General features: G+C 41.2%; 2 protein-coding genes across 2 annotated transcripts; one reads left to right on the top strand and one right to left on the bottom strand.

The window, feature by feature from the left end:
• Positions 1-6,164: 6,164 nt before the first annotated feature.
• Positions 6,165-27,904, bottom strand: ZBTB25 (zinc finger and BTB domain containing 25; the record flags this gene model as incomplete). The annotated part of the gene is made up of 3 exons (XM_080706768.1): positions 27,843-27,904; positions 10,519-10,698; positions 6,165-7,299 (listed from the first exon to the last, which is right to left on the bottom strand). Exons 2-3 carry the CDS (start codon positions 10,689-10,691, stop codon positions 6,165-6,167), a joined length of 1,308 nt encoding a protein of 435 aa, XP_080562894.1. The 5' UTR covers positions 10,692-10,698; positions 27,843-27,904.
• A 23,078-nt stretch (positions 27,905-50,982) lies between these two features.
• ZBTB1 (zinc finger and BTB domain containing 1) lies at positions 50,983-63,999 on the top strand (the record flags this gene model as incomplete). The annotated part of the gene is made up of 2 exons (XM_080708302.1): positions 50,983-52,880; positions 63,963-63,999. The coding sequence occupies 2 exons, from the start codon at positions 50,983-50,985 to the stop codon at positions 63,997-63,999; spliced, it is 1,935 nt and encodes a 644-aa protein (XP_080564428.1).
• Between the last annotated feature and the right edge of the window lie 8,090 nt (positions 64,000-72,089).

Below are 72,089 nucleotides of genomic sequence, written 5' to 3' on the forward strand. Positions count from 1 at the left end.
GGTTCTATTTATGATTATCACATTGTCTTGATAAAATACATGAAATCTATTGTTTGCATTTCAACTGAAGGATATAAAACTTTCTAAAAATATGTTTCTGTAGCAAATTCATACCATATTAAGTGGAAGAGTTTAACGATACCATGTATTATTGATTTGTCTCCTGTATTTGCTGTGTATGACTTGTAATCTGAAGATTTCTTCAGTAGGCCTTTTTTATCATACAAGTTTTAATAATTCATTTCTTTTAAAATATTTTAAGCTTTTGTTTTGATTCTGATTAAATTAGTTTACTTGGCATGAACAGAGGAACTGTTCACAATGAACTGTCAGTTGCACCAGAGCAGTTATCTACTAAGTAATCTAGTGTGGCAAGGGACAAGCTGATTGAAGGCTTCTTCCAGGTTTTGAAGGTCAAACCCACAGTCTGCAGTTTCTTGCGTGAAAGACATCCAAGTATGAGGCCATGAAACCTGACCAAGAGTTTTAAAAAAGTGACACAAGAAGTAGAACAGTGAATAATCATTTACAAATTTCACTAAGAATTTAAAAATTAATTATAATGACACAGGCCTATATTTAGTTTAAAATATACAAAGACACAAGTAACACTATGAAACTCTTTACATGGCTTACTTTTACTTCAATTAGTACAAACAAAACTGATTCTTATCAAGGATCTGAATGACAACATCAAGAATTTGCCTGTACAAATAAATCTTAATGAAAATTTTATTATCTTCCCCATGATTAATATGTATCTCCATTTTTCTGAGAACTATTCCAATATTATTTTTAAAGAACATGAATTACTACATATTATTTTTGCTCTATAACTAACCCTATCTACTATTACATCACCTGCATCAAATAAATGAAAATGGTATTTCTTGATTATCTTTGTTCCTTTTCTTATATGAAAATAATACATTTGGGAAAACTGGCAAAATTTTATTACCAAAAACCTAATATCTTCCTTGCTGAAGGCTAAAGAGAAAGAGTGCTAATTAAAGTACAGTAGAATAAGAGTTTGAACAATACTGTTATTTCTGAAGTATTTATTTTTAAAAAATTAAGATTTTTGTCAATTAATTACTGAATATTAAATACTATACAACTGTCCTAACATGTTCTAGAATGCACAGGATGAAATAGCAAGTTTAGATACAAAATCAATGTAGTTTTCTTTACATGGTGGTTTTTTTTAATCAATAATACTGACAGAATGTAACAATTTTAATACAAATCCTCACAACACCCCTGTGAGGTAGGTATTGCTTAATACTCATTTTACAGGTGAAAAATCAGAAAGTCAGAGCAAGAAGTAACAATTTTAAAAGTTAAATATCAAGAAATTTTGGTTTTCTTATAAGGCAGACTATACTTACTAGATACTAAATTCTGATAATCTGCTAATAAAGACAAATACTGAAAAGATTTTTTTGAGAAAATACTATATGTAAAAGCTGGAAAGAAAATTTAAAAGTGATCCCAAAAGGAAAGTATCTATTTAGTTTTTGCCTGATACACTGCTGAAAGTGCATATGGCATTTCCAATTTTAAGCTTTATGATCATTATGCAAAACACACTATTTTATTAAAATAATGGCTAAGAGTATGGCTCCATTTTGCAGATGATATAGTAAAAACTAAAGGTTTTACTTGAAAGAATTTTTTAAAAACAAAATAAAAGCCGGGCGTGGTGGTGCATGTTCCTAATCCCTGTGCTTGGGAGGCTGAGACAGGAGGATCGCGCAGGTTCGAAGCCAGCCTCAGTTACTTAGTGAGGCTCTTAGCAACTTAGTGAGACCGTGTCCAAATAAAATATAAAATAGGTCTGGGAGTATAGCCCGAGGTAGAAAAGCCCTTGGGTTCCACCCCTAGAATCATTATGCAAAACACACTATTTTATTAAAATAATGGCTTATTATTTTAATATTATTTTAATAACACACACACACACACAGAGACAACTTTTTTTTGAGGGGGGGTGAGGAAACATGTCTTTAAAAAGTAAATAACAAGTCAGGCGTGGTGGTCCACACTTGTAATTACAGTATTTGGGAGGCCAAGACAGGAGGATCACAAGTTCAGGTTCATGGCCAGCCTCTGCTACTTAGGCCCCCTGCAACTTGGTGAGACCCTGTTTCAAAATAAAGAATAAAAGACAGGGCTGGGGTGTAGTTCAGGGGTAGAATGACCCTGGGTTCAATTCCCAGTACCACACACACACACACACAGAAAAAGTAAGTAACAACCAGGTACTGTGTCACAATGTTAGACTCCAAGGTTACTTTTCTTTTTCCTGCAGTGCTGGGGTTTGAACTCAGGGCCTTGTTCATGCTAGGAAAGTGATCTACCACAGAATTACATTCCCAGCCCATGACAATTACTCTTCTGTTTTTCTTTTGATCTTAGAGACTGAGTCCTCCTACCCCCACCAATCTACCTCCAAAGTACCCCACCCTATTTTTTAATTTAAAAACAGGGTCTCATTAAGTTGCTAAGGTTCTCACTAAGTTGTTGAGGCTGGCCTGGATTCTTGGATCCTTCAGGGTCATGTGTGCCACCACACCCGGCTTTGAGTTCTTAATAGTAAATGAAACTCTATGAATAAGAACAGAAGTTCAGTTTACCACTATCTTCTTAGCATTTGTGTATATTTCAATTTTAACCAAGTGCTGTCTAGTGTGGCCAGTCAGCTATAAGCAAACTCTTACCATACTTCCAGACTCTGACCTGAACTTCTTACCCCATTATCCACACACACCTCCACTCTTGCTCTTAATTACATAAAGAACTCCCTGTGCCAAAGACTAATGATTGGGGAAGTATGAAAGAATACATAGGATAAGAATTGAAAAAATCATTCTAAGCCAGGCGTGGTGGCGTATGCTTATAATCCCAGCACTTGGGAGGCTGACAGGTTCGAAGCCAGCTTATAGAGTCTTACTAAATTCCAGAAGGAAATTGTGATCCTTCTGTGTTAGCCTCCCAAGTACAGGGATTGTAGGTATGTGCCACTATGCCTGATTCTTTTTTTTTTTTTTTTTTTTTTTTTTACAGTATTGGGGATTGAACCCAGGGGCATTCTACCTCTGAGCTACACCTTGGCATTATTTTTACTTTAAAACCGGTCTTACTAAATTGTGAAGGGCCTAAGTTACTGACACTAACCTTGAACGTGTGAGCAATACAATTGTTTTAACCACTCCCAATATTATGGATTCTCTCAGTATCTAGATTTTGCTTTCAGCACACATCAGTCTTAACCCGAGGATGCTTTTCTCCTTATCTGAGACAGAAACTCAAGAGCTGTTTTTATTTATTTATTTATTTATTTATTTATTTATTTATTTATTTAATTTTGTGGTACTGGGGTTCCTGGAAGCCCTTCTACCTCCGGGCTACACTCCCAGACCTATTTTTACATTTTTATTTGGAAACAGGGTCTCCTAAGCCAGCATGCGCTGCTGGTTTTGAACCTGCACGATCCTCCTGTCTCTGCCTCCCAAGTGCGGGGATTATAACCGTGCGTCACCACGCCCGGCCTCAAGAGCCTGTTTTAAACATAGCGTTAAAGAAAACCAAATTTTTTAGCTGGCCCTTAAGAACTTAACCTAGCCCTCTGTTTTTGTGTTTTAGACTTAGTTGGACTAATGAGCCGGGAGTGGTGGCACAGTTTGTAATCCCAGTAGTTGGGAGGCGGAGACTGGAGGAGCACAGGTTCATGGCCAGCTTCAGTTACTTAGTGAGCCCCTGATTCAAAATAAAGAATAAAAGCCAACCCAGGGGCACTCTACCTCCAAGCTATACACACAGCCCAATTATTTTTATTCTTTATTTTGAAACAAGGCCTCACTAAGTTGCAGAGGGCCTAAGTAGCTGAGGCTAGCAGAGAGCCTGCAATCCTCTTCTTTGTTCCTCCCAAGTATGGAATTACAAGCGTGCACACCATGTCCAACTTTAGTCCAGATAATTTTTTTTTCCAGTACTAGAGATTGAACCAGGGGCATTCTACCTCCAAGCTATACCCTCGGCCCTATTTTTTATTCTTTTTTTTTTTTTTTTTTGGTGGTACTAGGGTTCCTGGAAGCCCTTCTACCTCTGGGCTACACTCCCAGACCTATTTCATATTTTTTTTTAATTTGGAAACAGGGTCTCTTAAGCCAGCGAGGCTAGCTTCGAACCAGTGTGATCCTCCTGTCTCTGCCTCTCAAGCGCAGGAATTACAAGCGTGCGCCACCACTCCCAGCATACCTCTTCTAAGTGAAGTATTTTTTTCTTAAAAATTGGATGTACAAGGGCTGGGCGTAGTGGCTCACACTTGTAATCCCAGTACTTGGGAGGCTGAGACAGGAGGATCCGGGTTTGTGGCCAACCTCAGCTAATAGTGAGGCCCTCTACAACTTAGTGAGACCCTATTTCAAAATATAGAATAAAAAATAGGGCTGGGGATGTAGTGGCGCACGCCATAATCCCAGTACTTGGGACCCTGAGACAGGAGGATTGCAGGTTCTTGGACAGCCCCAGCAACTTGTGAGACCCTGTTTCAAAATAAAGAATAAAAAGTGGGCTGGAAGTGTAGCTTGGAGGTAGAATGCCCCTGGAATCCATCCCCAGGATCACACACACAAAGAAAACTTGAATACACAATGTTAAGTAAATAAAAGTCAAGTAAGATGCTGCAGAGCTACGTAAAAAGTCCACCAAGTGTGGTGGCACATGTCTGACATCTTGCTTCTCAGGAGGCTGAAACGGGAGGATACAAGTTTGAGGCCAGCCTTGGCAACAAGGGCGAAGGTAACTCAGAAGCAGAGTGCTCCTGGGCAACCAAAATAACACAAATGAAACAAAAGTTAAAATTACTCATGATTTGGTATAGTCATGCCTTAAAACTAGCTTTTTATATATTATAAAATATAATTATGGAAGCCAGGTGTGGTGGCACATGCTTGTAATCCCAGCATTTGGGAGGCCGAGACAGGAGAATCCAGGTTTGCCGCCAGCCTCAGCTACTTAGTGAGGTCCTTTGCAACTCAGTGAGACCCTGCTTCAAAATAAAGAAAAAAAAAATAGGGCTAGGGGTGTAGCTCAGAGGTAGAATGCCCTTATGTTCCATACCCAGTATTGCAAAATATATATATATATATATATATATATATATATATATATATATATATATATATAGTTATACATTAAAATAACTACTAATTTCCTATTGGCAAAAAATATTTTAAATAATTCTTACAAGGACTTAATTCATATGAAACATAAGCCAAGAATGATAGTTCAGATTTTTTTTTTCTTTTTGGTGCTAGGGATTGAACCTAGGAACTCACTCATGCTAGGCAAGCATTCTACCACTGAGCTAATATCCCTAGCCCCTAGAATACTATTTAAAACAGGTTTCATTTACTTCATATTCAATTCTATTTTACTGATTCTAAAACCTGGAAAAACTTATTCTATGAATAACCATTCACTCTAAAGTTTCCATATTTTTACTTTTATACTGATTTCTGATTTCTAAACTGACGATTTATGAAAAAGTCATAGTACTAGTTGAAGGTTACATTTTAACAGGCATGTACTAACATATCTTATAATAAGACCTAAGCTGGGTATGGTGCCGCATGCCAATAAACCCGGGACTTGGGAAGTTGAGACAGGAATATGGCAAGTTGGAGGCCAGCTTCAGCAACTTAGTAAGACTGTTTCAAAATAAAAATTAAAAGGGCAGCTGGGTGTGGTGGCGCACACTTGTAATCCCAGCATTTGGGAGGCGGAGACCAGAGGATCACCATTCCGGACAGCCTCCACTACTTAGTGAGGCCCTCTGCAACTCAATGAGAGAAAAAAAAGACTAAAAAATAGGGCTGGGTTGTAGCTTGAGGATGCCCCTGGGTTCCATCCCTGGTACCGAAAAAAAATAAAAAATAAAAAATAAAATAAAAGGGCTAGAGGTGTAGCTCAGAGGTAGAATGCCTCTGGGTTCAAACCCTAGTACCCCCTCCATAATAATGATAAGACCTAATATACACAACCTTAAAAGTGAATAAATTGCTTTAAAATTTTAATAGAACTTGAGGAAAATAATTTATAAATGTAAAAAGTCACATGATTTATTTTTCAGGACTGGTATAAAAATACTGAAGAAGCTGCTATTCAACTAAGATAGTGTCCACGCTTTCTTGTGTGAGCTCTGACTCTAAGGCACAAGGCAAGTCTAAGTGTTCTTGCGACAAGCGAGAACTCTTCAGGGGGACGTCAGACCAGTTTTCACAATATGGCTGAAATCTCTGGGCCAATGCATTACCAAACCTTTGGCATCGGTTGTATCTATAAGATTTGCCTTTGTGTGTATACATGTGTTCTAATAATTGGCTCTTTCGAAGAAATTTATGACCACATACGGTACAACTGATTTTTCTTTTCCTTGAGAAAGAAAAATTACAGTTTACTTCTACTGGCTCTGTATCTTTGGAGATCAAAGATACCTGACTGATCTGTAAAGGCTCGGTGACAGCCCTGTTTGGGTGCTCAGGCTGTGGTTCCTTCTCCTTGATGATGAAGGAACTGAGCCTGCGGCATTCAAGTGCTTCGCTGTTTTCATTAAGCGGATGTACTTCACCAAGATCATTACTTTCCAGAATGGAAGCAGGAACCCCAAATGGGAGGGATCCAGACACGTGGGTATGGAGATGTTGTCTTAGGTTACTACGGGAATCAAAACGTTCCCCACAATAATGGCATAAATGTATTTTGATACTGTTTTCTGTAGAAGAGCGGCCTGTCACCTGTGGCGAGGGTGAGGCGTGGCTCTGGGAGATCACCGATTCTGGATCACATTGTTCCTGTTTGATGGACACTGGGGGCTTCTGGTGCTCCTCCAAGGCCTGGGCAGCAGGGTGGGCCCTCTGCTTGTCTGCAGTGCCATCATCCAGCCCAATAGCAAGAGAGAGCTGCAACTGGGGGTGGTCCCCCTGGACAGCAGATCTGTTTCCACTGTTATTGGAAGGAGTTTCTTTGACCTCCAGCCCTTGTTTGATAGCTGTTTTTTGGGTTGTTGAGATCTGAATGCCATACAAATTTGAGGACTGCACAGTCTCTGGTGAGAACACTTGATTCATTTCAGTTGCAATGTGAGAAAGGTAGTCGGCATGAAGAAATCGAATCCCCTCCTCCAAACGACTATGGTCCACAATCTGTTTTGGCCCTTTCCCCGTGTACATAATATGCAACAAATAGCTGAATATGTCAGGTTGGATGTCAGTTGGTTGTATTTTTATGCATTCACTGTTAAAAACAAAAACAGACCCACACAAAATCAAACACAACCTAGTTGGCCTTTGAGTTAACAGCAGAATCATAGGCTAAAGCAATTTCTTCCTAAGAAGCTTAAATTTAGCAATCTGCCTTGCTGAAACACAGCAACAAATGCTTACTTTCATTTATACCAGTTTTATGGCCTAGCAACCAGCCTTCATATAGTCAATCTACTACCTAAAATTAGAAAACACACTGATTAATTTGGCATTAATCTGGTGACTCCTAAGTGATATGTACTAGGTTCCAGGAAGTAGAAAAACTCCTGATCCTTCAAGATCCAGGGCCTCTATAAAGTCTGTTCCAACCTTCTCGAAAAAGAGCTGCTGAAACCATATATTACTTTGTACATACTTCTATACTTATTGTATTATTAATAACAGCAAAGCTCTGTTCTAAGCATTTTAATATAGTCAATTCACTTAATCTTCTTCATACCCAAGAGGTGAGTATAGTACCTTAGTATTTTACCAATAAAGACACTGAGGCATAGAGAGATAGATTACATTGTGATTATTTGCTTTATATGTATTGTCAGATTGAATTTCTTAAGGGCAGGGTGTATATCTTACCTATTACTGGTGTCTAACTTAGTGCTTGACACATATGTACTTAATAAATATTTGAGTGAATGCGGTGTCGTGGCACATGTCTGTACTCCCAGTACTTGGGAGGCTGAGACAAGATCACGGAATCAAAGCCAGCCTCAGCAACTTAGCGAGATTTTGATTTCAAATAAAAAAATAAAAAAGGCTGGGGGGTATAGCTTATAGTTCTTATGCCATTGGGCTCAATCTCCAGTATATAAAAAAAGGGATATGGAATAGATATCAACAACTTAGTGATTAGCCCATTTCATTCCATCACCCCAGATATGGAACAATTATAAAAAAATTAAATATATCTGGGCATGGTGGAGCACACCTGTAATTCCAGTACCTCAGAGGCTGAAACAGAAAGGATTACAGGTTCAAGGCTAGACTCAGGAAATTAGCAAGGCCCTATTTCAAAATAATAAAAGAAGGCTGGGGGAGCTGGGCATGGTGGCGCATGCTTGTAATCCCAGTATTCTGGAGGCTGAGACAGGAGGATTGTGATTCGCGGACAGCCTCAGCTACTATTTAGTGAAGCCCTGTGCAATTCAGTGAAACCCTGTTTCAAAATAAAAAATTAAGCCAGGCGTGGTGGTTCACACTTATAATCCCAGCGCTTAGGAGACTGAGACAGGAGGATTGCACAGGTTCAAAGTTAGCTTCAGCTACTGAGTGAGGCTCTCAGTAACTCAGTGAGACTCTGTTTCCAAAAAAAAGTATAAAATAGGTCTGGGAATATAGCCTGGAGGTAGAAAAGCCCCTGGGTTCCACCCTCAGTACCACACACACACACACACAAAAATAGGGCTGGGGCTGTAGCAGAGGTAGAAAGCCCCTGAGTTCCATTCATGGTACTGCAAATAAATAAATAAGTAAGTAAGTAAGGCTGGGGGTATAGCAAAGAAGAAGCATGCCATGAGTTAAATCCCCAGTACCAAAAATAAAAAATAACAAAACCTGCCAGGCGTGGTGGCGCAAGCTTGTAATCCCAGCATTGGGGATGCTGAGACCAGAGGATTGCAGTTCACGGATAGCCTCAGCTAATTAGTGAGGCCCTCTGCAACTTAGTGAGACCTTGTTTCAAAAATAAAGAATAAAAAAATAGGGCAGGGGGGGTAGCTTGGAGGTCGAATGCCCCTGGGTTACATCCCCAAACCCACACACACACAAAAACCTCTTACATATAGTATGTAATACATAACTTTAACATAATAAAATATTTAGTAATCATTGTTAATAGTAACATCAATTAGTATTAATTAATACAATTATACACAAGCTCTAAATTTCTAACTTATTTTAATGTACCTGTGTCAGTTTTGTTGAAATATTTGTGGAACTGAAAACTTGGAAATTAGGGGTTAAGAGCACAAACCTTTAGCTTCAGAAGATCTGTATTTGAGTCTAACTTATTAACTATACAATCCTGAATAGATAACTCAATCTTAACAACTCAATTTCAATGTCCTTTTCTCTAATATAGACAAAATAGTAGAATTTGCATTTTAGGATTTAGTGCTTAGTTATAAGACCTCAATATATTTTTGTTTGTTTTTGTGGTACTGGGGATTGAACCCAGGGGCAATCTACCTCTGAGTTACATACCCAGCCCTTTTTAGTTTTTATTTTAAAACAGTTAGATTGCTGAAAGTCTCACCTATTGCTGAGTCTGGTCTCAAACCTGGGGTCCTCCTGTCTTAACCTCCCAAGCACTGGGATTTCAGGTATGTACACCACATCTGACTTAAGACTTCAATACATTTAGCTGTAACTTTTTTTCATTCTGATCTTCCACCACAGATCTTACATATTGAGTTTAATTACTGATTTACAAAAAATTATAATTTTTATTTCTTAGTGTTACTCTATAATAAAACTCCCCAAAATGACAGTATAAGACAGATATTTTTCTTTTTATCAAGATTTTATTATACTTTTTTGTAACACAGGCTTTGAATTATGTGATTTTACTCAAATGTAAGCAAATATAAGTGTTCTGAGAATGTTTAAGATAGGCTATCCAGCTGGGCATGGTGGTACACGCTTGTAATCCCACCATTTGGGAGGTGAAGACCTGAGGATCACGGTTCACTGACAGCCGCAGCTACTTAGCGAGGCCCTTCACAACTCAGTGAGACCCTGTTTCAAAAAATATAAAAGCTAAAAATAGGACCGGGGGTGCAGCTCAGAGGTAGAATGCCCCTGGATTTCATCCGTAGTACCACACACACAAAAAGTTAGGCTATCCTAATCTCTATTTGTTGGGGAAACTATATTAAATGTACTTTATTTATTTACTTATTTGTTGGTTTGGTTTTAGTACTCAGAATTGAACCCAGGGGCATTCTACCTCTGATCTATACCACCAGCCCTTTTGATTTTTATTTTGAAACAGGTTCTCACCAAGTCTGCTCTCAAACCTACAATTCTCCTGTAAGACACATACTTTTCAATATTGAGGATATATATATATATATATATATATATATATATATATATATTATACACACACACACACACACACGTGTGCATGCATGGACATGTACACACACGCTCACAATATTAAAAATTCTTATTTACAAAAGCACCTCCTTACCTCGTTTGGTGAATGAATATCATCTTGAAATAGTTAGAAAAAGCAGCAAGCACTGCTCTGTGGGCTTTGAAGTAAACATCTCCAATAGCAACTGTGCAATCACACAGAAAACCAAATTCTCGCTGCATGTTTAGCTGCTGCAGAAGGACAAGGCTATGGCTAGCAGTATCCATTGTGACTCTGAGAAAAAGAACAAAAATATATATGTACTTACATGTATGTGTGCATGGACATATATGTATGTATATATTTATTTATACAAAATGTTTTACAGTTCACACAAACCTAGAGTAACAATTTATGTTTAAATGAAATTATATAATTTTCAGCCAGACGTGGTGGCGCACGCTTGTAATTCTCACACTTGGGAGGCTGAGACAGGAGGATCACACAGGTTTGAAGCCAGCCTCAGCTACTTAATGAGGCTCTCAGCAATCTAGTGAGACCCTGTTTCCAAATAAAAATATAAAATAGGTCTGGGAATATATCCCAGAGGTAGAAGGCCTCTGGGTTCCACCTCCAGTACCACCAAAAAAAAAAAAAAAAAAAAAATATATATATATATATATATATATATATATACATACATACATATATATATAATTTTCAATCCTTTTCACTCCAAATCTAGCTAACATTAAATCATCCCCATTTTGATAAATGATATAGATTCTGCTGAACAGTTAAATTTGGCTCTTTTCCACCTTTTACAAAGCTATCTTGGTGTGAGTGACACATGAACAAAAGGAAGGTCTGTTCTTTTCTAGCTGTGTAACCATAATGTGTTTTTGTGTGTGTGTGTGTGTGTGTGTGTGTGGTGCTGGGGATGGAACCCAGAGGCTTTTTACCTTCGGGCTACACTCCCAGACCTGTTTTCTATTTTATTTAGAAACAGGGTCTCACTAAATTGCTAAGAGCCTAAGTAGCTGAGGCTGGCTTCGAACCTGTACGATCCTCCTGTCTCATCCTCCCAACTACTGGGATTACAAGCATGTGCAACCACGCCCAGCACCATAATGTTTCTAATGCTCAGCTTTCTAACTGGAAAATGGAGACAAGACACTGATCCCTGCTCAAAGTTAAATGAGATAACTTATGTGAAAAAATCATGTTGTAGGCAGGCATGGTGGTGCAAACTTGTAATCCCAGCGTTTGGGAGGCTGAGACAGGATGGTCACAGTTCGCAGACAGCCTCAGCTACTATTTAGTGAGGCCCTTTGCAACTCAGTGAGACCCTGTTTCAAAATAAAGAATAATAAAAAGAATAGAATTGGGGGTATAGATCAGAGGTAGAATGCCCCTGGGTTCCATCCCTAGCACTGCCAAAAAAAAATGTATCATACTGTAATGAAAACTGTTGTTCAAGTATTAGCTATAAATGAGTAACAAAGCCAGGTGTGGTAGTGCACACTTGTAATCCCAGTACTTGGGAGTCTGAGGCAGGCGGATCACAGGTTTGCAGTCAGCCTCGGCTACTTAGTGAGTCCCTCTGCAACTTAGTTAAACACCATTTCAAAATCAAGAATAAAAAATAGGGCTAAAGGTGTAGTTGGAGGTAGAATGCCCCTGGGTTCAATCCCCAGTATTGCAAAATAAATAAATAAATATAAAATAGAGCTTGGTAGCACACACCTGTAATCCTAGTACTTGGTAGGCTGAGAGGAGGATTGAGCGTCCAAAACAGTCTTAGCAAGAACTATTTGAAAATAAAAAATAAAAAGGGCTGGAAGTATAACTTGGAGGTAGAATGCCTCAGTACCACACACACACAAAAAGAAAAGAAGAGAAAAGAAAAGAAAAGAAACAGAAGAAGAAAGGAAGGAAAGAAAATGTGAATAATACAACAGACTCCTGACTGGGCTAGACCTGTCATTGCTTCTTAGAGATCCTCTAGTGTTTAGTGCACACTGGACCCCCAACTATCATAAAATGCTATGGGAACTAATCATTCACAGTAAGTTCAGGAGCCCTTAAAATAGATGTCAGACCACATCCTGTGATTTACATGAAGGCCCAGGGGCCCATGAAAAAGAATCTAAACCCTGATCTCATTTCAACTGGATCAGACACAGGCACATATGTTCCTGAAGGTAACAGAAGACAAGTTGGGACAAATGAGTCTCAGGGGAAAACTCCTGGATAAGAAGACTGTAGAAGAAGAAATTTGACCAAGAGGCCTACTGTGAACAGCAAGGACATTCAGAGGTGCCATGGTTCCAGGCAGGTGCAAGGCTATACTTCACTACCTTCTTTACTCTAGCTCTGCAGAGAAACCTGGTACTTTTGGGAGAAGGCAGCTGTAATATAGAGGGCATCACTGGGTGGCTGAGAGAGTATCCTTTGAAATAAAAAAGATCCTGTGCCGGGCGTGGTGGTGTACGCTTGTAATCCCAGCATTCAGGAGGCTGAGACACAAGGATCATGGTTCGCGGACGGCCTCAGCACTTAGTGAGACCCTCTGCAACTCAATGAGACCCGGTTTAAAAAATAAAGAATAAAAAAATAAGGCAGGGGATGTAGCTCAGAGGTCAAATGCCCTGGGTTCCATCCCCAGACCCGTAAAAAAAAAAAAAAAAAAAAAAAAAAAAAAAAAAAAAAGATCCTGAAAAGGGAAAGAGGTTTCCTTACTAGCCAAACAGACCAATGTCTAAGTAAGTCAATGGTAGAAGGTGAGGTTAGCTATCTAGAGACTGCCCATGCAGCAGACTGCTTAGTGGCAAATAATATAACAAAAATAGCTAACATAATAGTGATTCCTATGTGTTAGGCACTTTTTTGTGTGTGGTACTGGTTTATTAGACACTTTTCTTTTTTTTTTCCTTTTTTTTTTGGAACTGGGGGTTAAACCTGGGGGCCTTCTACTTCTGGGCTACGCTCCCAGACCTATTTTATTTTGTATTTTATTTGGAAACAGGGTCTCACTATGTTGCTGAGAGCCTCACTAAGTAGCTGAGGCTGGTTTTGAACCTGCGCAATCCTCCCAAGTACTGGTATTACAATAATGCGCCACTACACCTGGCTCATTTAAATCTTTTTTTATGGGTTTTTTTTTTTTTTTTTTTTTTGGTGGTACTGGGGTTCTTGGAAGCCCTTCTACCTCTGGGCTACACTCCCAGACCTATTTTATTTTTATTTATTTATTTATATTTATTTATTTATTTATTTATTTATTGGTGGTACTGGGTGGGGGTGGAACCCAGAGGCTTTCTACCTTCGGGCTATACTCTCAGACCTATTTTATATTTTGTTTGGAAACAGGGTCTCACTATGTTGCTGAGAGCCTCACTAAGTAGCTGAGGCTGGTTTTGAACCTGCGCAATCCTCCCAAGAACTGGTATTACAATAATGCGCCACTACACCTGGCTCATTTAAATCTTTATGGTTGTTTTTTTTTTTTTTTTTTTGGTGGTACTGGGGTTCTTGGAAGCCCTTCTACCTCTGGGCTACACTCCCAGACCTATTTTATTTTTATTTATTTATTTATATTTATTTATTTATTTATTTATTTATTTATTTGTGGTACTGGGTGGGGGTGGAACCCAGAGGCTTTCTACCTTCGGGCTATACTCTCAGACCTATTTTATATTTTGTTTGGAAACAGGGTCTCACTAAGTTGCTGAGAGCCTCACTAAGTAGCTGAGGCTGGCTTCGAACCTGCAGGATCCTCCTGTCTCAGCCTCCCAAGCGCGGGGATCACAGGCGTGAGCCACCACGCCCGGCTCCCAGACCTATTTTAACCAGCACGGCTGGCTTTGAACCTGCGTGATCCTCCTGTCTCTGCCTCCTAAGTGCGGGGCTTACAAGCGTGCGCCACCATAATTCTTAATACAACTCTACAAGAAAGAACACTAAACGCCTTAAATGCCTCAGACGGGTGTGGTGGCACATGCTGTAATCCCAGGACACAGGAGGTTGATATAGAAGGATTCACAAATTCACAAAACAGAACACCTCTTATCTTTTTTTTTTTTTTTTTTTTTTTGTGGTACTGGGGTTCCTGGAAGCCCTTCTATCTCTAGGCTACACTCCCAGACCTATTTTTTGTATTTTTATTTGGAAACAGGGTCTCTTAAGCCAGCGCGGCTGGCTTCGAACCTATGCAATCCTCCTGTCTCCGCCTCCCAAGCACGGGGATTACAAGTCTGCGCCACCACACCCGGCAAAACACCTCTTAACTTTTAACCATCTTCTTTTTAAAATATTTTCAATCATTAATGAAATAACAGAAGTTACAGAAATTCAAGTTTATCTTCTAAAATATAAATTAAAAATCCAAACTGTAAACTGGGCGTGGTGGCGCACGCTTGTAATCCCCCGCGCTTGAGAAGTTGAGACAGGAGTATCGCACAGATTCAAAGCCAGCCTCAGCTACTTAGTGAGGCTCTCAGCAACTTCGTGAGATCCTGTTTCCAAATAAAATATAAAATACGTCTGGGAGGGTAGCCCGGAGGTAGAAAGCCCCTGGGTTCCACCCCTAGTAACACACACACACACACACACACACACACACACACACACATCCAAACTGTAGGCATTGTTCTAAGAAGTTATTTAATCAAGTTACTACTTGCATTTACATTTTTTTTTTAATTTAAAACACCATCAGCCAGGTATGGTGGTGTACACCTGTAAACTGTACTTGGGAGGCTGAGACAGAAGGATCACAGGTTTGAGGACAGCCTCAGCAAGAGGTGAGACTCTCATCAACCAAGAGAGACCCTGTTTCCAAATAAGAAATAAAAATGGGCTGGGGTAAAATGCCCCTGGGTTAAATCTCCAGTACCACAAAAATAAATTAATTAAAATAAAAATAAATAAAACATCACCCATCCAACAAGGTGATTAAAAATACTCTGTACTGAAATTTCAGTATGTGAGAAGTATTTCTTAGAATCAAGAAAATGGCTCAAATGTAAGTACTTTAAGCCAACCTTACAAATTGCTTCAAAAAAATCCCAAATGCTCATAAACATTTATCAGTATTTCTTCCTCCCCCCCACACTGAACCATATGGGTGAGAAATAGCACACTAAAAAGCCACATGTAACAAAAGTCTTGTGATTAATGATCTAACGTTTTAATTCTTCACTTAACAAATACTCTTGAAGAGAAATTTAATAAGAAAAACTATTTGAAAGCAAGATAGAAAAAAAATGATACCGATATTAAAGTCAAGAAGATTATATACTAATGGGAAATAAAACATAAAATAATAGTCACAATTCAGAGTGAAAGTTTTAAGTGTCATCATAGCAGATCAGAAAACAGGCTGTGAGGGCAAGATAGGTACAGGCGGCCCAATGGAAAGGAGGGTATTTGAACTGGATTTACACAAACAGGCAGATAAAATAAAATTACTGGGAGGGGTATGACTAGATAACAAAAGAATTCAGCTCAACACAGGAAAAAAAAAAAAAAAGGAAATAGCACAGATGAGGTCAGCTCACAGAGGGGACCAAAGGTAAGACTACTCTTTTAGTGTTGCAATGAGCTGAGATGTCTGAGTAAGAACAGCATGATTAATCAGGTATTCACAGTAGTGAAAGCCTGGACTCGAGAATTCGACAGCCGAAAGCTCCAGCTCTGCCACTTTCTAGCTCTGTGATCCCAACAAGACACTCAATTCTCTGGGCCTCAGTTTTACTTATAAAATATGGATCATGACAATACCAACCTCATAGGTGTTAGATGATATAGAGATTAGCAAGGGAAAGACATGGAGAAACAGAATGGCTACGAGGCTATGATATTAGCTAAGTAATGGCAGTGGGGATGAAAAAAGGAATGAGAGGTACACCAGGCCCAGAACTGACATGACCAGGCAGCAGGCTGCATGTGGCCAGCCGCAGAGAAGGGCAAGTCAAAGGTGGTTGTCAAAGCTCCATCCTGGGTACCTGGAAGAATTCATTCTTTCAGAACATATTTGCAGAATAATTGCTGTGTTCTATATACTCATATAAAGTCACGGTCCCACAACACCAGAGCTGAGGCATAGAAACTGGCTTGGTAAGGGAAGTTTCCTTTTGAATTATGTTCAGTGTCTACTCCAGGGCATGTGAAGAGAAATGTTTGGTGATGCATGGAGATAACAAGCAGGGCTGAATTCTAGCGATCAGGGCTAGAGGGTAGGAAATGACAAGGCTGAAGTCACCAAGAGTAGATAGGCCTAGAAAGCAGTATTTAGTAAGAGAAACAAATTAAAAAGCTAAGCATGAATCCTTGAGAAACAGAAAAGATGCAATAAAACAGAAAAATAAAACACAGTCACTGAGGGAAGGCAAGAGAGGCAAAGAAAAGACAAGAAATACGAAGGAAGGAGGTGGCAATGGCGCAAATACTGAAGAGAAGCGTGTGAGTGCAGCCCACGAGAAACACCCCAATGTGTGGTAACTAAAAGATTCCTGGTGACCTCTGAAGAGGTCAGAAAAGCAGCAAGGGCAAAGTAGGGGACTTTGAAGGGATGTTAGAAAGCAGAGGCACAGAGGACAGGACAGAGAGAACTGCAGATGAAAGACTTTTGGGGAGCAGTCTAGGAGAAGCCAGAGGGAGGCAATCAATAGGGTAACTGCTGTTGAGAAAAGAGGAATGGCGCAGGCGCGCGCGCGCGCGCGTGTGTGTGTGTGTGTGTGTGTGTGTGTTGGGGATTGAACCCAAGGGCATTCTACCTTTATGCTACAAACCCCATCCTATTTTATGTTTTATTTCAAAACAGTGTCTCAAAGCCAGGTGTGGTGGCGTACGCTTGTAATCCCAGCATTTGGGAAGCTGAGACTAGAGGATCGTGGTTCACGGACAGCCTCAGCTACTTAGTGAGGCCCTTTGCAACTCAGTGAGACCCTGTTTCAAAATAAAGAATAAAAAATAGGGCTGAGGGTACAGCTCAGGGGTAGAATGCACCTGGGTTTCATCTCTAGTACTGAAAAAAAAAAAAAAAAGACATCAAAACAGGGTCTAAGTTGCTGAGAACCTCACTAAGTTGCTGAGGCTATGATCCTCCTGCCTAGGCCTCCCAAGTACTGGGGTTACAGGCAAGTACCACCATGTCCGGTTGAGCAATCTTTTGACAGTGGAAAGAATATGACCGAGATAAGCAGAGAGAATTTGAGTACTCTTAGATGGCATTAATTTATAAACTATGAAGTCAGTAGATGTCAACATAAGAGGCTAGTTTAGGCCTTGAAAGAAATGTGGAATACTCAACTCTGACACAAAGAACACTGAGACTTATAGTGAACTTCCACATATACTAATTTAATCTTTCTACTTTTCTATCTTCAGATTCACTGACTCCTCTTGTCATTTCCTTCTTTTTCTGTACTGGGGATTGAATCCAGGGGCATTCTATCTCTGAGTATACCCCCAGCCCTTTTCATTTTTTATTTTGAAACAGTCTCACTGCTGGCCTTGAACCTGGGATCCTCTGGTCTCAGCCTCCAAGTACTAGGATTACAGGTGTGCACGACCACCTGGCTTCCCATCATTTCTAATCAATCACCCACTCAGTGAGATTTTCTGATTCTATATTTTTAGGTCTAAAATGTTCATTTCATTCTTTTTGAAGCCTCTTGAGACTTCCTACTTGTTGACAACTGTACTTTGCTTCACATCCTCAATCGTAGTTATACCTGTTTTAAATCTTCTTTGTTAAAACTAGCCTTGGAGCCATGTAGTGACATATGCCTGTAATCCCAGTATTTGGGAGGCTGAGACAGGAGAATCAAAGGTTTGCTGCCAGCCTCAGCATCTTAGTGAGGCCCTCTGCAACCTAGTAAGACCATTTCAAAATAAAAAATAGGGCTTGGGGTATAACTCGAAGTTAGAATGCTGTTGGGTTCAATCCCTAAGTACTGCAAAATAAATAAATAAATCTAGCCTTTGGGACTTTGTGAGGGCCAATTTCCATTGACTAGGGTGATATTTCCATTTCTCTCTTTTCATGTCTAGTAACTTTATGTCCTTAAAACTGTGATCAATATAAAATACAATATCATCTAGATTCTATAATATTCCTTCAAAGTGATGTTTGCTTTTAAAGACAATCAATTTGGCTGGACTTAAACTACAAGTTCTGCTTTCCTAATGTTGGGCAGCTGCTGAAAAAATCTGTTTAGCTCTTGGTGTGCTTTCTGGAGGCTGATCTATACATATGTATGGTTCAGGGGTTAGCAAGAGACTCAACCATAAACTACACAGAAATGTTTATATATAGAATTTGGGGTTTCACCACCCCAACATCCTTTCTAGGATTTCCCCTTCACTTTCCAGTTGCACGGTCAGTTTGAGATCTGGCCTCTTCTCTAAGCAAGATACATGGTTATTATCCCATTTTTAGCCGTTCCCTTGAATCAACAACTGGGGCTTTCCCACGTAACACCATAAAAAATGGAGACTTGCCTACTGCTCTCCCACGTTCAGTTGCAGGTCTCACTGCAGTTTTAGTAACTCTTAAACACCATCTGTTAACATTTTACTTTTTTTTTTTTTCCAATTTCATCTTTTTGTTTTTGTGATACTAGGGATTCAATCCAGGGGCATTCAACCTCAGAGCTACACCTCCAGCTCTATTTTTTCTTTTTGAAACAGCATCTAAGTTGCAGAGGGCCTCACTAAGTAGCTGAGGCTGGCAGTGAACCTGTGATTCTCCAGTCTTAGCCTTCCAAGTACTGGGATTACAAGTGTGAGCCACCACACCCAACTCATTTCATAGTTTTTAATCTATAGAATTACTCTTTTTTTTTTTTTTGGTGGTACTGGGGATGGAAAACAGGGCCCTCTACCTCTGGGCTACACTCCCAGACCTATTTTATATTTTATTTGGAGACAGGGTCTCTTAAGCCAGCTGAGGCTGGCTTCGAACCTGCGCGATCCTCCTGTCTCAGCCTCCCTCCTGTCTCAGCCTCCCAAGCGCGGGGATTACAAGCGTGCGCCACCACACCTGGCTTATAGAATTATTCTAACAGGAACTAATCAACTGTTACTCTTCACCAGTGGCTCATTCAAATTTGTTTGCATAATAAAAGATCTTAATTTTTTTTTTTTTGTTTGTGTGTAGTACTGGGGATTAAACCCAGAGGCATTCTACCTCCAGGCTACACCCCCAGGCCTATTTTTTATTCTTTATTTTGAAACAAGGTCTTACCAAGTTGCTGAAGGCATCACTAAATAGAAGAGGCTAGCTGCCAACCTGCAATTCTACCTCAGCCTCCCAAGTACTGGGATTACAAGTCACTATACCTGGCTGACCTTCAATGTTTTAAGGCAACCTAACTGGATTTTACGTCTTGTAACAGCTCCAATCCACTGCAGTTATTAGAATTTTTTCTGATACAGTCTACTCTGCATGTACTTTACCACTGACCTGCCCCGCCCCTCTTGCTGGGAAATGAATGCAGAACCTTATGTGAGGCAAATGCTCATCCCTGAGCTGCATCCCCTTTTAAAATTTTTAATTTGCTATAGTTTCTTACATAGTTCCCCAGGCCTGAAATTTGTGATCCTTCTGCCTTAACCTCTTGAGTAGATAGGATTACAAGCATGCCTTGCTATCATGGGATCCTAGCTAGAATTTTTATATAGCTTTTCCTCATTTCTTTGACCATCCTTTTTACTACTCTTTTTGGTGTACTGAAGCCAGTTTCCCATAGAAAGATCTTAGATTTAAGATTTTTTTTTTGGCGGGTCTGGGAATGGAACCCAGGGGCATTTGACTTCCAAGCTACGCCCCCTCCCCTATTTTTTATTCTTTATTTTGAGACAGGGTCTCACTAAGTTGCAGAGGGCCTAAGTAGCTGAGGCTGTCCACAAACCATGATCCCTGGCCTCAGCCTCCCAAATGCTGGGATTACAAGCATGTGCCACCATGCCCGGCTAGATTTAAGAATTTTTTAATGAAAATTTTAAGATGTGAGAGGATGCAGAAAATCCATCATTTTATTGCATCTGTAAGTACTAGAAACAAAGGGTTCTTGTGTGCGTGTGTTGCTGGGAATTGAACCCAGGGGCACTCTATCTCCAAGGTATACTCCCAGTCCACTTTATTTGGAAATAGGGTCTCTCTTTCTAAATTGCCAAGGATGGCCTCAAACCTGTGATCATCTCATCTTAGCCTTCCAAGTACTGAGATTACATGTGTGTGCCACCATGCCTGGCTTAGAGTGCTTTATTTACTTATTTATTTACTTATTTATTTTGTGGTACTGGGGGTGGAACCCAGGGGCTTTTCTACCTCTGTGCTATACTCTTCAGACCTATTTTATACTTTATTTGGAAACAGGGTCTCACTAAGTTGCTGAGAACCTCACGAAGTAGCTGAGGCTGGCTTTGAGCCTGTACAGTCCTGTCTCAGCCTCCCAAGCGCTGGGATTACAAGTGTGTCTGGTTTAGAGTGCTTTATTTTAAAAGGTCTATGTTGCCAGACATGGTGACACACACTTGTAATTCTAGTACTTGGGAGGCTGAGACAGGAGGATCACAGGTTTGTGGCCAGCCTCAGCTACTTAGTAAGGCCATCTGCAACTTAGTGAGACCCTGCTCAAATAATAGAATAAAATAGGAGCCATGTGTGGTGGCACATGCTTGTAATCCCAGCATTTGGGAGGCTGAGACAGGAAGATCACAGTTCATTGACAGCCTCAGCTACTTAGTGAGGCCCTCCACAATTTAGTGAAACCCTGTTTTTTTTTTTTTTTGGTGGTATTGGGGCTCCTGGAAGCCCTTCTACTTCTGAGCTACACTCCCAGACCTATTTTATACTTCTTTAAAATTTGGAAACAGGGTCTCTTAAGCCAGTGCGGCTGGCTTCGAACCTGCGCGATGCCCCTGTCTCTGCCTCCCAAGCGCGGGCATTACAAGCCTGCGCCACAACGCCTGGCTTAAACCCTGTTTCAAAATAAAGAATAAAAAATAGGACAGGGCTTGAGAGGTAAAATGCCTCTGGGTTCCATCCCCAGACCCGCAAAAAAAAAAAAAAAAAAAAAAAAAGAATAAAATAGGGCTGGAGGTATAGCTTGGAAGAAGAATGTCCCTGGGTTCAATTCCCAGTACCACAACAAAAAAATAAATAATATGTTACAAAAATAATATTTAATATAGTAGGATTAGCACTAATATTTAAAGAGGCTACAAAAGCATTATTTACCCTCTAGCCCGGTATGGTGGAGCACGCTTGTAATCCCCGCGCTTGGGAGGCTGAGACAGGAGGATCACACAGGTTCGAAGCCAGCCTCAGCTACTTAGTGAGGCTCTCAGCAACCTAGTGAGACCCCGTTTCCAATATATATATATGTAGCTGGCCTGGTGTCACATGTCTGTGATTCCAGTACTTGAGAGGCTGAGAAAGGATGATTCCAGGTTCAAAGCCAGCATTAGAAACTGGAGGATGAGATAGGAGGATCACAGGTTCAAGGCCAGTATCAGCAACTGAAGGCCGAGACAGTAGGATTGCAGGTTTGAGGACAGCCTCAGCAACTTAGCAAGGCTCTCTGCAATTTATTCAGAACCTGTTTCAAAATAAAAAATAAAATAGGGCTGGAGGTATAACTTGGGGGTTGGATGGCTCTAGATTCAATTCCAGTAGTACTAAAAAAAAGAAAGGAGGGCTGCCTGGCATGGTGGCGCACGCTTGTAATCCCCGCGCTTGGGAGGTGGAGACAGGAGGATCGCGCAGGTTCAAAGCCAGCAGCGCTGGCTTAAGAGACCCTGTTTCAAAAATATAAAAAATAGGTCTGGGAGTGTAGCCCAAAGGTAGAAGGGCTTCCATGAACCCCAGTACCACTTAAAAAAAAAAAAAAAAAAAAAAGGAGGGCTGAGGTTGTAGTTTTGAAGTGTTATGCCCCTGGCTTCAATTCCAGCACCAAGACAAAAAAAAAAAAAAAAAAAAAAAAAATTAAAATCTGTTGTATTAGATTATTCTTTCAGTCTGAAAGAACCCTTAAAGAGTGATAAAGGATTAAGACACCTGTTTTTGAGGGAAAGCAAACTTATGTTCCCATAGGTCTTTATTTACTGAGACTTTATGATTACCATTAAAACAAGGAGACAGGAAAGTCAGCAGAGAAAATATTGCAGCTTTTTTGTGCTACTTACTCATATAAATACAAAAGTAAAAAGAAACCATTCAGTTGCTACATAAGAGCTTTTACAATGATTTTAAAATTTTAAAGGAATTTTCAGATGATGGAGGTATGCCATTGGTTTCCTAGAGTGAAAGAATGTTTACAGGTCATTTTATACTGAAACAATCATTCCTATTGCTGACTATACTGTTAAATATTCTATGTAACGCTGCACTGATGCCTAAGACCCACAAACCAAATAATTTCTGGGGTGAGGCACAGTATTGTTTTTAAGAAGCTCCCCAGGAGATTGTACAATGCCGCCTCAATTAAGAAAGCTCCATCTTAGCGGGGCGTGGTGGCGCATGCTTGTAATTCCAGCATTCGGGAGGCTGAGACCTGAGCGAGGATCAGGGTTCCCGAACAGCCCCAACTACTACTTATTGAGGCCCTCTGCAACTCAGTGCGACCTTGTTTCAAAATAAAGAATAAAAAAAATGAGCAGGGGGAGTAGCTCGGAAGTCAAATGCCTCTGGGTTCCATCCCCAAGCCGGCAAAAAAAAAAAAAAAAAAAAAAAGGAAAGGAAAAAGAAAACACCATCTTAACGCTGGGCGTGGTGGCACAGGCTTGTAATCCCTGGGCTTGGGCGGCAGAGACAGGAGGATCGAGCAGGTTCGAAGCCAGCCACACTGGCTTAAGAGACCCTGTTTCCAAATAAAAATATAAAAAAATAGGTCTGGGAGTGTAGCCCGGAGGTAGAAGGGTTTCCAGGAACCCTAGTACCACCAAAAAATTAAAAATTAAAAAACAAACATCTTAGAATAAGAGAGAAACCCAAGAGTATTTGACATTCTAAAATTATACTTTTATTTAAAAGATGACAAGAACTTATTTACAGCTGGGTGTGATGGCACATGCCTATAATTCCAGTACTTCAGAGGCAAAGATAGGAGAATCAGCTGGGCATGATGGCATGCGCTTGTAATCCTAGCATTTGGGAGGCTGAGACAGGAGCATCACAGATTTGTAGATAGCCTTAGCTACTTATTGAGTCCCTCTGCAACTTAGTGAGACCCTGTTTCAAAATAAAGAATAAAAAATAGGGCTGGGTGTGTAGCTTGGAGGTAGAATACCCCTGAGTTCCATCCTCAGTACTGGGGAAAAAAAAAAAAAAGATAGGAGGTTCGCAGGTTTGAGGCCAGCCTAAGCAGTGACTTAGTGAGACCCTGTTTCAAAATTTAAAAATAGGTCTGGAGATGTAGCTCAGAGGTAGAATACCCCTAGGTTCAAATTTCAGTACCAAAAAATAAAAACAAAAGTCTACTTACAAAAAACAAAATTTATTTATATATATATATATATATATATTAGGTCAAACTAAGTAAAATGAATATATATATATTGGTTGTACTGGGGTTCCTGGAAGCCCTTCTACCTCCGGGCTACACTCCCAGACCTATTTTTACATTTTTATTTGGAAACAGGGTCTCCTAAGCCAGCGCAAGCAGCTGGCTTCGAACCTGTGTGATCCTCCTGTCTCTGCCTCCCAAGTGCAGGGATTACAAGCGTGCGCCACCACGCCCAGCTACAGGTATATTTTTTGAACTGGGGATTGAACCCAAAGGCGTCCTGCCTCTGAGCTACACATCCTAGCCTTTTTATTTGGAAACAGAGTCTAAGTTGCTGAGGTTGTCCTCAAACCTGCAATCTTCTTGTCTCAACCTCCCAAATACAGGATTACAGGTGGGTGCCACCACATCTAGTTTGGGGGGAGGAAGACGATGGGACAACGTGTGTGTGTGTGTGTGTTTTACTGGGGATTGAACTCAGGGTGTTCTACCTCTGATCTATACCTCCAGACCTTTTTATTTTAAAATAGTATATAAATTGCTAAGGCTGGCCTCAAACTTGCAATTCTCCTGTCTCAGACTATGAAAAAGACTAATTCTAATTGTAACTGAAAATAAAAAAATTGGCCAGATTAAGAAACAAACTGCTCCCAAACTACTGAGGTGGTTAGGGGTGGGAAAGGGAAGAAATATATTATTTTTAGACTTCTTTTTATAAAGCATTTAGAAAAAAATATTCTCATACTTCAGAAACACTTATTTTCATTATATCACTTCATAATATCATTTGGAATTTTTTGCATCATTTTATTATCATTTTGTATCATTTTATTTGTATAATAAACATGATACAAAAAATTCCAAATCTGAAAATGCTGTCTAAGGTAAAATCTGCTGTAATAGACATCTGCTTATGAAACCTACAGGAACGTTACAAAGAAGTAGACATGGTCGATGATACAGGAAGTGCAGTTATGCATTACAAACCTTTTAACAGAACAGGGAAACGTTAAGTCTGAGGCCTTCCACTGGCCACCCTTCTCCATCTCTAACCCCCATCTAACCAACATTGTGGGATGCCTGATAAAGCCACAGTGTTAGGCCAACAAGAATGCTAACAATGAATACAAATTGCTAATGGACCTTTTTGTTTTCTGGTGCTGGGGGTTGAACCAAGGGGCATTGTACTTCTGAGCTACACCCCCAGCCCTATTTTACTTATTTTGAAACAGGGTCTTATTAAGTTGATGAGACTGGCCATAAACCTGAGAGCCTCCCAAGTACTAGGATTCCAAGCATGTGCCACATGCCCAGCTTGCTAATGGGGCTTAAAAAAAAAAAAAAAAAAAAACCCTATGATGGAAAGGAAAAGATTATGCTTAGTCCACCAAATAACACACACACACACACACACACGTAAAATTATATATATAATTTTTTCCAGTACCAGGGAGTGAACCCAGGGGAGCTTTATCAGAGATTTACAGCCTGATCCCCTTATAAAATTTTACTTTGAGGCAGGGTCTCACTGAATTGGCACAGCTGGCCTGGAATCTGTAATCCTTCTGCCTGAGTACCTACTACTGAGTAGCTGGGATTACAGATATGAGCTACCAGGCCTGGCTAATAACTGCATTTCTGACAGAAAAAGTAAGATACTCAAAGAACAGGAGAAAGTTGAAAATGACAATGTTAGTATAGACTTAGAATACAGTACAGTCAAGAATGATTATAACTCCTGAGTGAGTGAATCAATACTTCCTTTGCCAGGGAATTACACTTCCATGAATACATTACCCATGTGGACTAATGAAACCCTTTGCTTGAAGTGCCTACAATTTTCCAGAAGTAATGGAACATCCATGCAAAATTGATTGTACATTGGTAAGAAACGAATTAGAAAATTTCAAGAAGTATCTGATAACACTATAAACACCTTTTCTCCAACTAAGTCCTCTCTCCTCCCCAAAAAAGAAGAAAAATTCCTACTAGTAAAGGAAAAGTGTAAGTAAAACCAATCAATAATCCTGAAACTTATTTTTGCTTTAAATATTTCTCCCTCCACTCTCCCAAGCAGGTTCAATGGCAACATCTTTCCTTTTCTAGGGAGAATACTACATTCTAGTTATTTCCTATAGCTACTACTATAAAGAATAAACACTATATGCAAGGCCTTGTGCTAAGTGATCTATATACATTATCTCAATCCTCAGTGTGACTAATGTATCATTTTCACTTCCATTTTAGAGATGAGGAAAAAAATTTAGTCTGAGGATACAGGACTGGCAAATTACATTACACAAAAGTAAAAAAGCCAGTTCTGACTCTTTAGACTGTGTTGGTAACTATAAACTGAAGCAGTATTTTTCTTAGCCTCACAAACTCTGTGGAAAACATAAACATAAGGGGAGCACAGGAAGTGGTGTAGTACTATATGTTTTATCAAGATAAGAGCACCTGCACTGCTTTTTAAAACAAGGGAGAAAATATGTAATCACGTAAGACCCCTAACTCTTATCTGGCCCTGTTATTACAAAAATGGACACTCTGGTCAAGCACCACCTACAGATTATAGTAAATAAATCACTCTGGTTCAGTGGTAGGGAGGGCATTATGCAATATTTCCCAGCATAGCTCTGGCCAGGATACTTTACAGCCAAGGCACTTGGGCCCCTCCTCCCCAGCTAGACAGCCTGGCTCCTTTGCATTCCCCTCAGGAGATAGGGTGGAAGCACACAGCTCTACTTTCTAAGGCATAGAGGGCAGCTGAAAGTCCTGCTTGGCCTCTCTGGGCAACCACAGGCGCCAATAAATCAGCCACAGGCGGTTCTCTCATCCCCTTCCCGGCCTGAAGTGGGAGCAAGATATAATGCAAAAGAGCACTGACTAGACTTGGAAGATAAGGGATCTAGGCTTAAATTCCTCTGTAAATGACATCACTATAGTCAGGTAAATCTCTCTGAGCCCATTTCCTCAAGCTTGTAATATATTTGTAACATGGACAGGGTTCTACCTTCTTTTTGGTAAGAATTCAAAATTCATCTATGAAAATACAAAAGCACCTGGTATAAGGATTTGGCCAAATGTAGGCAGAAGCTATCTCCATTACATTAAAAAAAGACATTTGGGGTAGAACTGGGTAAAAAGGCATAGCAGGTCTTGGGGGGCCCTTTTGCACTTTCCTGCTGACCATCCCTTAGTGTTTCACTTCTTGATTTCATTCCAGCCATCAGATCTAACCTATTTCATGTCTATCCCATCAGTACTCTAATAACGGATTCATAATTTACCCTTAACTGAAACATATCTGGATTGCCAAACTGACTGATGCCTTAACCTAAGGAAGCAACCAATGCAGCAGCTGTTTTGTTATTCTTGCAGAGAATAGGGCTGAGGACTTGAGGGGGCAGGCTTCAGGGGAAATGAACTTTTGGCTCCAAAGCACATTTTATATATAGCCTAGCCCACCTAGAAACAGTGCCATCTCCACTGTTCCAGAGCCATCACACTGGTCAAGCCTGATTTCTCAATAAACCTGAGAAATTCTGCAAACCACATGCAAACATCTCTGGTGGATATATTCTCCACAGAGCTGAATAAACTAACACAGTGCTCCTGGCGCAGTGGAAAGTGCAATGACCAAGGTGTCCACAGCTCTGAAGTCCAGCTATCAAGACTTGTAGGCCCTCTGAGCAAACAACATCATGCTTTGGGGGCCCGGTGTCTTCATCTGTAAAATGAGAAGCATCAACTGGATTTTTCTTTTTTGTTGTTGTTGCTGTAGTGGGGCCTGAACCCAGGGGGCTGTGGAATGCTAGGCAAGCGCTCTACCTCTGAGCCACCCCAGCTCTAAACTAGATTTTCTATAAGGCCTCTCTCAACTAAAGTTCGATATTCCAAAGTGCACTTCATAAACTTTACAGATTCCTGAGAGTCAACAGCTCTGCCAAAAGGACTTGAGTCTTAAGAGAAAGAATGCCAAATTTAATCCTTATTGGGTGGGAGGAGGAATACAAGCATCAATTTATACAACAGGCTAACTACTGCCAGGTTCCAGGTACAGCACTTCGTGTTGCCTAACCAACTGATAACAACTTGATTTCTCCAAAGGAGTGCTAGGGAGGCAATAAGATGGGGCTCACAAAAAAAAAAAAAAAAAAAAAAAAAAAAGGCCGGGCTTGGGAGGCGGAGACAGGAGGATCGCACAGGTTTGAAGCCAGCCTCAGCTACTTAGGCTCTCAGAAACTTAAGTGAGACCCTGTTTCCAAATAAAGTATAAAAATAGGTCTGGGAGTATAGCCCTGAGGTAGAAAAGCTCCTGGGTTCCACCTCCAGTATCACAAAAAAAATTAATTAAAACAACAAAACAAAACCCCAGAATCTGCTTAGAAGGACGTAAACATTTGGAAAAGTAAAAGAATTACTGGGGTCGGGGAGCTCCCTGCCCTAGACCCTAGACACTGGGTACTCACAAACTGGGAAAGGGGAAAGGACGGAGGCCGCTGCGTCTTCGCAGCCTGCAAGGGGACCACCGGAGAGCTCGGGAAGCGCCTCGGGGCGTCGGGGCCAGCGCGGGTGGCCGCAGGCCCGCACCCCCCAGCGCTCGGCCCGGCGGCGCCGCCCCGCCCGCGGCGGGCCGCGGCCGCAGCTCTGGTCATCCTCCGCCCCGCGCGCACTGGCGGTTGCCATTTTCCTGCTGTGCCCTGACACCTCACAGGAACCCACAGCACCCTCTCCCCCAGCTACTTGCATCTGTCTCGCGACCGGCGCAGCTGCAGCCGCCGCCCCGAGCCTGCGGCGCGCGAGGTGGCAGGGCGGCCTCGGGGCGGGCCGCGGCGCTTACCCAGACGCCCCGCGCCGGCGGGCTGGCGCTCCGTGCGGGAGGGCGTGTCGGCGCCGCGCAGGGCACGCGGCGGCCCGGCTCACGCACGCGGCGGCCCGCTCTCGCGCGGCTTCCCGCGCAGGGCCACGTGACCGCGGGCCCGCCGGCTGCGGCCCGGCGCCCGGGCGCGCGTGCGTGGTGCGTGCGTGCGTGCGTGCGCGCCTGCCGGCCCGAGTGGCCGGGCGGGGGTCCACGCGCTCCCCAGTCGAGACTGTGGGCGGGAGCGTGGGGACCGGCCTGAGCGGCACGGGCTCTGGCCACACGACCGCGTGACCCGGGGACTTTCCCCAGGGTGTGCAAAAGCACCGACACCCCCGGTCTGGGTGGGGGCGGGGCGGCGCGCCCGCGTGTCGGCGGGAGGCGGGCGACGGCGCGGGGCCCGCGAGGCCGGCCGCGGAGCCCGGGAGGGCGGGCGGGCGGGGCGAGCATGGCGGGGGCCGTGACTCAGGGCCCGGGGCGGACGGGAGCGCGGAAGGCCGGCTGAGGGGAGCGCGGGAGTGGGCTGGCCGGGGCGGAGTGGGGCGCCCGTCCTGCCCGCGGGGCGTCGGGAGGAGCCGGGGCCCATCCAGCTGTGCAAACAGGGGGCGGAGGTCCGAGGCTGCCCGGGGAGGGCGAGTGGGGTGGTCCCGCGGCCGCCGCGCCGGCCCCCGCTGCGGGCTGCGCCAGCCTCCTCCGAGCCCGACGCGGAAACTTGTTGCAACCAACAGGCGGGCGCGGGTGCCCCTAGCAGCCAGCGGCGGAGTGGGTGGGCGGGCGGGAGGGAGGGGAAGCTGGCGGGCGCCGCGGCGAGCGGTGGGCAGACCCGGAGTCGCCGCGTAAGCGGGGCCGGCTCAGTGCGGTGCGGCAGGCGCGGCCGTGCGGCAGCGGAAGTCCTTTGTTGCAGCACAGTCCCCGGCGGAGCGAGCCTCCGCAGCCGAGCGCCGCCCGCCCTGCCGCCGCCGCCTGGCCTTAAACTCTCTAAACCCTCCGCAGCCCGCGCTCCTGCCGCGGCGGGTGAGTATTTGCCAGTCGTGGGGCTATTTGCGCAACTTTGGCCGGGCCGGAGGGCGGCGGGCCTGCGGAGTGCGGGCCGGCGCGGCGCCGACCCGACCCGACCCGTGCGGGAGCCGAGCTCGCGGAGCGCGGGAGCCTGGGCGGCGGGGGCCCGGCCGCCGCACGCCGCCGCCGGCCCGCGGGCACTGGCTCCCGAATTAGTTACCCTCTTTCCCCCTTCTTTCTCGGGCTTTATTTTATTTTTTGGAGGGGGGAGGGGAGGCGCAGGCGGGAGGCGGGAGGACCCGGTTGATTGACGGGCCCCGAGCCCGCGTCTCGCGACTCCGGCGGCGGCTCCGGGGCGGGCGCGCCCGAGCCCGAGGAGGCGGCGGACGGGCCGCGCGGACTCTGGCTACGCTCTTTCCCACCCCCTCTCGCCGGCACACACGCTTTTTGTTCCGTCAAAAGTGGTAGATGTGGGGTTGCTTGGGAATTCTCAGTGGCGAAGCTCTTCTGGGGAGAAAGCGCTTCGCCTCCAGGGGTGGGCGCGGGCTAGAACTTCGGCGGCGGCTGCGTTTGATGTGGATCCCGAGTCGTTGCCCTGAAGAGTGCAGACCTGGGTGTGGGCCGAGCCACCGCGTCTCCTTTCCACCTAAGCAACCGCGTCCACATGATCTGGAGGGTTGACATTTTCCAAGTTGGGCGGGTCAGGAAGAGGTTGATGAAAGTCCTTGTTTTCTGGAGATAGGGCATGTGTCTGTGTGCGCTACTGTTCCTGAAAGTTTCGGTGTGGTAGGAAGGTTCAGGCAGATTCTGCGCTGGCCGGAGTGTGCTTCCACACAGTCCATGTCACGCTGGGAAGTTTTCCCTTTGACACTCGGGCCCAGAGGAGCCGTGGGAAGCTTTTTGAGTCAAGTTGCTTGAGTGGATTTCTCGAGCTGAAAGTCGAGGCACTCTGAAGCAGATTTGGTAAAGCATGAAGTTAGGACTTCAAAGCAGTCGCAGCCTCCTGTGAAAAAGAGAAATTGGATACTCTGAAATTATGTCAGTGCAAACGATTACGATCTGCATAAATGGAGAATGGAGGAAATACTTAAAAATGAAGCTTAAATGACGGCTGGCCATCATTTGCTCAGAACATTAAAGCTATTCTTTTGAATCACTTGCCGGAGATCTAATAAAGTCTCGGTAATAACTCAATGACTTTGTGAGCTACATAGGGCTGGGGCTTCCTCTTAAAGAAACAGAGGAAGCTGAAGCATAGTGGAGGTGAAATGCTTTTAAAGACTTCAGTGAACGTCTTATACTCATTTTAGCAGCAGGAGTTCTCCACAAGACCAAATTTTCAGCCAGGTGTGGTGGCACACGCCTGCAATCTCAGTACTAAGGCTGAGACAGGAGGATCTAAGGTTCAAGACCAACCTCAACACCCCCCCCCCAAAAAAAAAAAAAACTGGGTATATAGCTCAGGTAGAATGTCTCTTGAGTAGTTTAATTCCCAGTAACTCGGCCTGGCGTGGTGGCGCACTCCCTGCGCTTGGGAGACTGAGACAGGAGGATGGCACAGGTTCGAAGCCAGCCTCAGCTACTTAGTGAGGCTCTCAGCAACTTAGTGAGACCCTGTTTCCAAATAAAATATAAAATGGATCTGGGAGGATAGCCCGGAGGTAGAAAGCCTCTGGCTTCCACCCCCAGTACCACCAAAAAAAAAAAAAAGTTAATTCCCAGTAACTCTACCCCCACACGCACAAAAAAAAAATGTTCATGGTTTTCAGTAACTCAGTTGAAGCAGCCTTTCTGTTCTTCCCACCTATATGTAACATGATGGCGTATTCTTTGGGGGGTTTAGTGGGGCTGCTGGTACATGATGACCAGAAAAAAGAGAAACCATGTTTTAAGCAGAGACTTAGCAGGGCATGAGCACAGTCACAGCTACTTGCTCTTGACCTTGTGCTTTGATTTCACTTTGACGCTGCTAAATTTTGTACTGCTTCCTCATTCTCTTTTGCCAGGCTCTGGAGTAGATACAGTTCATGGACCTTTCTCAAAGTGTCTCCATGTTCTTTGTAGTACTATTTCTCTTTTCTAATATGCAACATAAAAGAAGTGGCAGCTCTCAGGCCTGTCCTCTGGCCAGGAAAGACATTAAGCCTTTGCTATTAACCTTCGGGCCCAAAGAGGAAGAACTATTTGGGACAGAAATGCAGAAGTTTTTTCCTATTTATTTTGTGGTACTAGGGATTGAACCCAGTGGCATTCCACCTCTGAGCTACACCCCTAGCCCTTTTTAATTTTTGTTTTGAAACAGGGTCTCACTAGGTTACCAAGGGCCTTGCTAAGTTGTTGAGGCTGGTCTTGAACCTGCAATCATCCTGTTTCAGCCTCCCAAGTACCAGTATTGGGCATGCACCACTATACCCAGCTAGATTTTTGTTTTTAAACTACAGTCTTCCAAAATAAACCAAGGTATATTTGAGAAATATCTGCTTAAGAGGTCACTTTGGTCTCTGTCAAATGTTTTCTGATTATATATATATATATATATTCAGAATAAAATAGTGAAATAGCTTTGTCATTTTTCTTAGACTCTAATGTGAACCAAATTAAGTTATTCATGTCTATTCTCAAATTGGAAATAATTTCTTAAATTATAAAATCAATGCTTTTTGTAAAAATTCATCCTATACTGAAATATATTAAGATACAGAAATGAAAGTCATTCTGATTCCTACTCCCCAGAGGTAATCACTGTGAACAGTCAATTCCTTATTTTTATTTATTTTTATTATTTATTTTTTGTGGTACCAGGGATTGAATCCAGGGCTTTCTATCTCCAAGCTACATTCTCAGCCCTATTTGTTATTCTTTACTTTGAGGTAGGGTCTCAGTTGCCAAAAGTCTCACAATGTAGTTGGGCCTGGCCATGAACCTATAATCCTCCTATCTCAGCCTCCCAAATACTGGGATTACAAGCATGCACCATCACTCATGGCTATTTTTATTTTTGAAACAGGGTCTCACTAGGTTGGTGTTACTTGCTGAGGCTGTCCTTGAACCAGTCTCAGCCTTCCAAGTACTGGAGTTATAGACCTACACCACTATACCTGATAATTTCTTTTCTTTCTTTTTTTTTTTTTTTTTTTTTTTGGTGGTACTCAGGTGGAACCCAGCCCGAGGCTACACCCCAGCTCTATTCATTTTTTAATTTGGAAACTGGGTCCCACTAAGTTGCTGAGGCTGGCTGTGAACCTGTAATCCTTCGGTTGCCAAAGTACTGGATTCCAAGTACTGGAATCACCGGCATGGGCCACCATGCTGGCTTAATTCCTTGTTCTTAAAAATGAAGAGGAGCCGGGCGTGGTGGCGCACGCTTGTAATCCCCGCGCTTGGGAGGCTGAGACAGGAGGATCGCACAGGTTCGAAGCCAGCCTCAGCTACTTAGTGAGGCTCCCAGCAACTTAGTGAGACCCTGTTTCCAAATAAAATATAAAATAGGTCTGGGAGTGTAGCCCGGATGTAGAAAGCCTCTGGGTTCTATCCCCATTGCCACCAAAAAATAAAATAAAAATGAAGAGGAAGAGAAGGCAACATTCAGTCATAACTCTGTACCTCACACTGCTTAGGGATGGCCTGTCATGATTCATGGGCTTATGTTCTCTGTTCACTACCAAGGTTGGTGAGAATTGCCAAGTGGGGGAAATGGAAGGATTTTGAATTTAAAATACTGATTAAAAATTTATCAAAAATTATCAGACACAGGAGCTTAACTATATCAGTACTGCTCTTTTAGGGTTATCCTTGTGAAGTGTACCGTGGTGCTAGTTCTCACATAATTTAATGTGGATGTGCAGTCTGATTTATCCAGGCCAAACTCATTAAAACAAACCCTTCACATGTGTAGACAGTTTGCTTATTTATAGTTGGGTATGAGTGGGTATACTTGCCACTTACACCCACTGCCAAGATGCCCGTGTGCTTACATGGTACAGTGTGGGTTCCTCCTGATCAGTAGCCAGAGGTTGTGTGCCAGACATTATGGGAAGGAAATTATAGGAAAGAGGGAGTTTAGTAACTGTCCTGTTTTCAGATTTGCCATGGGAAGAACTAACTGGGGAAGGGTGGCTGGCTGGGACTCAGGCCTGAATGTCACTCGTGTTTGGCATCTTAGCAAATATGTGTGTGTGTGTGTGTATCTTTTTTTTTTTTTGGTACTGGAGATGGAAGCTGGGTGCGTTCTAACTCTGGGCTCCACCCAAGCCCTATTTTTATATTTGGAAACAGGGCCTCGCTCAGTTGTTGAGAGCCTCACTGAATTGCTGAGGCTGGGTGGGAACTTCGATCCTCCTTTCTCGGCATCCCCAGTACTGGTATTACAAGCGTGCACCACCACATTCGTCTATCTGAACATATATTTAAGGTAGGCTTCTAAATAAGCTAACATTTTGGCATATCTAGTCATCTGTATATTAGTTACAAGAAAACTTAGTCAAAGTATAGAATCACTCCTTAAAAAAGAATAGAGTCCAGTGCAGTGGCACATGCCCATAACTCCAGTGACACTGGTGACTAAGGTAGTAGGATCACACATGTGAGGACAGCCTGGGCAACTTGGCCTTTGTCCCAAAAAATAAAAAGGAGACCCTGTATGGTGGTACACACTTTTAATCCTGGTACTTGGAAACCTGAGCCAGGAGGATTGCAAGTTCACTGCCAGCCTCAGCTACTTAGGCCCTTCCCAACTTAGTGATACCCTGTTTCAAAATAAAGAATAAAAAATAGGACGGGGGGTGTAGCTCTAAAGTAGAATGCCTCTGGTTTCAATTCCCGGTACCACGGGTAAGTGAATATAAAGGGCTGGGGATGTACCTCAGAAAGAGTTGCCCCTAGGTCCCTTCCCTAGTTCTACAAAAAAAAAAAAAAAAAAGGAAGATGTTGATGGTCTAAAAACAAAGCCCCAAGAAAGTAAATGGAAATTTAATCACACCATTGGTTATTTGAGGGTGTTGGGGACATGGTGGATCGTTGTATTTGTTTTATACTTCTTTTTGTCTTTGAACTTGTTTTCAAAATAAAACTTGAAAATTAAAGAATCAAATTACCAACCATATTTTTTGTTGTCTATGTGAGATGCATTTAATCCTTTTTAGAAATAAGGGAAGAGCGCCAACCCTGGTTTAAGTCTCTTGCTTAGAGGAGGACACGTGCTGGGGACCATGGGAGTCAACAGGTAGGAGGGGTGACAGGGAAGGAGAGGCTGTTCTGCCTGCCTGTGAGGCCGGGCAGGGTAGGAAGGGTTCCAGGATTCTGGGAGGTTAGAATATTCTAGAGGGGCACTGCAGTTAACAGACATGTACCAGAATTGTTTGTTTCACAGAAACTGAAACTTAGACATTTAATCAAAAGAGAGTGAGTCCCACCTTTTAGTACAAGGTAAGTAGTGTGGGGTAGATCAACCACTGAACCTCTTTCTTTCACAAAATGAAGATAAAAATAACCTATATTGGGATGGTTGTAAGAGTCAGTCATATAATGTATGAAAAATACTCTTAAATAATCTATATGAAAGTTAACATGACAGAAAAAAGGAAAATATTAGTAAGCATCGGGCGTGGTGGCCCTGCTTGTAATCCCAGCGCTTGGGAGGCTGAGACAGGAAGATCACACAGGTTCAAAGCCAGCCTCAGCTACTTAGTGAAGCTCTCAGCAATTTAATGAGACCCTGTTTCCAAATAAAGTATAAAATAGGTCTGAGAGTGTAGCCTGGAGGTAGAAAGCCTCTGGGTTCCATATGCAGCACCACCAAAAAAAAATTGGAAAGCAAAATAAAACTAGCCTACTTCATTTTAACATCTATTCATTAAAAAAAACTTGCAATATCAACTGTCAGACAACCAAGGCTCCGAGTGACAGGGATGACTAAAACAATGTCCTGCTCTCAAGGACTTCACAATAAAGGAGCCAAATCGTCACGGAACCTGAGTACAGTGACCGACATCGCCTCCCAGCCTGGATGGCACGCTCTTTAGTTGTATGCATAGGCTGCTTGGCATCTGCCTTGTCCTGGGATTAAAAAAAGAACTCGCCAAAAAGTGAGCCGGGCATGGAAGGGGTTCTAAGCAAAGAGAAGAACATGTATGAGATGTGAAGGCATTGGCTGTGTTAGCTGATTTATAATGAGGGGAAGTCTTAAATAGATTTAAGGCTTAAAAATGGAGTTGAATAAACCAGACTTGGTGGCTTTTAATCCCAGCATTTGGGAGGCTGAGACAGGAGGATTACAGTTCGGGGACAACCTCAGCTACTTAGGCCCTTTGCAACTCAGTGAGACCCTGTTTCAAAATAAAGAATATAAAATAAGGCTAGGGGTGTAGCTCAGAGGTAGAATGCCCCTGGGTTCCATCCCTGGTGCTGCAAAGGAAAAAAAAAAAAAAAAATGGAGTTGAGTCAGGCCAGGTAGTGCTGGCTCGAATTCCCAGTACTTGGGTGGCTGAGACAGGAGGATCACAGTTTTTCAGCCAACCTCAGCTACTTGTGGCCCTCCACAAGTTAGACCCTTTTTCATATTTTGAAATAATGAAAAATAGGGCTGGCAGTATAGCTCTGAGGCAGACCGCCTCTGGGTTCAGTCCTCAGTGCCACCAACAAAAAATGGATTTGGGCTGGGTGTGGTGGCCCACGCTTGTAATCTCAGCATTCAGGAGGCTGAGACAAGAGGATCTGGTTCAAGGACAGCTTCAGCTACTCAGTGAAGCCTTTGCAACTCAGTGAGATCCTGTTTCAAAATAAAGAATAAAAACAGGGCTGGGGGTATAGCCCAGAGGTAGAATGCCCCTTGATTTCATCCCCAGTACAGTAAGGAAAAAAAAAAAAAAATGGAGAATGGAGTTAAATTTAAGCTTCCTAGAACACACTTTTGGTACTGGGGACTGAACCCATTGTACCTCCAAGCTACATCTCAGCTTTATCAATCTACATACTTAATCTGTCATCTAATCTATCATCTCTATATCTCTATATATCGATTATTTTGAAACAGGATCTTGCAGAGTTACTGAGGGTCTCCCGAAGTTGCTGAGGCTGTCCTTCAACCTGTGATCCTCTTGTCTCAACCTCCAAGTACTGAGTTTACAGGCATGGACCACCATGCCCATCTGAACACACTTTTTACTGATACTTTTTCTTGGTTTTATTTCATTGACTATTAGTGTGAAGTTGTAGGATTTGGTTAGAATTAAACACACATACACACAACATTGGAACTGCAGAATTGAAAACAGTACACTTCGTTAAAAATGTGTAGCCGGGTGTGGTGGCACACGCTTTTAATACCAGCGCTTGGGAGGCTAAGACAGGAGGATTGCACAGATTCGAAGCCAGCCATACTTAGGCTCTCAGCAACTTAGTGAGACCCTGTTTTAAAATAAAGTATAAAATAGGTCTGGGGGTATAACCCGGAGGTAGAAAAACCCTCCACCCCCAGTACCACTGGGGAAAAAAAGTGTAGAAGCTGGATGTGGTGGTGCACACTTGTAAATCCAGTACTCGGGAGGCAGAGACAGGAGGATCACAGGTTTATGACCAGCCCCAGCAACGCGAGGCCCTCCACAATTTAGTGAAACCCTGTTTCAAAATAATTAAAAATAGGTCTAGGGGTATACCTCAGAGGTAGAATGCCCCTGGGTTCAATCCCCAGTACCACAAAAAAGTAAAAAATAAAAATAAAAAATTTTTTAAAAAAGTAGGGCCAGGAGTTGTGGCACATACCTGTACTTCCAGCATTTGGGAGGTTAAACAGGAGGATTGCCTTTTGTGGACAGCCTCAGCTACTTAGGCCCTGTTTCAAAATAGAACAAAAAATAGGGCTGGGGGTGTAGTTAGAAGTAGAATGCCTCTGGGCTCTGTCCTCAGTAGAGGGGTTGAGGGGGAGGCAGGAGGATGTGTAGAATCTGAAAGAAAAATGTGGGTGATCCCATCATCATGGTGAGAGCTGCTCACCAATTTTACATTCCATAACACATACCAAACACTTATGTTCCAGAGAAAGGAATAAGCCAGAATCCTTGCCTTCAAGTTGCTTAAGGTCTAGTGAGGAAGATACATGCACAAATAATTGTACCCAATTCCTATTTCGCACTTTGTGACAGACACTGCCCCACTGTTCGCTCTAAAGGAAGGATTAGCATCTCTTGAAGTGAGACAAAAGGCACATATTGATTAAACAATCTATTCAAGGTCAGACACCTAATAAGTGGCATAGCCTAGACAGTCTGGTTTGTCAGGGCAGGCTGTGTGTGTGTGTGTGTGTGCATGTGAACATGCACATATACACGTTCACACATGTATTCGGAATGAATACCAGGGGTGTTCTACCTCCAAACTACACCTCTAGCCCTCTTTTACTTTTTTTTTTTTTTTTTCCTCAGTAGGGATTGAACCCAGGGCTGTTCTACCTCTGAGCTACATCCCCAGCCCTATTTTTAATTTTTTATTATTTGTTTTGAAAAGGATCTCACTAAGTTGCAGAAGGCCTCACTAAGTAGCTGAGGATAGCCACTAACCTGCGATCCTCCTTTCTTAGCTTCTCAAGTACTGGGATTGCAAACTTGCGCCTCCACTCATAACTTACTTTTTAGTTAATTAATTTATGGTACTGAGGACTGAACCCAGGAATGTTCTACCTCTAAACTACACCCTAACCCCATTTTATTTTGAAATAGGGCCTTACTAAATTGATGGGGGCCTTGCTAAGTTGCTGAGACTGGCCTCGAACCTGAGAGACAAGATGTCTCAGCCTCCCAAGTATTGGAATTACAAGTATGCATCATCATACCTGGCTTACTCCTACTTTATATTGCCATTATAATTATTAAAATTGAGTGCAAGAAAGGGAAAATAACAAGATAATGGAGAGTAACATGAAAAACTAGAATGGTGGGAGAGCATTATGATAGACTGGTTTTAGGAGAAGGCAGTACACCGATTCTTAAAAATGTTGAAGTTCAGACAGAAGGACCAGTCGGCATGAGTAAAACTGGAGGTGAGCAGTGTATGATGTACTATATATTGAGGGGAACTTGGGGGTCAGGTAGCAAGCAATTTTATGTTGCTTGAGTGTGAAGTTTGAAACAGGAGCCAAACAGGAGTAGGTAGATGTACACTCAGAACTTTATACACCTTGCTAAAGAGTCTACTTATTTATTTTTATTTATTTATTTTTGTGGTACTGGGGTTCCTGGAAACCCTTCTACTTCGGGGCTTCACTCCCAGGCCTATTTTATACTTTTTATTTGGAAACAGGGTCTCTTAAGCCAGCACGGCTGGCTTTGAACCTGCGGGATCCTCCTGTCTCTGCCTCCCAAGCACGGGGATTACAAGCTGTGCTACCACGCCTGGCAAGAGTTTATTTTTAGCCTCAGGATATCTGAAGGGGGGGGGAGAAGATAGAACAATGACATAGTTTGAATTTTTGTTCTTATTAAGTCATCTGAGAGTGAAGGATGGATTTGAGGGTACAGTTAAGGAACCTTTTGTAATAACTCATGATTGATAATAGAGGCTTCATAAAGGCAGGGAGGGTAGGGATGAAATAGGCAGATTTGAGAAATACTGAGTGGGAAAATTAACAAGATTTGATAGTTGATTATCAAGAGAGGTTCCAGGTGACTCCCAAGTCTTCTGGGTGATTGGTGTACAGTGGTGCCAGCTGAGACAGATTATGGAGTGGGGAGCAGTTTTAGGTAGGCCTCAGGTAAAGCCTCAGTGCTCAGAGAAAGTACTTTTGAATAGAGGTCCTGTGAAGTGAACCCCAAGAATACAAATGCCACGTGCAAAAGTGAACTTTCTGATGAAGCCACTGAGAGGAGCCAACTGTTTACACAGTGCCCTCTGGTGGTCAGAGTGTGTGTGTGTGTGTGTGTGTGTGTGTTACTTGAGATTGAACCCAGTGGCATTTTACTTCTGAGCTTCACACCCAGCCTGATTTTATTTTTCATTTTAAAACAGGGTCTTCCTAAGTTTCTAAGGACATTGCTGAGTTGCTGAAGCAAATCTGTGATCCTCCTGTCTCAGCCTCCCAGGTACTAGGATTACACGTATGTGCCACCACACCTGGCTTTATAGTGCCTCTTTAAAATGAATACCGTGTGTGGTGGCACCTACCTGTAATCCCAGTATGTGGGAAGCTAAGACAGGAGGACTGCAGATTCGAGGCCAGCCTCGGCTACTTAATGAGACCCTGTTTCAAAATAAAAAATAAGAAATCAAGCTGGTGGTATAACTTAGAAATGGCCCTGGGTTCTATTTCCACTATCCAAAAAGTAAAAATAAAAGTAAATGGACACATGAAAATGTAGAGACTGCCTAGATTAAATGCCCTTTATACCTTTCCTCTACTCCTGGAGGAAAGAGAATACTCTAGGAGCCACTGTGTTCCCTCTGCCGTTTGTGTGAATGAATTCATTTCCTTGACCTGTAATTTGGTTGAACTACAAAAACATCTCACTTACTCATATGTTATTTGGTTGACAGCCTTAGCTATTGAGTGCCCTGGTGTGAAGCAAAATAAGGCAATTTAATTGTGTATCATTAAAGTATAGGAATGAAACCTTTTATCTTACTCATAGAGCCCTTTCCTAGGTCCTCATAGAAACTAAAGTGTTGTAGATTGAATTTCAATGAGTTTTTGTCTAGTTTCACAGCTCATAAAAGACGGAAATGGTGGGTGGTAGGTCAGCAAACTTTTTAGAAGTAACAGTTGTTGGCCTGACAATGAGACAGAGAAATGCCAGCCAACCAACCAGTCAACAAACCACAGTCTCCAAAAGAGGAGACTGACCAGGAGTTTGACCAGCTACAGCATCTCAGCAAAATGTAAGTGATGCAGAGAAAATGGTCACAGACATGTAGGAGCTGCAATTACAGTTGTATAAAGAGCCCTAGGTCAGGACTGAAGAGACCAGGGCCTTACCCTGACAGCCACCACAACTAAATATCACGGTGAGCGCGTCACTCAGCTGCTGAGAGCCTCAGTTTGCTTTCAGGTCCATAAAGAGTGGATTGAACTTGATCACTTCATAAAATTTTATAAATTGTGTTCATGACCACGACAATATTTTTTAAATTGGATTATGGATGGATCAAAGAGGCAAAAAACATTTGTTGACTCTGTTATATCAATAATCCCTTGATGAATATGATTATCCCAATTTTATAGTGAGAAAAGCGAATTACAGAGGTAAAAATGTTTCCTCATTGCTACCTAAGTGGTAGAACTGATTGATATTCAAATCTATCGGTGCCTGCTTCCTGGGCTCTTTTTTTAAATTCCTTCATTTTACAAACATGTATTAAGCGCCAACTCTGGGAAGAGGGACACAAAGGTCGTTAAGCCTCGGCCTTGTCCTTGAGTATAGTAAGCATTACTGTACCATGGTGCTCCTTGGATCGTAGACTCAAGTAATACTACTGCATTGTTAGAGTTAATATACAGCTGCATTATGGTTTTAAAAGACTTTGGGTGTGAGCATGAAACCAAGCAACCATTTATAGCATTGTTTCTATGGGAATATGTGTTTTGGGTTCCAAAAAACTTAAAAATAAGTTATAGAACATAATCCAATTATAATTTCAGAGCTTCTTGTACTAAGTACTGAATTTGTAGTTTAATAACCAGCTAGAATGTTTGGTCTGAATAGTGAGTAAAACTTTCTAAAATTGATTCTCTATTACTTAAGAAGCTTAAAGTAAACAAAACCTCTTATCTTTAGGAGCCTCTACAACTGGTATTCACAGAAGTTTCATGGAGAAAACTTAAAGAATTTAGCTTCAGAGATTGGACTGTTTACCCTAGAAACTGTTATTCAAGCAAAGACTTTTGCTGGTGTGATATTTTTGTAGACCATGATCTTGGGCTGGAGAATCCTATTGCTTGTGCTCTAATCCCAAGAAATTCTCTTTGTGGCCCTCTGTCTTGATAGTGTTTCATTGCTATAATAAAATACCTGAGGCAGAATAACTTATAAAGACATTTATTTAGCTTACAGCTTTGGACACTGAAGGTCAAAACAGCCCTAGCTGTGGTAAGGGCATCATTATGGCAGGTCATGGTGGGAGCAGAAGGAGGGGTTCACATGCAAGTCAGGAAGCCAGAGCACAGGAGGCCAGTCTTGCTCTTTTATAACAACCTCCCTTTCTCAGGAGCGAGCTAACTGGGGTCCCAAGAGGAATGTCCTCATCCTTTCCAGTGGTAGCACTTCCAGTGACCCGATTTCCTCCCACCAAGTCCCATGTCCTAGCCACTTCACATTGTCACTCTTGGGGATAAGACGGAACTTCCAACACCTAAACCATACCAAAACTCCTTTAAAGCAATCTTTTTTTAGGGGGGAGAGTTACTGGGCATTGAGCTCAGGGGCATTCTGCTTCTGAGCTATACCCCAGCCCTATTTTATTTTGAAACAGGGTCTTGCTAGGTTGATGAGTCTCACTACTTGCTAAGACTATCCTCAAACCTATGATGCTCCTGTCTTAGCCTCCCAAGTACTATAATTACAGGCAGGTGCCACCATACCCGGCATAAAGCAACCTCTTTTTAAACCTGGAAAATGGAGTTATAAAAGTATCTACTTTGGGGAGTTGTTGTGAAATTAAATGCTAAAATTATACACATGTATGTATAGATGTATACATGTGTGTGCATGCATATGTAATATGTTACACATGGACAAATATACATATCTACCAATACCTCTGCCTAGAAGAGAGCCTGACATTGTAGTAAGGCTTAGCAAATGTTAGCTCTTCATATTATCATAGTATAACAGTTGTCCTTTACTTGACTTTCTTAACCTTCCACTTCAATTTATAAAGCAAATCTGCCTTCTCTTTCCATTACATTTTCAGCCCGACTGTTGAGTAGCCCTCCCCTCTTCTTTACATCACTCCTGTGTACACACTTGCAGCGTCTTTCCCCTTGCCTTCTGTGTTTCTCCATCCTACTTATTTCTAAAGGCTTTACCCAAATCTTATATCCTTCATAAAGCTTTGGATAATGTTCCGGGGTAATTCATGCTTTTCTTCCTCTAAACTAATACTGTACTTTATTCAATATAATTTAGTGCTTAGTTCTCAAATTGCTTTTTTCAAATTTAATTTCTTATATACAATTAGCTCTACTAACAACATGTTTCTCTACTTCAATGCTTTATCCAGTGTTAGGAACACAGTGTCAATTCATTTTGATACTCTATTTTAAAGCATGACAGAATCCTTTCATTATATTTCAGGCTTTAAAAAAAGATAATCAAGCCAGGTGTCAATGCACACGCTTGTAATCCCAGTATTGGGAAGCTGAGACAGGAGGATCTCAGATTCACAGCCAGGTTCAGCTACTTGGTAAGGACCTCTGCAACTTAGTATGACCTTGTTTCAAGATAAAGAATAAAAAATAGGGTTGGGATGTTAACTCAGAGGTAGAATGCCCCTGAGTTCCATCCTCAGTAAAACACACACACACACACACACACACACACACACACACACACACACACAGATAAATAGATAAAAAAGATAAGTTGGTTATGGTGGCACTCACTTATAATTTCAATACTTGTGAGGCTGATACAGGAGGATAGAAGGTTCTCAGCCAGCCTCAGCTACTTTGTGAGGCCCTCCACAACTTAGTGAGACCCAGTTTCAAAATAAAGGATAAATCCGGGCGTGGTGGTGCACGTTTGTAATCCCCGCACTTGGGAGGCTGAGACAGGAGGATCGCAGAGGTTTAAAGCTAGCCTTAGCTACTTAGTGTGGCTCTCAGCAACTTAGTGAGACCCTGTTTCCAATAAAGTATAAAAAATAGGTCTGGGAGTATAGTCTAGAGGTAGAAAAGCCCCTGGGTTCCACCCCCAGTACCACCCAAAAAAAAAAAAAAAAAGAGTAAAAAAATCAGGCTGGTGGTGTAGCTTGGAGGTAGAATGCCCCTGGGCTCCATCCCCAGTACTGCAAAAAAAAAGAGAAAAAAAGAAAAAAAAGAAAGAAAGAAATCTATAATCTTCAAATCCATATGCATATATTTAATCACATAAGACATGATGAATATGTATACAGGTTCAGCATTTATTATCTTGAAATGTTTGGAACTGCAAATGTTTTCAGATTTTGGATGGAGTTTTCCTGGATTTTGGAATATTTGTATAATTTATATTGGTGTGTTGGTACTCAAAAAGTTTGGGATTTGGAGCATTTTGTGGTTTGGATTTTTGGGTAGGAATGCTCAGCCTGTACTTAAGTTCCCTTTGAGATCCAGAGGTAACTGTACGTGGTGCAGAGCTGAGGTATAGGGTTGAGAGTCTGGTGCTAGGCTCTCCTCCAGTCTTTCCCCAAGACTCGCCAAACCATCTTCTGTGCTTAGTGGTAATGCAAGTCTGTGACATAATTTGGAGTGATTATTTGCCTGATAGAAGGAGTCACATGCCTACTTAACATATCTTTAACTTATTGTTTGAACAAGACTAGAGCAAAAGAAGCTTCCAACAAGGCTGTTATTTCCAATTTAAGGGATGTAGCCATGGAGGAAAAGTATTTCTGAAATCTTACTGTATGGGTGAGAAATTTCCTGAAATAGCTTACACAATAAAATGTAGGGAACAAACACATCTATTGAGTAAGACAAAATGGACACGTGCAGGTAAAACCACAGTAAAGATAGTGTTCAGCTGGGGTGGTCACTTGTGCAGTAGTACCTGGCAGTAAACTGTGAGGTGAGGTGCCATGCCCAGTTCTTGTTGAGTGTTCCTTGCAGGGGCCACGTTGTGTAGTGCCAAGGGAGTGTTTAGTACCTTGTAGGTGGACTGGAGTCCTTGTGCTAGATGTAGCCTGAGTACTGGCTTTGCCATAGTTAACTGTATCCTGGTACATTGTTTAATAGCCCTAGGTCATTGCCATCTTTTATGAAATAAAAATGTTGGTAACTATCTAATACATAATGTGCTTGGTGGCCGTATTTGTATTTAAGATAAGCTGATAGACTTTTTTTTTCTTCTTTTTTGGTACTGGGGATGGAACCCAGCGGCATTCTACCCTGAACTACATGCCCAATCCCAATCTTTCTTTCTTTCTTTCTTTCTTTCTTTCTTTCTTTCTTTCTTTCTTTCTTTCTTCCTTTCTTTCCTTCCTTCCTTCCTTCCTTCCTTCCTTCCTTCCTTCCTTTATTTATTTTGTAGTACTGGGTGTAGAACCCATGGGCTTTTCTACCTCCAGACTGTACTCCCAGACCTATTTTATATTTTATTTGGAAACAGGGTCTCACTAGGTTGCTGAGAGCCTCACTAAGTAGCTGAGGCTGGCTTCGAACCTGTGCAATCCTCCTGTCTCAGCCTTCCAAGTGTTGGGATTACAAACATGTGCCATCGTGCCCGGCCTGCTGATAAACTTTTTCAAACTTTTTTTTTTTTGTACTGGGGGGCATTCTACTTCTGGGCTACATCCCCAGTCTTATTTATTTACTTATGTTTTTGTGGGACTGGGGACTGAATCCAGGGGCCTTCTACCTCCAAACTATAACCCCAGCCTAATTTTATTTTGAAACGGGTCTCACTAGGTTGCTGAGAGTCTCATTACTTACTAAGGCTGTCCATAACTGCAATCCTCTCATTTCAGTCTCCCAAGTACTGGGATTACAGGCATGTGCCACCATGCCCAGCTCTGCTTATTTAATTATTTTTATATACTTTTATTGGGGCACTATAGTCTCACATTATAATGCAGATCATGTTGACAGTGACATGCATATACACAGCACTTGGTGCCCCTCTCCCTCCCATGTCCCCTTCCCCATGCAGAGTATTGAGATTGACATTGGTATTTTCACTTATGTACACAAAGCTGATGATAACAATTCCTTCATTGACCACCTCCTTTATTTTTTATTTTGAGACAGGTTCTCGCTAAGTTGCTGAGGGTAGCCTCAAGCTTGTGGTCCTCTTGTCTCAGTCTCCCAAATACTGGGATTAGAGATGTGTACCACCATTTTCAGCTTCAAACTAAAATCTTAAAAATCCAATGTAAAATTTTTTTGATCACCTAACTCATTATTCTTGCTGGAATGCTACACATTGGGTATCCTTCTAGTCCTTACCCAAAAGATATTAAGTCCTATGGATCACATTAGGCTTTTGAGCTCTCAGCCTTAGTCCTTGACTTCTAGCTGGTAACACAAAAACACTTTCTGTCATAAGAACAGGAACAGCTGAAATATAAACAATCCTTTTATGTTTTTTATTTATTTAATTTTTTGGTCCCAGGGATAGTCTCACTAAGTTATTAAGAGTCCCACTATTGCTCAGATTGGTCTCGAATCTGCAGTCCTCCTGTCTCAGGCACCCAAGTACCAACTAAGATTACAAGCATGTGCCACTATGCCTGACTCACAAAGATTTGGTAGCATTGTTATAAGATGTAAAAAATTTGAAGCCAGGAGTTGACAGTACATGCTTGTAATCCCTGTTCTTCCGAGGTTGAGACAGGAGGAACACAAGTTCGTTGTGTCCAGCTTCAGCAACAGTCCTCTAAAACTTTTTTTTTGTGTGTGTGTGTGTGGTACTGGGGATGGAACCCAGAGGCTTTCTACCTCCAGGCTATACTCCCAGACCTATTTTTGGAAACAGGGTCTCACTAAGTTACCGAGAGCCTCACTAAGTAGCTGAGGCTGGCTTCGAACCTGTGTGATCCTCCTGTGTCAGCCTCCCAAGTGCAGGGATTACAAGCGTGCACCACCACACCTGGCTTCTCCTCTAAAACTTATTGAGAACCTGTATCCAAATAAAAATAAAACTGGGCTGGGGGTTCAGCTCAGAGGTAGAATACCTCTGAGCTCCATCTCTGGTACCACACACACAAAAAAAGAATAATAAGAAAAATTAAAACGAGGGAGTATCGTAGATTCAAAACTAGTCTCAGCAATTTAGCAAGGCCCTTAGCAACTTGATGAGACCCTGTTTCAGAATTTAAAAAATAGGGCTGGAGTTTTAGCTCAGAGATAGAACACCCTGAGTCAGTCCCCAGTAACACACACACACACACACACACACACACACACACACACACACGAAACAATCAAACTTAGAAGTTGAGTGAAAATATTGTTTAATAAAAATGAATGCCTTACAAAAAATGCAGCGCAAAAATTACCTTCAGCCAAGTGTGGTGGCACACACTTGTAACCCCAGTATTTGGGAGGCTGCAACAAGAGGATCAATCGCAGGATTGTGACCATCCTCAGTTACTTAGTGAGGCCCTCAGCAACTTAGTGAGGCCCTGTTTCAAAATAAATAATAAGGCCAGGCGTGGTGGCGCACGCTTGTAATCCCCGCGCTTGGGAGGCGTAGACAGGAGGATCCTGGTTCCCAGCCAGCCTCAGCTACTAGTGAGGCCCTTTGCAACTCAATGAGACCCAGTTTCAAAGTAAAAAAAAAAAAAATAGGGCTTGGGGTGTAGCTCGGAGATAGAATGCCTGTTCGAAGGCAGTCGCGCTGGCTTAAGAGACCCTGTTTCCAAATAAAAAGTATAAAAATAGGTATGGGAGTATAGCCCGGAAGTAGAAGGGTTTCCAGGAACCCCAGTACCACCTAAAATTAATAAATAATAAATATATAAATAAAAATAGGTCTGGGAGTGTAGTCCCGAGGTAGAAGGGCTTCCAGGAGCCCCAGTAACACCAAAAATAAATAAATAAATAAATAAATAAATAAATAAATAAATAAATAAATAGGCTGGGGAGAGCCAGATGTGGTGGCACACGCTTGTAATCCCAGCATTTGGGAAGCTGAGACAGGAGGATCCTGGTTCGCAGCCAGCCTCAGCTACTAGTGAGGCCCTTTGCAACTCAATGAGACCCAGTTTCAAAGTAAAAAAAAAATAGGGCTTGGGGTGTAGCTCAAAGATAGAATGCCTGTACCACCAAAAAAAGATTTTTTTTCCTGTATGCCTCCTCTCACTTTTTTCTTTTGTATGGATTAAGCTTTCTTAAAACCTTTCTAGGGCCGGGCGTGGTGGTGCACACTTGTAGTCCCCGCGCTTGGGAGGCAGAGACAGGAGGATCATGCAGGTTCTAAGCCAGCTGTGCTGGCTTAAGAGACCCTGTTTCCAAATAAATAGTATAAAATAGGTCTGGGAGTATAGCCCGGAGGTAGAAGGGTTTCCAGGAACCCAGTATCACCAAAAAAAAAAAAAAAAAAAAACCCAAAAACTTTTTCTTTTTTTTTTTTTTTTTTTTTTTTGGTGGTACTGGAGTTCCTGGAAGCCCTTCTATCTCCGGGATACACTCCCATGGGCTACACTCCCAAACCTATTTTTTAACCTTTTTACGTGGAAACAGGGTCTCTTAAGCCAGCGAGGCTGGCTCCGAACCAGCGCGATCCTCCTGTCTCCGCCTCCCAAGTGTGGGGATTACAAGCGTGCACACACACGCCTGGCAACTTTTCTATTTTTTGTTTTTGTTTTTTGTGGTACTGGCGATGTAGCCTAGGAGCTTTCTGCCTCTGAGCTACACCCTATCCCCCTTTTGTGTGTGTGTGGTATTAGGGATGGAATTCAGGGGCTTTCTACCTCTGGACTACACTCCCAGGCCTATTTTATATTTGATTTGGAAACAAGGTCTCACTAAGTTGCTAAGAGCCTAAGTAGCTGAGGCTGGCTTCAAACCCACTTGATCCTATTGTCGCAGCCTCCTAGGTACTGGAATTATAAGCATGTGCCACCATGCCTATCTACCTAGACCTATTTTTTAATTCCTTATTTTGAAACAGAGTCTCACTAAATTATGGAGGGCCTCACATAAGTAGCTGAGGCTGGCCATGAACCTGTGCTCCTCTTGTCTCAGCCTCTCAGATTATAAGTGTGCACCATCATGCCCAGTTTAGAGAGTCTCTTGGTTTTTTTTTTTTGTTTGTTTGTTTGTTTGTTTTGGTGGTATTGGCGTTCCTGGAAACCCTTCTACCTCCGGGCTACACTCCCAGACCATATTTTTATTTGGAAACAGGGTCTCTTAAGCCAGCGAGGGTGGCTTTGAACCAGCACGATCCTCCTGTCTCTGCCTCCCAAGTGCAGGGATTATTACAAGGGTGTGCCACCATGCCCTGCTTAGATACTCTCTTAATTACACTTTAGGGATGGAAGAGTTTGAAGACTGAAGAGTGAGCAGTTTATTTTTTTTGAACAGCTTGTTAAATGTTCTTTATAAGTTCAGTAATATGCATAGGAATTTCTTAGTAGAAAATACATTCTGAAGCTTTATGTATACAGATTAAAATTTGTGGATAAAATTGGATCTTTTTCTGGTGGGTGTGTGTGTGGTACTGGGGGGTGGAACCCAGAGGCTTTCTACCTCTGGGGTATACTCCCAGACCTATTTTATACTTTATTTGGAAACAGGGTCTCACTAAGTTGCTGAGAGCCTCACTAAGTAGCTAAGGCTGGCTTCGAACTTGTGCAATCCTCCTGTCTCAGCGTCCCAAGTGCGGGGATTACAAGCGTGCGCCACCACACCCAGCTTTTTTATTTGTTTGGTTTGGTACTGGGATTGAACCCAAGGGCATTCTACCTCTGAGCTACACCCCAGCCATATTTATTTATTTTATTATTTTGAAACAGCATCTCACCAAGTTGCTAATGCAGGCCTCACACTTGCACTTCTCCTGTCTAACCCCGCCAGGTACTGGGGATACAGGCAAGTGATACTGTGTCCAGCTGTTGTTTTAGTAATTTCATTGTCTGTATCATTCAAGTATTTTAAAATTTTTATTTATTTTGCTATTAAGGATTGAACCCAGGGGCATTCTACCTCCAAGCTATATTCCCAGCCCTTTTCATTATTGTATTTTAAAACTAGGTCTTGCTAAATTGCCAAGGCTGTCCTAGAACTTTGATCCTCCTGTCTCAGCCTCCCAAGTATTGGGATTATGGGTGCGCACCACCACATTCAGCTTCTTCAGGTACTTTTATTTTTATTTTACTTATGTATTTATTTATTGCGGTACTGGGGATGAAACCCAGGGGCATTCTACCTTTAAGCTATACTCCTAGCCCTGTTTTTTATTCTTTATTTTGAAACAAGACCTTACTAAGTTGCAGAGGGTCTCACTAAGTAGCTGTGGCTGGCCATGAACCTACAGTCCTCCTGTCTCAGCCTCCCAAGTCCCAGGATTACAAGTGTGCACCATTTAAGTATTTTAATGTCATTTTTCTTTTCAAATTTAGTGATGCCGGGCATGGTGGCGCAGGCTTGTAATCCCCGCGCTTGGGAGGCAGAGACAGGAGGATCATGCAGGTTCTAAGCCAGCTGTGCTGGCTTAAGAGACCCTGTTTCCAAATAAATAGTATAAAATAGGTCTGGGAGTGTAGCCCTGAGGTAGAAGGGCTTCCAGGAACCCCAGTACCACCACCACCAAAAAAAAAAAAAAAATTAGTGTACATTTTCCCCCAGGGTAATAATGAAACCAAAACTAAGGTTTTTGCTTAAGGTTTTATCATACCTTTTTTTGTGTGTGGATCTGGGGATGGAACCCAGGGGCATTTGACCTCCAAGCTACATCTCTGCCCTATTTTTTATTCTTTATTTTGAAACAGGGTCTCACTGAGTTGCAAAGAGCCTCACTAAGTAGCTGAGGCTGTCTGAGAACCGCGATCCTGGTCTCAGCCTCCTGAATGCTGGGATTGCAAGCGTGCACCACCACGCCAGGCTCTGTCATACCTTTTTTCAATATGTGAAACCTGAATAAATGGTGGGGCATGTGTGTGTGCAGCTCCAGATTGAACCCAGGGACATTCTACTTCTAAGCTATACCCCCAGGCCTATTTGATTATTTTTTATTTGGAAACGGAATCTCACTAAGTTTTTAAGGTCCTCACTGAGTTGCTGAGGCTAGCCTCAGCAATCCTCCTGCAATCCGCAATCCTCCTGCACAGTCTCCCAAGTACTGGGATTACAAGAGTGTGTTGCCACACCCAGCTATGACTGGGCATTTTCATCTTCAAATTTAATAAATGATTCAGGTATATACTACTGGGTTTTTATTACATTAGATTAGAAAGCAATATAATACCTTGATTATAATAAAATTATATGTTAAAAATGATGATGAAAATTATCCTTATTTTGCAGTGCTTGTCTGACTTTAATGTTTTTGTTTTACACAGGTGTCTAATTCATAGAAGATGGCAAAGCCCAGCCACAGCAGCTACGTTCTTCAGCAGCTAAACAACCAAAGAGAATGGGGCTTTCTCTGTGACTGTTGTATCGCCATTGACGACATTTACTTTCAAGCACACAAAGCGGTTCTAGCTGCTTGTAGCTCCTATTTTAGAATGTTCTTCATGAACCATCAGCATAGTACTGCACAACTGAATCTCAGCAACATGAAAATTAGCGCTGAGTGTTTTGATCTCATTTTGCAATTTATGTATTTAGGAAAAATTATGACAGCTCCCTCCAGTTTTGAGCAGTTTAAAGTGGCAATGAACTATCTACAGCTCTACAATGTTCCTGACTGCTTAGAAGACATACAGGATGCAGATTGTTCCAGTTCAAAATGTTCATCTTCTGCTTCCAGCAAACAGAACAGCAAGATGATATTTGGGGTAAGAATGTATGAAGATACCGTGGCTAGAAATGGCAGTGAAGCCAACAGGTGGTGTGCAGAGCCAAGTTCAACAGTCAACACACCGCATAATAGAGAACCTGATGAAGAATCTTTACAATTAGGTAATTTTCCTGAACCTCTATTTGATGTATGTAAAAAAAGTTCTGTATCCAAATTATCGACTCCAAAAGAACGTGTGTCACGACGCTTTGGACGGAGTTTTACATGTGACAGCTGTGGATTTGGCTTTAGCTGTGAAAAATTATTAGATGAGCACGTGCTGACCTGTACTAACAGACATTCATACCAAAACACGAGAGCTTACCACCGAATCGTAGATATTAGAGACGAAAAAGACAGTAACATCAAAGCTGAATTTGGTGAAAAGGATTCTTCTAAAACATTTTCTGCACAGGCAGATAAATATAGAGGAGATACAAGCCAGGCTCCTGATGATTCAGCTTCAACCACTGGAAGCAGAAAAAGTAGCACAGTGGAGTCTGAAATAGCCAGTGAAGAAAAAAGCAGAGCTGCTGAGAGGAAACGAATCATTATCAAAATGGAACCCGAAGATATTCCTACAGATGAGCTGAAAGATTATAACATTATCAAAGTTGCTGACAAAGACTGTAATGAGTCCACTGACAACGATGACTTGGAAGATGAACCTGAAGAGCCATTTTATAGATACTATGTCGAAGAAGATGTCAGCATTAAAAAAAGTGGTAGGAAAACCCTAAAACCTCGGATGTCAATGAATTCTGATGACAGAGGGGGTTTAGGAAATATCAGGCCCCCTAACAACAGCAGTCCAGTACAAGAGGATGCTGAGAATGCATCCTGTGAGCTGTGTGGACTCACAATAACTGAGGAGGACCTGTCGTCTCATTACTTAGCCAAGCACATTGAAAATATCTGTGCCTGTGGTAAATGTGGGCAAATACTTGTCAAGGGTAGACAACTGCAAGAACATGCTCAGAGATGTGGAGAACCCCAAGATCTGACAATGAATGGGTTAGGAAATACCGAGGAGAAAATGGATATGGAAGAAAATCCCGATGAGCAGTCTGAAATAAGAGATATGTTTGTTGAAATGTTGGATGATTTTAGGGATAATCATTACCAGTTAAGCAGTATCCAAAAAAAGCAGTTATTTAAACATTCTGCTTGTCCTTTTCGATGTCCTAACTGTGGCCAACGTTTTGAAACTGAAAATCTGGTGGTTGAACATATGTCTAGCTGCCTAGACCAAGATGTGTTTAAGAATGCCATCATGGAAGAAAATGAAAGAGATCACAGAAGAAAACATTTCTGTAATCTGTGTGGAAAAGGATTTTATCAGCGGTGCCACTTAAGAGAACACTATACTGTTCATACCAAGGAAAAACAGTTTGTTTGTCAGACATGTGGGAAGCAGTTTTTAAGAGAACGTCAGTTGCGTCTGCACAATGATATGCACAAAGGCATGGCCAGGTATGTCTGTTCCATTTGTGATCAAGGCAACTTCAGAAAACATGACCATGTACGGCATATGATTTCTCATTTATCTGCTGGTGAGACAATATGCCAGGTCTGCTTTCAGATATTCCCAAATAATGAACAGTTGGAGCAGCACATGGATGTTCATCTGTATACATGTGGAATATGTGGAGCAAAATTTAATTTGAGGAAAGATATGAGATCACATTATAATGCCAAGCATTTGAAAAGAACCTAAGTGATTTTCTACTGTGCTAATGTCTAGTCAATAGCAGACAAAACACCAAAGCAAAAGGATATGAGCTATTTAGAAATTGATTTTATAAGATGAATTGTTAAAAAAAAATTCAAGGCCCTTTTACCGTTAATATTTTTGTTTAGGATTTTAAGTATCTACATTTTAGGCGTTAAATGTTTATCTTTTTTTTTGTTTCTTAGAGCATTCTTTGTTTCTATTTTTCTTAGCTTTGATTAAAATTACTTTTAAATGTAGTTGATAAGTGGCTGTTACCCCTTAGATAACTATTAAAATTTAGTTTTTTATCAATAAGGTGATGACTTCACTTTTTATGTGGGTTTTTTTTTAAGGTTATCCTGTGAAACTTTAAGCCCAACATCATTGGCCATTCCTGTTTGAATTTTTAAATTAAAAAATAATTATTTTAAACTATCCCATTCACTTTTAGTTTTTTGGGTTGATTTTTTTTTGTGTGTGTAGCAGTTGAACAGTGAGTTAGCTAATGTTTATTCTTTTTTATTATCAATGAAATTTATATTTTTAAATTGACAAGCTTATTAGGCAAGTTAGGTGCACTGAATCTAACCTTTAAGGTTGACATGGGCTCAAACTTGGCCTAAAAAGATTGATGGACCTGAGGAAATTACTATAAATGAACATTTCCTATAATTGATAAAATATTATCATTTAATAATCACATTTAAAACTTATATTAAGTGTAAATCCCAATGACTTTCCCTCACTTGAGAAATTAGTGGGGATAAGCCATTTTGTTTTATGAAGTTAAATTTAACTATGATAGTTAATTAAAAAGACATCTTGTATTCATTTAAAATATTTTAATTTAAAATACTCTGATTTCTAAAACATGTTTACCAATTATTTTTGTTTATAAATAGACTTTAATATTTCTCTAGGAGTATGACATCTAAAGAAAAATGATTTTTTTACCTTTAAAATTACATACTTTTGGATCATTGAGATTTGAGAAAGCTGCCATGTATATTGATAAATCTAATAAAATAAAGAAATCAATTATAAATCTGGTTGTTCTATAAAAGTAGAGTGCACAAAAAATGTGTTGTGTTTTATACTAAGATTTGGAGAAAATGTATTGTGGCAAATTGCAGTTTATTACCATGCTTTATTATTATTTTCTGTAAAGGATATATAATTTGAGGACTATAAAATAATCACAGTATATAAATGGGAATAGCTTGTCATTTTTCAATTAAAGTAAGTAGTATTATTGTTAGTTATCAACATAGGGTCTACACCAATTACATGTGAATTAAAACACTGGCAAAACTGACCCACCAATAAACACATCTACTGAATAGAATGCCTTTTAATGTGAATTACTTATAATGTAATACCCTTCTCATAATGAAAGGGATTTTAATTAACCTCTATATTTAAAAATATTTTGTGATTATGAACAGTAATACCATTGCTCTTTTTGTTCACATCAGATTTTTAAGATATATGAATTATATTTGAATACAATTTGCATAAAACCAAGTTGCCAAGATAATTTGCTAGTACGGGTTTAGTTGAAAGCATTGGAACACAGGATATGCTGAAATTAGGAGCCAGTGCAGAATTAAAACAAATAATGGGAAGTACAGGGCACACAAAGATAAATGAGAGCCGGGCGTGGTGGCGCACGCTTGGAATCCCAGCATCCGGGAGGCTGAGACCCGAGGATCACTTAGTGAGGCCTTTTACAACTCTGTGAGACCCTGTTTCAAAATAAAGAATGAGCCTGGCGTGGGAAACCAGCACAGCCTCAGCTACTTAGTGAGGCCCTTTGCAACTCTGTGAGACACTGTTTCAAAATAAGACTAAAAAATAGGGCTGGGGGTGTAGCTCAGAGGTAGAATGCCCCTGGGTTCCATCCCCAATACAAAAAAAAAAAAAAAGCAAATGAGAAATCAGGATTTTTTTAATGCCACAGAGTTAACAGAGGAAGCCAGAAAGTGATTCATCTCAGTCATAGTTACAGTAGTTTATCAAGTACTTAAATCTGAAATGCAACTTAAAATTAATATAGGATGCATGTATATATTACTACTAGGAACCTGATAAAAGTTCTCTAACAAACCCAGACACCATCAGAGTAGTCAACAGAAATAAGCCAGGCCTGATGAATGCATACCTGTAATCCCAGTGTTTAGGAGGCTGAGACAAGTAGGATTGCAGGTTTGAAGCTATTGCTGACAATTTAGCAAGACCCTATTTAAAAATAAAAACAGTCGAGCCAGGCATGATGGCGCACACTTGTAATCCCCGCACTTGGGAGGCTGAGACAGGAGGGTCGCACGGGTTCGAAGCCAGCCTCAGCTACTTAGTGGGGCTTTCAGCTACTTAGTGAGGCTTTCAGCAACTTAGTGAGACCCTGTTTCCAAATTAAAAAAAAAAATTTATATATATATAGTATGGGAGTATAGCTCGGAGGTAGAAAGCCTCTGGTCTGGGTTCCACCCCCAGTACCACCAAAAATAAAAAAAATAAAAATAAAAACAGTAGAGCTGGGTGTGGTGCACACGCTTGTAATCTCAGCTTTTGGGAAGCTGAGACTGGAGGATCGCTGTTCGAAGATAGCCTCAGCTACTTAGGTCCTTTGCAACTCAGTGAGACCCTGTTTCAAAATAAAGAATAAAAAATAGGGCTGGGGGTGTTGCTTAGAGGTAGAATGCCCCTGGGTTCCATTCCCAGTACTGTAAAAACATAAATAAAAATAAAAGTAAAAATAATAAAGGGCTGGAGGTATGGCTCAAAGGTAGAACTCCCCTGAGTTTAAACCTTAGTACCAAAAAAAAGGAGATAAAGAAGATAAACCGAATTTCCAAATTTTTTAGTATTTTAGTGGATATAATTATCTTTGAGAGATCACTTTTTTCCAACCTCACCAATTTTTTCTAAAAAACATTCTTTGAAGAAAGGACTATCTATTCTATTAGGAAGTGGAGTTTAATTTTGTGGGGTGTGTGTGTGTGTGTGTGTGTGTGTGTGTGTGTGGTATTGGGGGTTACCCAGGGGCTTTCTGCCTCCGGGCTATACACCCAGACCTATTTTATATTTTATTTGGGAAGGGTCTCGCTAAGTTGCTGAGAACCTCACTAAGTAGCTGAGGCTGGCTTCGAACCTGTGTGATCCTTGTCTCAGCCTCCCAAGTGCGGGGATTACAAGCATTGCACCACCACGCCAGGCTAATTTCGTGTTTTGACATATACTTATAGCCAACAATTAGCAAGGAAATATATAAACATTATCTCTAATTTTACATGAAGGAGAGATTTATAGTTTCACAAAACCATACCCTCCTGATGTCTCCTTTCATGTGACAGAATACATGTTTTGTTTTGGAATTAGCTACAGGGCAGTACAGCCTTCACCAAGTGGAAAGTATAATTTTCCTTATCAAGGTAGACTGCATGGTGGTGCACGCTTGTAATCTCCGCACTTGGGAGGCTGAGACAGGAGGATCGCACAGGTTCGAAGCCAGCCTCAGCTACTGAGTGAGGCTCTCAGCAACTTAGTGAGACCCTGTTTCCAAATAAAGTACAAAATAGGTCTGGGAGTATAGCCCAGAGGTAGAAAAGCCCCTGGGTTCCACCCCCAGCACCACAAAAAATAAATAAAATAGAATAAAATAAAAGCGACTTGACTTTTAAAATTTAGAGCAATGAAAACACCCAACACCCCTTCTCCAACTCAGCTTCACCTCACTTTCCTTCTCTCCCGGGTGGGGCTGTGAAGCTGTAGCTCCTTTGCTGTTACTTTATTTGCTGATGATCCTGTACTAACAGGATTTTAGGCTCCAAATCTACAAAGAAAATCTAGATGAAGTGAATTCCTTTTTTTGTTTTTGTCGTTTGGTATGTGTGTGTATGTGGTACTGGTGATGGAAGCCAGGGGCATTCTACCTCCAAGCTATACCCTCAGCTCTATTTTTTTTTAAATTTCATATTTTTATTTGGAAACAGGATCTAAGTTGTAAAGGCTGGTTGCAAACCAGCATGCAATCCTCCTGTCTCAGTCTCCCAAGTACTGGGATTGCATTCTTTCTGTTTCACAAATAGTGACACTATTTTGCTTTAAAGGTCCTTTTGTTCTAACCACAACCCAATTAGGAATTTTAAGGGATTTCTCCCCACTCCACACACATATCCCCCCACCCCTGCTCCCAAGACTGGGGTTGAACCCAGGGGCACTTTAGCACTGGACTATACCTCCAGCTCATTTTTATTTCTTATTTTGAGACAGAGTCTTGCTAAATTATCTACTTAGCTGGCCTCAAATTTGGGATCCTCCTGCCTTAGTCTTCTGAGTAGCTGGGATAACAGGTATGCACCACTCTGCCCCACTAATTTTTTTTAAATCTCTTTGCATAATGAGCAGTTTGACTATAATTTTTTTTTACCATGCTAAGGATCGAACTCAGTGCCTTGACATACTAGCCAAGCTCTCTACCACTAAGCGACATCTCCAGCCTGCCTTTTTGCTCCGCAAGAAATCTTAGAGGAATAGAATCAGTTCCTGACAAGCTTGCCTTCAGTGCAATTCCATGTTCTATGATTTGCAGTAAATAGGACTAAGAAAGAACCCCAGAGATTAAAGCATGGCCAAGGCAGCAGTTAAATTAGGATGAAGAAATTTGTCTTAATCTTCCATATTCTTAAAGTGAAAATATTCAGAAAAATGACCTATATAAGTAAAATGGTTATGGTAACCTTTATTACTCCAGAGTAACAGTTTGACTTTGGATAAAAATTAAAAGGAAGGATTCCAGAAGAGCAAGTTATTAAAAAAAAAAAAAAAAAAAGGTAAGGACAGAGTTTGGTAGAACAGTCAAACACTAGTTAAAAGGAAAATAATAAGCATGAAATGTTTTACTACATTTAACGGCAAAAATATGAGCAGGATATAACAATTGAAGTAAAACAGATTAGACGATTATGGTGAGATGAACAGGGATTAAAATAACCTGTAATTGTAGAATGCCAGCTAGAACATTGGTTACTAAAAAAGTTAAGAAGGAGCTGGTAGTAGTTGGCAACTTTCTCACTGGTTAAACAATACTTATTCCTCTATTTCACTAAAAATTGTTTATATTTAATACATTGCTGGGAAATCTCCCAAAAAGCCAGTATAACAGTTGTAATATTTAGATTAAGAATAAAACTTGTCATTGTTAATAGAAAGCTAAAACGGTACCTAAAGGAAAAACCTGAATATATGTATTTGCACACATAGTTGAGAATAAAGAAATTTGGTATGATTTTTAACTGGATTTTATCATGAATTAAAATTTAAAATCTTTTTTGCCACAAACCTATTTCAATCTATTCATCTTTCCTCACCATCCTCTTCATTGTAACAAATGCTACCCAGTGATAAAATGCCAATGCTCTCAAGGCAACCTAGTGTCAACAGTTTCTAGGATTGCAGGGTACCAAAAGTCTTTGGGAGTATATGTCTCTGCAGGGTCCTTTCTACCTGGAAACCTGAGTAAACTGGGGGCCGTAGGACAGATGCTAAGAAACTAAAGCAAATGGAGTTGTGTTTGGTGTTAACCTGAAGCTACATCCCAGATTTAGAAACCCATCATCAATCCATGATAGGGCTCTCAATAATCCCAGCATCCATTTATTGAGTACTCTGTATACTTGAATGCTTTACATACATAATTCTCACAGTCTTTGAGGTAAGTATCATACCAGTTTTCCAGATGGAGAGTAACAGGTTCAGAGGGATGGAATATTTTTTTCTAAAATCATATAGAAACTATATATTGGGCTCCCGAGTGGCTGGGATTACAGGTGTGCACCACATACATTTGAACCTACATCTCTGGCTTAGCCTACATTCCTGCACTTCCAAGCTACATGCTCCACCTCCAGTACAAAGATGGGCCTTTTCAGCATGGAATACATGTGGTAACGGTCCCCTGAGGCTGTGCTCCTTGGTCCTCTGTCCTCTGCAGTGCCTGGTTGGGTGGCTACACAACGAACATTCTGGGTAATGTGAAAATAGAATGGGAAACAAAACTTTTTACTTGGTCATTTAGAATGATGTTTCAGAAATAAATATAAATGCTGACATACGTTTTTATTTTCCATCTTTAAAACTTAAAACACTTAGTGGTATTGTCAGCCATTTAGGGGACCCATAGTAGTACTCAAATACTACTTTGAAGCTGAGTATGAAGGGGCCTATAATCCCAGTACTTGGAAGGCTGAGACGAGATTGCAGATCCAAGGATAGCCTCAGCAGTTAATGAGATTCTCATCAACCTAGCAAGATCTTATTTCAAAATAAAAATTAGGGCTGGAAGTATAGCTCAGAGGTAGAATGCCTCTGGGTTCAATCCCCAATAACACACACACACACACACACACACACACACACACACACACACACTGCTTTGAATTCAACTACATTGCTGTGTCTGTGACTCCCCTCACTTCTTTATTTTCCCTATTCCTGTCCTTTATTATTTTAATCTCTCCCGCCAATCTCCATTTCCTTTTGTTGGCTATGAGACTATGAGTTGAAGAACTCAGGTCATTTGAGAATCAATGCTTTCTGCTGGTCATGGTGGTGCATGCAGTAATCCCAGGACCTGGGAGGCTAAAATAGGATTACAAGGTCTGAGGCCAGCCTCAGCAATTTAGTGAAACCCTGCTTAAAAATAAAAAGGAGTCGGGCGTGCTGGTGCACACTTGTAATCCAGCATTCGGGAGGCTGAGACAGGAGGATCACAGTTCACAGGCAGCCCCAGATACTTAGCGAGGCCCTTTGCAACTCTGAGACCCTGGTTTTTAAAAAAAAAAAAAAAATAGGGTGGGGGTGTAGCTCAGAGGTAGAATGCCACTGGGTTCCATCCCCAGTACCATCAAAAAAAAAAAAAAAAGGGTTGTGGGTGTAGCTTGGAGGTAGAATGTTCCTGGGTTTCATCCCCAGGGCGAAGGGAAGAAAGAAAAGTTAGTTTCAGGAAAAAAAAGTTATGCCATGAATGGTGACACACACCTGTCATCTTAGTACTTGGAAGGCTGAGACAGGAGGATTGCAGGTTTGAGGACTGCCTCAGCAATGTAGTGAGACTCAGCAACCTAGCAAGACCTTGTTTCAAAACAAAAATTTAAAAAAAAAAAAAAAGGAGGTAGGGAGCCAGGTGTGGTGGGGCACTCTTGTAATCTCAATACTTGGGGGGCTGAGATAGGAGGATCACGGGTTCATAGCCAGCCTCAGTTACTTAGTGAGGCCCTCTGCAACTTAGACCCTGTTTCAAAATAAAGAATAAAACTAAGCTGGGTGTGGTGGCGCATGCTTGTAATCTCAGCATTTGGGAAGCTGAGACGGGAGGATCGCAGTTCGTGGACAGTCTTAGTCACTTAAACCCTTTACAACTCAGTGAGACCCTGTTTCAAAATAAAGACAAAAAAATGGGCAGGAGGTGTAACTTGGAGGTAGAATGCCTCTGGGTTCCATCCCCAGTACCACACAGATAAAAACAATGAAAATTAGGGCTAGGAGTGGGGCTCAGAGGTAGAAAGCCCCTGGATTCAATCCCCAGTTCCACACACAAAAATAAAGGAGGTGGGATGCTGGGTCTGTAGCTCAGAGATAAAATACCAGAGTTCAATCCCCAGTACCATAAGAAAAAAGAAAGGAAAAGAAAACAGTTAATGATTTAAGAGAAACAATCCACTCCAATTTGAGCCTAACTTTTACATCTACCTGATTTCTATACAACAGATTGTATGCTACTATGCTAAGTCTACTATTTTATTACTGATTTGGCTACTGATTCATCAAGTGTGTGTGTGTGGGGGGGGCACCGGGGATTAAACCCAGAGGCATTCTACCTCTGATCTACAGCCCAGCCTATTTTATTTTTATTTTGAAAGAGGGTCTTGCTAGGTTGATGAGCCTCTCACTACTGCAGAGACTGTCCTCAAACTTTCAATCTCCTGTCTCAGCCTCCTAAGTACTGGGATTACAGACATGTGCCACCATACCCAGCTCCAGATGTTATTTTTCAAGTGAGAAGATTGAAATGGAGAAGGTTCTGTGAATTATGTCTATATAATCATTTATGTGACCCATTTTTCACTGCTTTTTGTCAAATTCTATGACATATTACTTGATAAAAGTAGGTGGCAAAGTGCCTGCTTTGCAGGTATGGCATTCTGGGTTCGATCCCCAGTTCCAAAAAAAAAAAAAAAAACCTCTTTAAAAGTGGATGTAGTCTCACTAAAACTAGGTGAAATTCAGCAAGTTACACAGTTTTACTCTGGCAAAAGGTAAAAGGGCAAGAGTTTAGAATGTTTGTGTCTATAACTGAACATTGGTAAATATAAACTAACCAAACAGTAACAGCTTTTAGGTTCATACTAATTTTGTGTCTTTTTAACACTACTTATATATTTATATGTACACACTTAGTTGAATTTAGCATTATATTTAAGTCTGATTTAAGTTGTCCCCTTATTATGTTCAAGAGAACCAAACCATTGAGGTCTATCAGTGACAGAATTGTTCTGTCCATCCACGTCCACACAAATCACTAAGGGCAGGAAACCATTATAGTCTCAATATCCTTCTTGATCAGCTGATAAAGATATAAAGATTATAATTCATTACTCTCAGCCAGGCATGGTGGAGCATGCTTGTAATCCCAGCATTTGAGAGGCTGAGACTGGAGGATCGTGGTTCGTGGACAGCCTCAGCTACATAGTGAGGCCCTCTGCAACTTAGTGAGACCCTGTTTCAAAATAAAAAATAAAAAATAGAGGAGGGTGTAGCTGGGAGGTCAAATACCCCTGGGTTCCATCCCCAGACCCGCAAATAAATAAATAAATTCATTACTCTGAATTGAATGTGTGAATGTACTAATCATCCGTGTACTCAGTAAAAAAGATCATAGAAAAGAGTAGGGCCAGTGGATGATAAAAATTTAATATGGGGGCCGGGCGTGGTGGCGCACGCTTGTAATCCCCGCGCTTGGGAGGCTGAGACAGGAGGATCGCATGGGTTCGAAGCCAGCCTCAGCTACTTAGTGAGGCTCTCAGCAACTTAGTGAGACCCTGTTTGCAAAAAAAAAAAAAAAAATATATATATATATATATATATATATATATATATATATATGTATGTATGTATATGTCTGGGAGTATAGCTCGGAGGTAGAAAGCCTCTAGGTTCCACCCCCAGTACCACCAAAAATTTAAGGCGGGATTTTATTTCAGAGACAGGAATATTAATGATTTTATTGGGCAGGCATGGTAGCACACACTTGTAGTTCCATCACTTGGGAGGCTGAGACAGGAGGATCACAGGTTCAAAGCCAGCCTCAGCTACTCAGTGAGGCCCTGCTTCAAAATAAGGAATAAAAAATTGGACTGAGGGTGTAGCTCAGAGGCAGAATGCCCCTAGCTTCAATTACAAGTGCCACATAATAATTTTATTGAAAATTTTGTACAATTCTCTACTTCTCTATTTGAGGAAAAAAAACAAACCTAAGGATGCAGCCAATTAAGCCCCCACCTGTGTTTTATTTTTAAAAGATATTGTTATTGTGATAAACCGACAGCTGGTACCAATCAAGTCAGTCAAGCTCAGTTTTTGATGAAATAATTCTAAGTACCTAGATTATGAATATTACCCTTTCAAATGTTTATGTTCCCTGGTGTAAAAAAATTTAAGATACTTTTTAAAAAATTAAGGATAATTATTTCAAAGTAAAGCATTGCTGCTAAAATACAATTCTACTCAATTATTGGGGCAGGTTAGGAAAGTTATAGATAGAATTAGAGATTTTTTTTTGCGGGTCTGGGGATGGAACCCAGGGGCATTCTACCTCCAAGCTATACCCCCTGCCCTATTTTTTATTCTTTATTTTGAAACCGGGTCTCACTGAGTTGCAGAGGGCCTCACTAAGTAGCTGAGGCTGTCCGCGAACCGCGATCCTTCAGTCTCAGCCTCCCGAATGCTGGGATTACAAGCGTGCGCCACCATGCCTGGCTCAGAATTAGAGATTTTTAAAGAAAATGTTTCTTTCTGCACATGTGTATACTCCATTTTTACTTGCAGAGAATATAGCATTTAATATTTGAAGAATACAGTGTTAGCTTCATGGTTGAAGGCAGTGAATAGAACATGAAATTAAATTTGTCACATCTGTTTTAATCAGAAATTTGCTGCTAAATCCATTGTAATTTTTGTGTGTGTGGGGGGGGGTCTGGAGATGGAACCCATGGGCATTCGACCTCCGAGCTACATCCCTACTCTAGTTTTTATTCTTTAATTTGAAACAGGGTCTCACAAAGCTGCGGAGGGCCTCACTAAGTAGTTGAGGCTGTTCGTGAACCGTGATCCTCCGGTCTCAGCCTCCCGAATGCTGGGATTACAAGCCTGCGCCACCACGCCTGGCCATTGTAAATTTTATTTGTAGGAAAACTCTCCTGAACTTCTTCCTTCCTCTCTACCCCCTACCTGTCTGACCTACTCTTTTTTATGTTGCATATTTATGTGCCCAGCCATCCTAGCTCAGACTATGCATGCAAGAACTTGCTCCTTATAGCTGAAGAATTATATTACTAATAAGAGGGCTTTATATTTGAAAGATACAATGAGTTGCATTTGAGAAATAATTGAGTGAATATAAATTCTAGGAGATATTCTTTTATTTCTATTCTCTGTTCTTTTAACAGTATGCTGGCCTAGTGCCAAAAGCTAAGAAATCCTGACCTAAGAATGATGTTGTATCTTGTAGATCAGTGCACTTGTAATATTATTTTTCTTGAGTTTTGTCTTTTTCTGTGTGGCAGTGGTGAAATAGGGCCTTCTAAACCTCTGGAGAAGTGACAGATCTGAATTTGGAGAGGACATGGGGAAGAATCAATCTTCAACAGATAATCTTTAAGTGCAGACCCAGGAATATAGGATCTGAAGTGACACCATCTTTTCTGTCTTCCTGACAAACTCCATCAAGCCCCAAAGTTCCAGTGGCAAAGATTCAAGAAAACTCAGTAAAGATCACTTTGGAATCACTTTGTTATAACAAAATTGATTCGTGGTGACTCTCCTAGTCTTTGTTGAAAATATGCTGAAAGAAAATATCTGTAAAATTCATACAACATCAGTGGTTAAAACTACAGTAAAATGAAACCTTATATGGTCATTAACTTCAATGGTCCCTTCTGAAATAGAAGGGCTTGCCGGGCTACTGTAAATATAAAGAGAGAATCACATATCTCTGTACACACATACATAATTATAAACCTTACCAGAAGTATAGCTTATATATTATGAAGTGTAGTTACGTGGTTTTTAAAATTCACCCAAAAATCTGTAGTTTAGAGTGTTAAGTAAAAGAAGTGGTAGGTTCAGAAAAAGAAGTTTTAAGGCCAATATCTTAAGATAATCTAGTTATTAACCACTGTAATAGACTTGCCCCTTCCTTTCTCTCTCTCTATATATATCAGTCACATACTTGCTTATTACTATTAAGAAAGCTCCTTTTTAAGTCGGTTAACTTGAAGAGCAGAGTACTATTATTTCCACAGTGGTAGATTTTCACAAGTCACAGACACATTATTTCTGAACTTAGTGATATAACCTAATAAGTTTCTATTAAACATTTATTCTTAATATTAATGCCATGCTCATCAGCTTAAAATTTCAAGATAAAATTCAACTAAGTATTGAATGAAGTGATGGTTGACATGTTTTTAAACATCTTTCAAGAGGTCAGGCGTGGTGACACACGGTTGTAATCCCAGCATTTGGGAGGCTGAGATTGGAGGATCACAGTTGGAGGACAGCCTCAGCTACTTAGTAAGGCCCTGTGCAACTCAGTGAGACCCTGTTTCAAAATAAAGAATAAAAATAGGGCTGGGAATTTAGCTCGGAGGTAGAATGCCCCTGGGTTCCATCCCCAGTACTGACAAAACAAAAACAAAACAAAACAAAAAACCTTTTATGGAGCAATTAAATACTTGCTGTTAAGCTGCTATAAATGCACTGCAATACACACATATTTCTTAATCATACAACTATTATGGCCATAGTGTTTCCTTATTGTGAATATATTTGTATTTTTACCTTTGGTTAACTGCGTAACCAGTTCCTTACTATTAATGTTTTTGTATGCAATATCAAGATGTTATATATTTTTGGAAACGTTTATTTTTATGCTTATTTCTTCAATGTTTTAGTAAGAGGCTAGGCCGGGTGGTAGATACCTCTAATCCTAGTACTTAGGAGGCTGAGACAGGAGGATCCCAGCCTTGAGGCCAGTCTCAGCAACTTAGCAAAAGCCTGTTTTAAAACTTAAAATAATAGGCCGGGATGTAGCTCAGTGGCAAAGTGCCTGCTTTGCGCTTTAGGTTGATTCCCCGCTCCATTAAAAAAAAAAAAAAAAAAGACAAAAATCAGAACCCTTTTAAAATTTAAAATAATATTAATAAAACAAAATATATCTAAAGGTGTGACTTAGAGGCACTATGCCCCTGGGTTCTATCCCCAATACCAAGAAAAAAGTAAGAAGTTACACAAAGAGACCTAATTCAAAAGTATACTTAATAGCATGAACAGAAGCTTAAGTCACTTCAAAAACTCTAAAGATGATGCTAGCTGAAAAATCAGAGTTTATCACAATGGGATAGAGTAGATGGGGGGAGAAGATAAATCCACTGATGAGATCAAACACATCTAAAACTGCTTTAAGAGGTGGGAATAGCCAGGTGTGGGGCATGTGCATGCAATCCTAGTGCTTGGGAGGCAGCAGACTGCAGGTGCAAGCACGGCCTCAGCAAGCAGCAAGATTCTCAGCAACCTAGCAAGACCCTGTTTCAAAACAAAAAATAAAATAGGACTGGGTTGTAGCTCAGAGGTAGAATGCTCCTGGGTTCAATCTCTAGAACAAAAGAGAGAAAGAGAGAGATAAACAAGTCTAGAGAAGAGTTAGAGTCTAAAAGACACGAGTGTTGATCTCTTTTGGGAACAGGAAATATAGAACTACTGTTTATTTTAAAATAAACAGGAAAGCTGGGCGTGGTGACGCACGCTTGTAATCCCAGTGCTTGGGAGGCTGAAACAGGAGGCTTGCGGTTTGAGGACAACCTCAGCTGTTTGGTAAGATCCTTTGCAACTCAGTGAGACCCTGTTTCAAAATAAAGAATAAAAGCCGGGCGTGGTGGCGCATGCTTGTAATCCCAGCATTTGGGAGGCTGAGACTGGAGGATCGCAGTTCCCGGACAGCCTCAGCTACTTAGGCCCTCTGCAACTCAGTGAGACCCTGTTTCAAAATAAAGAATAAAAAATAGGGCAGGGGATGTATCTCGGAGGTCAAATGCCCTGGGTTCCATCCCCAGTACCACAATAAATAAATAAATAAATAAATAAATAAATAAATAAATAACAGAAAAAAGAATATTACCAATTTAAAGGTGCCAAAACAATTATAAAAATAACAATAATTTGGCATTTTTATTGAATTAGATTTACCAAAGAAATGCTCAAATTTTGACTACTAACTACAAGTGTAATAAATTATAAATGGCATAAATGCATTCTATAATGTGATTATTTTCTGTATAATAGTATAAAATGGAGTTTTGGATTATATAAAGTACTTTTTGTTACATTTTAAATTCGTTGCTTTTACCTAATAAAATTTACTCTTCTATGTTCAGAAGTTAAGCTGTCTGTATATTACTTTTATTTAAATGTTTATCAACCTGAATCTTCTAAAAAATAGACTAAAAATCAGGAGGCATGGTGGCGCACACATGTAATCCCAGCATTCGGGAGGCTGAGATAGAAGGATCACAGTTCGAGGACAGCCTCGGCTACTAGGTGAGGTCCTTTGCAACTCAGTGAGACCCTGTTTCAAAAATAAAAAAAATAAAGCCAGGCATGATGGCACACACTTGTAATCCCAGCATTCGGGAGGCAGCAATCAGAGGATCGTGGTTTGTGGACAGCCTCAACTACTTAGTGAGGCCCCTTGCAACTTAGTGAGACCCTGTTTTAAAATAAAGAATAAAAAATTAGAGCTGGGGGTGTCACTCAGAGGTAGAATGCCCCTGGATTCCATCCCAAGTACTGCAAAAAATAAACAAGTAAAAATTAATTTAAAAAATAGGGCTGGGGGTGTAGCTCAGAGGTTAGAATCCCCCTGGCTTCCATTCCTAGTATCGCAAGAAAAAAAAAAAGTCTGAAAATGTATCAACTCCTCCCATTCTCTAATATTAACAGAAAAATGGAATAGCTAATTATAGTTTCCCTACATAGTTTAAGAAGTGCACAAAGACCATTAACAAAAATTCTTGTTGCCAAGTCCTGATTTCTTTCAATACAGAATGATTGAAAAAAATACTCTCACATGGCAAACACAGATGGCAACAAATTGAGTTTCATTACAACAAAAATAGTTATTTACAAAACTCCACTGATACACTATCTCTTTCAGAGGTTGAATTCCTTTCTCAAAATAACAAATAAAATTTACTATCCAGAGAAATAGCCTATTGGCCAGTATATTTCCTTTTGTTTTCAGTTGAATTTTTATGTATGTATGTATGTATGTATGTATGATTTTTTGCAGTACTGGGGATGGAACCAAGGGGCATTCTACCTCTGTGCTACACCCCCAGCCCTATTTTTATTCTTTATTTGGGAACAGTGTCTCACTAAATTGCAAAGTACTTCACTAAGTAGCTGAGGCTGTCCACAAACCACAATCCTCCTATCTCAGCCTCCCAAATGCTGGGATTACAAACATGCATCACCAGGCCTGGTGTGTGTGTGTGTGTGTGTGTGTGTGTGTGTGTGTGTGTGTGTGTGCATGTGTGTGTGTGCATGTGTGTGTGTGTGTGTGTGCATGCGTGTGTGTGTGTGTGTGTGTGTGTGTGTGTGTTGCCAGAAGCATTCTACCTCCAAGCTATATCACCAGGCCTGGCTGTGTGTATGTGTGTGTGTGTGTGTGTGTGTGTGTGTGTGTGTGTGTGTTGCTGGGATTGAACCCAGGGGCATTCTACCTCCAAGCTACATCCCCAGCCTGATTTTATATTCTTTATTTTGAAACAGGGTCTCACCAAATTGCAGAGGGCTTCACTAAGTAGCTGAGGTTGGCCTTGAAGCTGTGATCCTCTTGTATCATCCTCCCAAGTACTGGGATTATAAGTGTGTACCACACTCGGCTTCAGTTGAAGATTTTAATAAAAACTTAACTATGAGCTGGGCGTGGTGGTGCACACTTGTAATCCCAGCATTAGGGAGACTGAGACCGGAGGATAGCGGTTCAACAACCTCAGCTACTTAGGCCCTCTGCAACTTAGTGAGAACCCTGTTTCAAAATAGAGAATTAAAAAAAATAAAAAAACAAAACAAAAAACAGAGCATGGTGTGTAGCTTGGAAGTTGAATGTCCCTGGGTCCTGGGTTCCATCCCTAGACCCGCAAACAAACAAACAAACAAAAAAACCTTAACACTGGCAGCCAGGCGTGGTGGCACATGCTTGTAATCCCAGCATCCAGGAGGCTGAGACCAGAGAATAGTGGTTCGCTGACAGCCTCAGCTATTTAGTGAGGCCCTCTACAACTTAGTGAGACCCTCTTTCAAAATAAAGAATACAATATAGGGCTGGAGGTGTATCTCAGAGGTCAAATGCTCCTGGGTTCCATTCCCAGACCTGCAAAAAAAAAAAAAAAAAAAAAAAAAACAACAACAAAAAACAACAAAAACCAACAATAGCATAGTGAATCCAGTTATCCAGGTATAGAACTCAAGACAGCACAGTTTGTCTGTTCCTGTCCTAGATTCACTTCTCTTCTGAAGATTTCTTCCAGGTTCAAGTCTCTTAGCCTTTGATATCAGGTGTGTGAGATCTTTCCCTAGTTTATTGTGTACCAACAATGTAACTTCAAGATTTTATTTATTTATTTATTTATTTATTTATTTGTGGTACTAGGGATGAAACCTAGAGGAATACTACCTCTGAGCTACACCTCCAGCTCTATTTTTTATTTTTTATTTTGAAACAGGATCTCAGTTCCGGAGGGCCTCAGTAGCTGAGGCTGGCCACAAACTGCAATCTTCCTGTCTCAGCCTCCCAAATGCTGGGATAACAAGCATGTGCCACCACACTCGGTTTAAAGATCTAGTTTTTTAAGAGCAAAAGAAATAATTTTTTTTCTTGTAGCAACATGTGATTGAAGAATTGTTTTAAGACAAGTTACTTTCAAAGAATTATAAAATGACAATATTTATATGGATCTTAGCCGGGTGTGGTGGCGCACGCTTGTAATCCCCGTGCTTGGGAGGCTGAGACAGGAGGATCACGCAGGTTGGAAGCGAGCCTCAGCTGGTTTAACAAACCCTGTTTCCAAATAAAATATAAAATAGGTCTGGGAGTGTAGCCCGGAGGTAGAAGGCCCTTGGGTTCTATTCCCAGTACCATAAAAATATATATTTATATGGATCTTAAATATAATCATTAGTGAAATCCATTTTACTCAAAGATCCTCAAATTATAGGCTGTTGCTCATTCTACCTTCTTTTCAACCCAACATTATCTCCTCTAAACAATCTACAATTTTTTAATTTAAAAGTTTTTGTGGCACTGGGGATTGAACCCAGAGGCATTCTACCCCTGAGCTAATCTCCCTGGGAGATTTAAAACTCTAATCTAGTTTTTATAATCTGGCAAGCCGATTTTACTTGTTGAAAACCAAACAGGGTGGTACACACTTGTAATCCCAGTACTTGGGAGGCTGAGACAGGAGATCATATGTTTGTGGCCAGCCTCAGCTACTTAGTGAGGCCCTCTGCAACTTAGTAAGACCCTGTTTAAAAAAAAAAATTTAAAATAGGGTTTGGGTTGTAGCTCAGAATGCCCCTGGGTTCATTTGCAGGAAAAATAAATCAGTACTAATTTCTGTATAAGTAATAGGACTAGTGAACTTCATGTCAATTGTTAGTAATCTTTTTAAAATAATTCTAAACTGGGTGTGGTGGCACACACTTGTAATCCCCCCGCTTGGGAGGCTGAGACAGGAGGATCGCACAGGTTTGAAGCCAGCCTCAGCTACTTAGTGTGGCTCTCAGCAACTTAGTGAGACCCTGTTCCCAAATAAAGTATAAAATAGGTCTGGGAGTATAGCCCGGAGGTAGAAAAGCCCCTGGGTTCCACCCCCAGTATCACAAAAATAAATAAATAGCAAAAAATAGGGTTAGGGGTGTAGCTCTGACGCAGAATATCCCTGAGTTTAATTCCTAGTACCACACATGCACAAAAATCATGTCAACAATTTTTACATGTTCATCAATTGCATGTTCTATAATTTATATAATCATTTTCTTTGTTTTTGGTGGTACTGGGGTTCCTGGAAACACTTCTACCTCTGGGCTACATTCCTAGACCTATTTTATATATATATTTTTTTTTATCTGGAAACAGGGTCTCGGCTATATAATCATTTTCTTATTGTTGGGTATTTAAGTCATTTCCTTTTTATTGTTGCTAACATATTAATACTACCTGAATTTTCTATTATTTTCTTAAGTTGAATTCCACAAACAGTAATATTAAAGGTATGATCATATTTAAGGTAAAAAAAAAATCTGGGTGTGGTGGTGCATGCTTGTAATCCCAGTACTTGGAAGGCTGAAAGAGGAGGAACCGGCCTCAGTAATTTAGGAAAACCTTTGGCAACTTAGTGAGACCCTGTTTCAAAATAAAAAATAAGCCAAGCATGGTGGCACACAGCTGTAATCTCACTACTTGGGAGACTGAAACAGGAGGATCACAGGTTTGAGGCCAGTTTCAGCAATTTAGTGAGACCCTGTATCAAAATAAAAAAAACAAAAAGAGCTGGTAGTATAGCTCAGAGGTAAAAATGTCCCTTGGTTCAATCCCCAGTACAAGAAAAAAAAAAAGCTGGGCATGGTAATACACACTTGTAATCCCAGCATTTGGGAGGCTGAGACTGGAGGATCAAGGTTTGCGGACAGCCTCAGCTACTTAGTGAGGCTCTTTGCAAATTAGTGAGACCCTATTTCAAAATAAAGAAAAAAATAGGGCTGGGGGTGTAGCTTGGAGGTATAATGCCACCGGGTTTCATCCCCAGTACCACACACACACACACAAAAGTAAAGAAAAAATATTGTCACACAGCATCCAGAGGAAATGCACTACTTGATGTGCTCCCTGGTAGGAGCTACCTGTTTTACTGCACAAGTGATGAGTTGAACAAGTATTATTTGATGATAAATTTGCCAATTTGGTCATTTTACCACTTTTTGTGTGGCACTGGGGTTTGAACCCAGGGATATTCTGCCTCTGAGCTATACTACCCAATCCTTTTTTATTTTATTTTGTGGTACCAGGAATTGATCCCAGAAGCATTTGCCTCTGAGCTACACCCCCCAGACCGATTTTTATTCTTTATTTTGAAACAGGATCTCACTAAGTTACGGAGGGCCTCACTAAGTAGCTGAGGCTGGCTGTGAACCTGAGATCTTCCTATCTCAATCTCCTAAGGACTGGGATTACAAGTGTGCGCCACCACGCCTGGCTAGTCCTATTTTATTTTGAAACAGGACATCCCTAAATTACCACAGGCTGGCCTTGAACCTGCAATCCTCCTGACGCAGCTTCCTAAGGAGTGGGATTTGAGGCATGCACCATCCTGCCTATCTTAACACTTTTAAATTAATTCCAAGTCACAATTGTCAAAGAGAAAAAAGAGTTTTAAGAACAATCAGTACAAGCTGGCATGGTGGCATATGCCTATAATCACAGCCTCAGCAATTTAATGAGACCATAAAAAGGGCTATGGTGTAGCTCAGAGATAGAATGCCCCTCGATTCAGTCCCCAGTACCAAAAATAAAATAGAAAAGGTTTTTGTTATTGTTTTCCTAATATTTTATTTTCCTATTTCAATTTTTT

Source organism: Muscardinus avellanarius (assembly GCF_963383645.1).
Source record: "Muscardinus avellanarius genome assembly, chromosome: 12".
Taxonomy (NCBI): Eukaryota; Metazoa; Chordata; class Mammalia; order Rodentia; family Gliridae; genus Muscardinus; species Muscardinus avellanarius.